The 70654-nt window shown below is 47.3% G+C and overlaps 2 protein-coding genes and 1 pseudogene across 3 annotated transcripts; 1 reads left to right on the top strand and 2 right to left on the bottom strand.

Moving 5' to 3' along the window:
* Positions 1–8965: 8965 nt before the first annotated feature.
* Positions 8966–17033, bottom strand: Rnf7 (ring finger protein 7). 2 transcript variants are annotated; one of them, XM_052187604.1, is made up of 3 exons: positions 16792–17016; positions 11238–11285; positions 8966–9300 (listed from the first exon to the last, which is right to left on the bottom strand). In XM_052187604.1, exons 1-3 carry the CDS (start codon positions 16964–16966, stop codon positions 9182–9184), a joined length of 342 nt encoding a protein of 113 aa, XP_052043564.1. In that variant the 5' UTR covers positions 16967–17016; the 3' UTR covers positions 8966–9181. The 2 variants fall into 2 exon arrangements, with proteins under 2 accessions (XP_052043564.1, XP_052043565.1); XM_052187605.1 differs by having other exon boundaries at positions 9244–9300; positions 16799–17033.
* An 11197-nt stretch (positions 17034–28230) lies between these two features.
* Positions 28231–59859, bottom strand: LOC127689649 (uncharacterized). Its single transcript, XM_052189322.1, has 9 exons — positions 59658–59859; positions 57439–57591; positions 51413–51561; positions 49621–49761; positions 48082–48227; positions 41553–41648; positions 33642–33774; positions 30952–31058; positions 28231–28718 (listed from the first exon to the last, which is right to left on the bottom strand). The coding sequence occupies exons 1-9, from the start codon at positions 59835–59837 to the stop codon at positions 28231–28233; spliced, it is 1593 nt and encodes a 530-aa protein (XP_052045282.1). The 5' UTR covers positions 59838–59859.
* Positions 59860–60459: 600 nt separating this feature from the next.
* LOC127689648 (60S ribosomal protein L17-like) lies at positions 60460–61270 on the top strand (annotated as a pseudogene).
* The last annotated feature ends 9384 nt before the right edge of the window (positions 61271–70654 follow it).

Raw genomic sequence — 70654 nt, 5'->3', positions numbered from 1 at the left:
TTAGTGACTCCGGAGTATGGGCGAAACGTCGGGCCACACCAACACTTGTCTGGCTTAAGTCCCTGAGACACATTCCCAAAGTCATGCAGCATGAATAAAACATTCCCCCTAAGAAATGCCTCTTCCACCTCTTCTTGTCCATTTTGATAAACCTCTGGAGGTGCAGAGCTTCTAATGAGCCCCAGGGAGCTTTCTCAGATGGCCTCCACAGGGGACCAGAGCGGGATTATTCAGAGCACAATTATTCAGATTCAAGTGCTTCCTTGAAGAGCTGAGCATTAAGGCAAATGGAACACAATTAACAGTTTCCCACACTTGCCACTCAGCAAACTTAAAAGTGCGCTTCTGATGACTCTCTTGAGTAAACCACTTCTAACCTTGAAAGCATTCTGGTACACTACTTGGTTTTTTTTTCTCTATTATTAGGAACTGTGCCCTCTCTGTGTGTGTGTGCGCGCGTGCACACACACACACACACACACACACAAACACGAGCATTTTATCGGAGGGTTATCTAAGTTCCTATTGTAAGACACATTATAAAAGTCTACTAAATTTTTCTCTTTTACAAGCCAGTATATCCAGAGCATAAAGATGCTGTTTCAGAGAAAAAGTGATCTTCCCAATTCCGAGTCAATGAAAACAGTCCACGAGGCAGCGCCAGTGGAGCCTTAGTGGTGGTTAGCTGGTTTTGATTGTTGTCTGTGTATTGGGAAGCTGGCTCGGGGCTTTGGTGCCACATGTCCAGTCTGTAACCCACAATTTAACTGTCAGTGCTAAGTGTGGCAGTCAGGCCAGTGGACTGATCTACAGCCACCCGAGTGGCTCTCCCCTTATCCCCACCCCCAGTCCTCTGTGTTTTCCCCTATTGAGGAAACTGAAACGAAACAAAAACCAGAAACAAAAACCAAAACCAGAAACAAAACAAAACAAGCCATCTCTGGAGCCAGGTGTAGTTATGGGTATCTATAATCCCAACCTTTGGGAAGGCAGGGGGATTAGGAGTTCAAGGTCATCTTTGAGGACACAGTGAGTTCCAGGCCATCCTGGGCCTCCAGAAACATAGTCTCAGACAAACAAAAGCCCACCAAACAATAGAAAAACAAAACAGAAACCTGGGGGGAGGCTGGTGAGATGGCTCAGAGGTCAAGAGCACTGACTGCTCTTCCAAAGGTCCGGAGTTCAAATCCCAGCAACCACATGGTGGCTCACAACTATTCATAATGAGATCCAATGCTCTCTTCTGGTGTGTCCGAAGACAGCTACAGTGTATTTACATATAATAATAAATAAATCTTTAAAAAATAAGAATAAAAAAATTCCCAGAAACCCAAAAAGCACAGGGCTAAGGGCTCAGCAGATAAAAGCACCTGCCACCAAAGCCTGCTGTGGGTCTGACCTACATCCTAGAATCCGGGTCAGGTGGGGCATCTACAATTCTGGCCCTCCTGGGGCAAGAGGGCAGACAGGGATAAGAAGCTAGCCTGGAGCTGTCAGCCATAAACCCCTGCTGGGCAGTGGTGGTGCGCACACCTTTAATCCTAGCACTTGGGAGGCAGAGGCAGGCAGATTTCTGAGTTGAGTCCAGCCTGGTCTACAGAGTGAGTTCCAGGACAAAAACCAAACCAAACCAAAAAACAAAAGCAAACCAACAACAAAAAGAAGCAAGAAGCCCTGCCTTAACACTAAAGTGGAAGGTGAAAACCAGCTCCAGCGGGATGTCCTCGGGCCTGTGTGCGCATCCTGTGGGATAATCGTGCCCAGTCTCACTCACATCAGAACAGTAATTAAAGCTGTGTATATGATCTATTTATATGTTGTGTGTGTACACACACAGAGGCATGTGCGTGTGAGTAATATACCTGCAGAGGCTGAAGAGTCAGGTTCTCCCTGGAGCTGGAGCGATGGGTGGTTGTGAATCTCTTGATGTGTGGGTGCCGGGAATTGAACTCAGGTCGTCTAGAAGAGCAATACATGATCATAACCAGTGAGATATGTCACCTCCAGCCCTCCCCCTATATTATTATTTTTACTGTTTTTTTAAAGCTTTATTTATTATATGTGAGTGCAGTGTGGCTGTCTTCAGACACTCCAGAAGAGGGCGTCAGATCTCATTATGGAAGAGCTACCATGTGGTTGCTGAGATTTGAACTCAGAACCTTTGGAAGAGCAGTCAGTGCTCTTAACTGAGCACTCTCTCCAGCCCTATTCTTACTATCATTATTACTATTATTTTGAGACAAGGTCTCTCTGTGTAGCCCTGGCTGTCATGGAATTTGCTATATAGACCATGCTAGCCTTGAACCCACAGAGATCCTCCTGCTTCTGCCTCCCAAGTGCTAGAATTAAAGGTGTGCACTATCATACCTGGCTAAACATTGATTTTATCAAAACAAAACCTCCATTACTGGTATCCTTTAAATCCCAAAGCAGCAGTGTGATATTTTCAGGTCAATCAGATAGACTCAAGATACTAGAGGAGGGTCCCGCCCACCCACTCAAGTCAACGTCTGAGCAAAGAGAAACAGTCCTCATGTACCCCACCCCCGCCCCGCCCCACCCCTGTTTTCCCCCAAGACAGAGAACAAAGGTCTGTTCAGGAATGGTATCCCCTCAGGGCCAGGAAAGAGGACCCGGAGCACAAGGCCTCATGCGCCCATGCCCAGTCAGGAAACCAGGAGCCTGGTTCGGGGTGGCACTGCTGACCTGCTGGAGCGACCCTGACTTCCACGCCGGGCTCCTCATTGTGTGGGACAATAAAGCCACATCTGTGGCGATGGAGTTCGTTTTCTGAGATTTGCTGCCAAGTGCATGTCAGCTGATGAACCCGTGTTTCAATGATGCCGTGAAGTCATCCGCTTCCATCTCGCAGGGCTGTCTCCTTGTTCAGCCTGTTTTATCAAGGACACGCTGACTTTAAAGCATCTCTTGGGAGGGCCACACTCTAACCAGGGCAGAAAACTTTTCAGTGAGCTTGCTTAGGAACCAAATTAAAAATAGTAGTGTTAGGATAACCTGCTTTATTAGTATTTTAGCATTTATGAAAGAATGTAGCAGATATTTTACTGTAACTGATTGATTAGCTATGAGACGGGGCCTTGTCATGGAGCCTGGCTGGCCTGGAAGGAGGTATGCAGACCGAGCTAGCTCTGACTTTCTGACGATCCTCTCTTAGTCCTGGCCCCTTAGTTCCCAGGGTCATGTTCCTAGGAGGGGCCATAAACCTTCAGAGGTAGGACCTTCTGGAAGTTTCTTAGGGTACTAGGGACCTGGTCCTTTTTTTGGTCTCCTTTTGATTATTGCTTTAGTGCTACTGCCCACCTGGTGCCCTGACTAGAAATCCAAAGCTAAGTGAGTGTCCACTCTTAGAACTGTGAGCTGAGCTAAGTAACTTTTTCTTTCCTCTTAAATTTTTTATTGGGGCCGGAGAGATGGCTCAGCGGTTAAGAGCACCGACTACTCTTCCAAGGTCCTGAGTTCAAATCCCAGCAACCACATGGTGGCTCACAAACATCTGTAATGAGATCTGTTGCCTTCTTCTGGAGTGTCTGAAGACAGCTACAATGTACTTACATATAATAAATAAATAAATCTTTGAAAAAACCTTTTTATTGCTGGGCAGTGGTGGCACACGCCTTTAATCCCAGCACTTGGGAGGCAGAGGCAGGTGGATTTCTGAGTTCGAGGCCAGTCTGGTCTACAAAGTGAGTTCCAGGACATCCAGGGCTATACAGAGAAACCCTGTCTTGAAAAAAAAAAACCAAAAACCAAACCAAACCTTTTTATTAGTGTGTGTGAACATCCTGCAGTGTGTGTTTGGAGATCAGATGACAACCTGCCTGAGTCTGCTCTCCTGGGAGGTGGGCAGGGGAAGGCAAATGAAGTCAGGTCATCAGGCCTGGCAGCATAGGCCTTCACCAACGGAGTCATCTTGCTGGCCTGCATTTCATGTTAACTGTCTCCTATACTTTATCATAACACAAAGCTGATCGGTACCTCTGGCATAGAACACATGGAAGCTATGGATAACGGCTGCTGAAAAACAGGATATATAGCTCTAAAAATAGACCTATGAATGAAATCTCTGGGGCTGGCCACTGTGGGCTGGTGTGGCAAATGTCCACAGGCTGGGCGCTCCAGCAGCACGGCTACCTTCCCCGCATTCTGGACACTGGCAAGTCCGAAGTCAGTGCACGGCAGGCAGGTGGGTCCTGGTGAGCTATTTCTCAGGGACCTCACGTGGCTGTCTGGCATGTGCACACGGGCAAACATTTTTCTCTTCTTAAGACTCTGAACTATCCCAGCCCTTACCACCCAGGGTTAGAACTCAATGCATGAATCCATCCGTATCGCAACTGTCTGGCTTTCCACTTTCATCGGTTTTTACTTAATTGTTTGTTGTGTGAGGCTGGCATGCATGTGGGGATCAGAGCACACCTGCAGGGGCCATCCATCTCTTTGCTGTGTGTGGGTCTCGGGAAAGGACCCAGATTGCCACAGAGACTTGGTAAGAGGAGCCTTTACCTGCAGAGGGCGCCATCTCTCTGGGCTTGTTTGGTTTTTGAGATGGCCTCACCATAGAGCCCACGCTGCTCTGGTCTGGGTCTCCTGCACCTGCACTTCAGGGCAATCACCCACCACTCTTTCCTTTTGGTTTTTTGAGACAGGGTTTCTCTGTGTAGCCCTGGCTGTCCTGGAACTCACTCTGTAGACCAGGCTGGCCTGGTCTGTGTTATGAAAAAAACTGTTCCATGTGTGGTAGTTCATACCTGGAATCCCATCCCTTGGGAGACTGAGACAAGAGGGTTGTTACCAGTTAAGGTCAGGCTGGATTAAATAGTTCCAGGCTAGCCTGAGCTACATACAGAGTAACAAAAACAAAAGCAGAGAAGGAGGATGAGGAGGAAGGGGTGGGGTAGGGACAAAGTGGAGGTGGCTGGAGGAGGAACTCAATAAAACACAGCCAACAATTATCAAAGACAGGAGTTTCACACAGCACCTCTCTCGATCCATATGACGCCCTTAGGACTAGGCCATGGTACAGTTGGTAAAGTGTTGGCCTGGAGTTTGAGCTCCAGAACCCACATAACTACCCAAATGGTTGTCTGCACGGATCTCAGAGGTACAGAGGCAGAGACAGGAGGGCCTCTGGGGGTGTGATAGCCAGCCCAGCACACTCCAGGCTCGGGCAGATGCATTTCCAACACATGAGCCACAGACTCTTGGACCACTAAGGGTTCTAAGGGGCCTGCTTGAGTTGTGACACGGAGGGCACTGCCTGCCACGGCTGTCAAACACCAGCACTGGGGGCAGCAGGGCAGTATGCATGCTAGGATAAACCAGGTAACAGCTCGGCACTTGGAAAGTGGAAACAGGAGGACAGTTCAAGGGCAGCTTGGGGTACACAGGACCCCGTCTCAAAGTAAGGCTAAGGTTCTACAGAGATGGAAAGACCAAAACTAAACTTTGCTTTCTTATAAGCTGGGGAAGCCCTGTGTAGGCCTCTGTGAAGCCCTGGCTGTCCTGGAACTCCCTCTATTGACCAGGCTGACCTCAAACTCCCAGATCCTCCAGCCTCTGCCTTGTACACCACCACACCTGGCCGCTAAACTTCAACATTTATAAAACCTTTTGTTAATATAAATCTGAAAATCATGTTACCTGTTTGGGAAGTAGTTAAGGCCTAGCTGCATGTTAACCCCTAGTTTACTTGTTCCTCTGCCTTCTGCCTTTTTTAAACAAACAAACAAACAAACAAACCAACCAACCTGGGAACATTTGGGGCGCGGCTTTATCCCACAACAGAACACACTTGTACTAAAGCTTTCACAGCTGCCAACGCTCAGCAGCCCCTGCCAGACCAGACTCCTTAGTTATTTTACACATGACCCTGATGTTTATACCGTCAGCCGGACAGCCTCTAGCATCACCTAGGAGCCATGCTTTGGGACTCACCTGAGTGGGAAGTTTCTAGACGAGGCTAAGGCAGGAAGGAGCACCTACCCAACGGCAGCAGTAGCCCCCAAGTGCTGGGTCTCTGTACTGGACACAAAGCAGAGAGCTTCTGAGTGAAGGCACGCCGCTGCCGCCTCCTCTGCCTGCCGTGACAAGCCAGCTCCTCAGATTGTGAGCCAAGAGAAACCCTTCCTCACTTTGGTGCTTTGTTAAGTATTTAATGACACCAAGGAGAAAGGTGACAGTCCTGGGCTCTCAAACAATCCAGTGATGCTGGAACACCACACGGAAACTGAGGCACAGAGAGGGGACAAACCTAAGTTAGTCCCCGCTAAGTCCCAGCTATTATTAAAAATATCAAACTATAGAAATATCTTTTCCCTGGGGGAAATACTTTACTGTATAAAACCTAGGCATGAGAGAAAGGATGATCTAAAGGTGGTATGGTGGGTGTGGGATACAGGCTTCGAGAGAAGGCTCAAGAGTCTGGGGCCAGGGTGATTTACAAACCATGTAAAAGTGCTGGCGTAACTTCACACAAACATCAACATTTTCAGGGTTTTGGCACACCACATTAAAATGTTTGGTACAGAACAGTCTAGAATACAAACATTTCGACTTTAAGTGATACGTACTTTTTTAATATCCAAATCTGTAATCTTTTCCCACGGCTTAACAGGGTCTCTCTATGTAAGCCATGGCTGTGATCCTCCTGTCTCAGCCCCCCAAGTGCTATTTTTCACAGAGCAACACTTAGCTCTACAGAGCCTTCCTTGCAGGATAGCAGTCCCGTGGGCAATAGTGCCAGGCGCTGTGTTCAATCCCCAGCACAGAGAACCTTACCCTTTAAGGACGTGCTTTCATTCCTTTGCCATTCTGGTGTCTCTAAGAGGCTGTGGCAGTGACATATGAACAGCCCTGTCACAGGGCTCTCACTCAAAACTGCTGTTCCAAGGAGACCAGTCCTGCCTCCCAAAAGAAATTATAGAAGTGTGAGCATTCTTGCATTGGACGGTGGGGAGAGCTAGGGAGTTGGGCAGCTTATGAGATGGTGGGTACCAGGTGACAGCTCACTGCACACACCATTGTATGGCAGGAAATTGCTTATGACAAATGTAAGAACCTAACTGCTGTTTATATATAGGTTTTTTTTTTTTTTTTGGTTTTTCGAGACAGGGTTTCTCTGTGTAGACCTGGCTGTCCTGGAACTTACTCTGTAGACCACGCTGGCTTCGAACTAGAAATCCACCTGCCTCTGCCTCCCAAGTGCTGGGATTAAAGGTATGCATCACCACTGCCTGGCCTATTTTATAGTTTTAAGATAATATTTATTAATATGTAATTAAAGACATTACATATCATTTAATTATTTGGAGGGAAACCCCAGCTTAGTGGTTCTGGAACCCACACTAAAGCGCCGCCTCCACGTGTTTCCTGATGAGACAGTGTGCACGGAACCCGAGACGGCTGTGCAGATGAGGGGTGTCATGCCAGCAAGGGGGGCGGGGGCAGAACTAAGCTTGGGTCACTCCCTCCTCCTCTCTGCCCTCAGATCCTGACGGGTAGCATAAACAGGGCTTTATTAGAGTTCCAGTGGGTGGAACACCGACTCATTAGCACCCTCCAGAATCCACTTATGACCTGTCAAAGCCATCTAAGGAACATGACAGACTACTTCTACCTCACAGCAAAGCCAAACACCTGGTTCACACTCCATGAATAGTTAATTACACAATGATAGACACAGTCAAATAACCGAAAACATTTATATACTTTTAGTAACTAGAAAATTTAGAAAATATTTACTCGTACTCTTTCAGTGAGTCTGACAGAAGCAAAAATCTCAGAGAAACCAGATAAACAAGAACGTAGCTCACCCGACGAGGCAGTGGCGCACACCTGTAATAGTGCTTGGGAGGTTGGGCCGACTCCCGTTCACTCAGTCCAGCCCGGGCTACAGCGAGACCCGGTCTCAAACACTTCTGAATTCATTTTGATTCTAAACATATCTAGAAGAAAATTTCTTAGAGCATCTATTAGTATCTGTCCACATATACGTGTTGCTACAGGCACTCTGTATATGCAATACCCAGAGAAACCCAGAGGAAAGACATTGGATTCCTTGGAACTGGAGTTACATAGTTGTGAGGGGCAAGAGAGTGACAGAAACCAAATCTGAGTCCTATGCAAGAGCAGCAAGTGCTTTTAAATTACTAAGCCATCTTCCCATCCTTGATTTTTTTCAGGGTTGGGCTGCCACGCCCAGTTTTTTCACATGAGTTCTAGGGACCAGAAGTGTAGTCTTCTGACATTACATATCATTTTATACACTGAGACATCTTCCCAGCCCTTCTGGAAGAGTTTGATAAAATTTTGTTTGTATGTTTCCAAGTAATTTTTACTGCCAAACAGTGTATATTAATTTTTCAAATTATTTACCTAACAAATTACTTTAATGAGTTTAAGCATATAGATCAAACTTTAATAACTCAAAACATAATACTTTGTTAAAACATTGCCTACTGAACTCCAGTGTTACACTAGTAAGCATTTTCTCACTAATATTTTGACTAAAACATATAATACAACCTTCCCAGAAACAGCAACCACTTCTTTAGAACTAATGGTTAAACACCGAGGTGAGTGCAGGTCCAGGCTCACTGGCCAAGGCCAAGGAGGAGTCAGGAGACAAAGCCTGTTTACCTGCCAGTTACACCTTCTTCACTGAGTTGCTCCAGTTGCCTCTCTTGCCTCTCCGGTTGCCTCTCTCCCCACAACAAAAAGGATTAGGAGCAGAGGGCAGGAGTTGGCTTTGCAATGTATTTTATTTGTTACTGTAACATTCTTTTATTTATTTTTTAACCCTCAAGCATAAACACAAACAATGTTCTTTTGTGAACATTGTTCTCACAGCCATTGTATACTGACAGATACACAACAAAGATCAATTTCTGGTGTCTCTCTCTTTTAGCTCTTCTAAGCGGTACATATCATACACACACCACAGAGGTAGGAAAAGCCATTTTTAATAAATTATCTTCTTAATTGTAGAGAATTTCCCAAAATTAAACAGACAATATGATAAACCTTGGGTGAGCCTCAAAGGCTGCCCCGTACCCTCTCCATCTGAAGGATGAATTCCCTGGAGTGTCTAGTCTTTGTCCAGTAACTGGATGGCAAGGTTGTCCAGGGTCACCAGCCACACCAGGCGAGTCTGTACCACCTCTCACTTGCCGATTCTTTGGACCACCCAGTCCTGCTGGCACAGAGGGCAGCGGTTGTTCTGTTTCACCCACAGGGACATGCAGCAGTTGTGGAACGAATGGTTACATTCTCCCCAGACCACTGTAAGAGAGAGAGCAGCTGAGTGGGAGGATGCACTCGCACTCGTGCCTGCGATCTGAGCCCTAGGGAGGGGCTCAGTCCCAGGCCACTTGTTACAAAGCAAGATCTGTATCAAAATCAGACAATGAAACAAATGTACAAACAAATCAGCTGACACTACACAGTTAAATTTAAATAGCTAAGTTCAAGGGGACAGGAAGTTAGGAAGGGACACAGAAGTGGATGTCAGGGGAGGGGGAGGGGAGAACGGGGTGGACAAAATCAACATACATTATATGCTTATATGGAATTATCAAATCAAAAATTGTAAATATTCTAAAACTTTAAATTACTAAATTAAAAAAATTATAGTTTAAAAACCAAGAAAATAGTCATGACTCATAATCCTGAAAAAAGTTGGGTAAGTGATCAGAACATTTTTTCTATTTATAAAAATATTTACATTTAAGAACTGTGCCACTGTTTTAGGGGTGAAGCCACACCCCTAGCTCCTAAAGAGCTCCACTAACTGTCTTAAATTAGGGGGCTGAAGGACCCGAACCTGCTAGAATCTCAGTCCTCCTCAGTCACGGGGCAACCTTGGGGATCTTCTGTGCTTTTCTTTATTGTGCTGGTTTTAATTTATCAAAACACAATGTTTACGACTTACAGCTGCCTATTATAAACAGCTGGCAGGCATGGGTCAGCAGCAGCTACACCCAGGGAGCTGCTCTAGAAGTGATGAGTTACGCTAAGCCATCCAGCTGGGTGTGGTCACATGCTACAATCCCAGAAGTTGGACGGTGGTGGAGAGAACCCCTGAAAGGCTAGCCTTGTCTGCACAGCAAATTCCCAGTCAGTGCCACACAATGAGACCAAAACCCCAAACCAGCTAATCATACCAAAAGTATGATTAACTGCCAGCAAGCGGAGCAGTACCTCACCTCACCATTAGATCCACAGTGGCTAGAGAGGGAGCGTTCTTTGCTGAGACAGACAGGGCCTTGCTATAGCCCAGGCTCCCCAGAACTCACTATGTTGGCCATGGTAATTGTCCTGGCTGAGCCTTGCAGGGTGCTGGGATTACAGATGCAAGCCACCATGCTCAGGTTTTGAAATGTTTCCTCTTTCCTCCCTTCTGCCCTCCGACTGCCTCCTTTTCATTGTGTTTTTGAGACAGAGTTTCACTGCACAACTGACTGGCTGGAATTTGCTACGATAGACCAGGCTGGTGTCCAGTGATGCTCCTGCTTCTACTTGGGGTACAGGTATGTGGCACCAGTCCTGGTTTAGCAGTTTTCTTAATAGGAGATAGTATTTCTTTGTTTAGCAAAACATTTATCATGACCATGAATAGAATATATAACCAAGTCTTAATTAAAATAATAAAGGAATTTGCAAATGTATTTTAAGGATCTTCTGAGAACTAAAACATTTTATTATTTATTAAAAATATATTTTACCATGAGTCTTCTGTTAGAAGACTTCCTTTTAATCTTGATTTTGTTTGTAAAACTATTTTATAATTATGTGTATATGTAGGGTGGTGGGAAATGCATGCCATAGCTTCATGCGGAGGTCAGAGTCCTCTGGGGAGTCATTTCTCTCTATCTTTAAATGGGTTCCAGAGAGTCAATTTAGCTCATCAGGCCTGAGAAGCAAGCACCTTCACCTATCACCTTCATCTATCTCACCAGCCCCTAACTGGCCTAAACATTTCACATTTTATATTCATAATTCATTACTGTTTTATGGTTTATTTTTTATGTACTGACAAGGCTGTTTCTCTACCCTCCCCCCTCTCAATACATAGCGAAAGCTGGCCTCACCTCTCTACTTCTGGATTTACAGGCCTGGGTTACCACTGCTAGTTTAATAAAGTCGATCTTAATTGCAAATTCAAATGTTCCCACAGAGACAGAAGAAACCTCTGAGGCAGAGAAAGCGCGAACACGTACCAACACAGTCCTCCTGCTTGTTCTCAGCTTGACATCTGAGACAGGCATCTGAAAGTAAACAGAGCGAGGCTCACCTGAAGTTCAGGGGCAACACCGGAAACCCAGACCTTCAAAGTCAAACAAAAGCCCCAGGGTCAGAGATGGAGAAGTCTTATATCATTAATCCCTCATCTAAAATTAACTTTTTGTTTTGTTTTTCGAGACAGGGTTTCTCTGTGTAGCTCTGGCTGTCCTGGAACTCACTCTGTAGACCAGGCTGGCCTCGAACTCAGAAATCCGCCTGTCTCTGCCTCCCAAGTGCTGGGATTAAAGGCATGTGCCACCTAACTCACCGATGTTTTACTAGGGCTCTTATGACAAGATTGCTTGGCACCTGCACTTTAGGGGTATTTACTTTCAAGACACCACTATAAATAAGCCATAGCCATGTACTGATTATTTGATTATATAAACATAAGGATCTAGAAGGCTACTACAGGAATTAATAAAGGTTTTGTTTTTGAGATAGGGCCTTGTGTAGCCGCCCCCCCAGCTATCTACTAACCTGAACTGCCACACTGGGGATGATCACCTTAAAATCCTGCCTCTACCTTCTACTTCAAATTCTGGGAATCACAGGCACATGTCCCTAGCCCTGTTCAATAATGAAGTTTCCACATATACTCCCTTAATTTTTAAGTTATGTGACTCTACTTGAAAGTTAAAGGCTTTTTCTAATTGTTTTCATAAGCAAAATTCCTTTCCTTTGTTTTTGAGACCGGGTTTCATGTTGCTCAGGCTGGCCTCAAACTATATAGCCTAGGATGACTTGAACCCCTAATCCTCCATATGTTCACTCAACATTGACAAAGTAAGTGAATAAACTACTTAGGAATAAATACTAAGAACAGGAACCTAAGGAGTTCTAAAATTCAATCAGTACTACACTTTAGGAGCCAGTGAAATAGATTCACCCTTTAGTAGTCCAAATTAGGTGAAAGAAAACTCAAATCAGCAGAGGAGGCTTTTATTTTTAATTATTTTATGGGTCTAACTGTGCTTCTGGGCATGTGCATGCAGGTGCCCTTGAAGGCCAGAGGTGCGGGTGCCCCTGGGGCTGGAGTTGAGGCAGTCTGTGAGCTGCTCAGCATGGTGGTAGGTTTTGCTAACCACAGAGCCACCTCTCCAGACCCAGAAAGAGAAAGAGGCTGAAGAAGAAAATGAATGTGTTGATTCATGCCCGCCCTTCATAAGTGAGCTAAGGAGGCTGAGGCAGTAGGACCACTGCGAGTTCAGGACTAGCTTCCCCCCCCCCCCTTTTACCTTCTTAGGTACACTGGTGCTTTGACTGCCTGGATGTCTGTGTGTAGGAAGGTGTCAGATCCCCTGGAACTAGAATTAGAGAACTGTGAGCTGCCATGTGGATGTTAGGAATTAAACCTGGGTCTTTTGGAAGAGCAGCCAGTGCTCTTAAACTGTGAGCCATCTCTCCAGCCCCAGAACTAGTCCCCCCCCCCCCTGCCCCCCCATGTTGCTAGCTAGAGTGATTTGTCCAAAAGGAAAACATAAAAAAGAATTCTGCCTCTCCTTACTCTGGCTCAAGCACAGCCATTTGCTTCTTTCCACACACACAACAAACAAAAACCCCACAGCCATCCCGGCCTCTTCTATTACAGATGTAAAACTGCCTGCACAGGCTTTATCCATAGTTACTAAACAAGCCCTGCTGGAATGACAAAACAGCCAGGGCTCCTCATGGAGCTCACTAGAAAATGGAGAAGTGAGGCAAGCGAACCACCAGGTGTGCTGATCACCACGCCTGCTCTAGCTCTGGTGGCCGGGCTGCTACCTTTTTAGTAAAGTAGGAAATCAAAGCTCCAAACAGCCAGTGTGACATCTCTAAGTTAGCACAATCAGGCACTCTACATGGGTGAACTGATCTCTTCCCTACGGGGTACAGGTGAACCCGAGGGAGAGATTACCCATAGTGCAACTGGGTGACAGGCCACCTTTGGATTAAGAAGGCAAATAAGTAAGATTGTGAAGAGCCAGGGCCTGAGAGATGGCTCGGTGTAAGAACTCTCAAACAGGATGCAAGTTTAGTCCCACTGCCCAGCCCAGGGAGCTCACAACTGCCTGTACTCCCGCTCCAGAGGGATCCGCAGGCACCTACACATAAGCACATACTCTCCAAACGTGTACATTAAATTAAAAATGTTGGGGTGGGGTGGGCTGAGACAGGGTCTATGTAAACCTGGATGGCTGTCTTAGAGCTCATTAAGTAGACCAGGTTGGTCTTGAAATCAGGGATCCAGCTGCTTCTGCCTCCCAAGTGCTGGGATTAAAAGATGTGTGCCACTATGCCCAGAATAAAAAAAATAAATGAAAAAACGTATATATTTAAAAGCCAATCTCTGGCCAGATAAGACTGCTCAAAAGGTTAAGGCATATATACCTGAGTTCAAACCTTGGAACCCACGTGGCAGACACAAAGAATCAACTCCCCAATACTGTTCTTCTATGTCTCCACATGCTTCTGTGATTGCACAAGTATGCGCGCGCATGCGCACACACACACATATATACACACACACACAAAATAAATTTCGTTGTTTTTATCTTGAGATAGAGTTTCTCATGTAGCTCTGGCTGTCCTGGAACTCACTCTGTAGACCAGGCTGCCACGGAACTCATGAGATCTACTTGCCTATGGCTCCCAAACGCTGGGATTAAAGTATGCACCATAAACAACAGGGTAGTAAATATAATTTTATAAATAATAAGGATAATGATGATGATGATTAAAAAAAAAAACAGGCCGGAGAGATGGCTCATCGGTTAAAAGCATTGACTACTCCCCCAGAAGTCCTGAGTTCAAGTCCCAGCAATCACATGATGGCTCACAACCATCTGTAATGGGATCCGATGCCCTCTTCTATCATGCAGGCATATATGCAAATAAAGTTCATACATATAAATAAATCTTTAAAAATCTGCCCCTCAAAAAAAAACTCCAAATAAAATGTTCTTAAATCCTTTTTTCTTCTTTTGTTTTATCTTGCCTGGCCTGGATTTTCTGCATACGGACAAGACAGTTCTTGAATTAACATGCTGAGATGCTCCTGCCACTGTCCTGTGTGCTCCAGTTAAGAGATTTGCCACACTTGGGTCAAAGAAATAATTCCTAAAGCCTGAGTCGGTATTTCTAAAGCACACAACAATAACCTTTCAAACAGTGTCAGGGATCAGGACTAGTAAGTCTTAATCTCCTAACCCACAACGATGACCAGCAGTTATCTATAATCCACATTGGGTCTACTTTAAGCATCTGTGTGTTTTATAACATTTCAATGGCTACTGTAGGTTCTACATTTCTTACTACTTAGATTTGTGGAGAAATTAGCCTTTCTAAGGAAAAGCCTTTTAAAACTTCCCTCTGGAAAGATTCATCCTAAACTAAAAAAGAACTAAAAGAAAGTCTATTTTTTTGAAATTAAAGATATTTAAGATTTATTCCTTATGCATTTGTTTTTAAGATGGGATCCCACCGACTTAGCCTTGGCTATGTGGACTGGGCTGGCCTCTGGCTGTGTAGACCAGGCTGGCCTCTACTTATCTTCGCCTCTCAAGTGCTCAGATTAAAGACACCACCACACCTGGCCAGAATAAAATTTCTAAGCAAAGTTTATGCTGCAAAAGAACAAAAGTAACCCCCTGCCTCAGCCTCCTGAGTGCTGGTATTTCAGACATGTGCTACCACACCAACCCTAAAATGTTAATTATGGCCCAGTTCCTAAGCAAGGGCGAGGGGTGGAACAGCTGTATTTTAGTGTTTCAGTCAAATCAGATACTTAGAAACTAGTGTCTGGGTCTACAATTAAATGTAAAGAATAAAGTTTGGGAACCCTGTTGAAGCAAGTCCAAAGACAAAGAATATCGTTTGGACTCTCTTGAATCTACATTTAAAGTCTTAATGCCAAGAAATGCGCACATTTTTCAAAATACAGAAATACACACACACACACACACACACACACACACACACACATCCAATCACCTTGAAAGACATCCTCTAAGTAATCTAAAATTTTGCGTTTATGCTGCCTGCATCTGTATCTACATACCAAATGTGCCTAACACCTGCAGGGTCATGATGGGGTGTTGGAGTTATTGGAACAGGAGTTTGTTGCCACATGGGTGTGGAAAATCGATCCCGGACTCTCAGTAAGAGCAGCCTGTGCTCTTAACTGTGGAAACATCCCTCCAGTCACTGGCTCTGGTTCTGTTCGAGGCTGGTCTCACATGCACTGCTGGCCTCCAGCTTCAGCCTTCAGAGCGCTGTTATTACAGGTATGCATAACCAACACACTGGAAGACCGGCTGGGAATGGAGCTCAGTTGGTAGTGTGCATAGCATGAAGGAAGCTCAATCCCAGCATGCCTTAAGATTTGGTGTTCATTCCAGCATTTGGGAGGAGGAAGCATCAGGAAATACTCTGGCTACATGAGATAGAACCTTTCTAAAAAAAAAAAAAAAGAAAGTAAGTAAGTAAAAAGTGAGCAGAGCCTGGCAGTGGTGGCACAGGTCTTTAATCCCAGCACTAGGGAGACAGGCAGGTGGATCCCAACCTGGTCTACAGAGTTCCAGGATAGCCAGGACTACACAAAGAAAAAAAGAAGAAGTTCTTTTCAAGGTAGACTGAACTCTAACTATGCAAAACTCAACTAGATTAAGTTGTTTTGATACGTTTCATTTGGTCTGATATTTTCATTTAAAATACTAAAACCGACTATTTATGAAAGAAGGTTCTTTGAAAAGGCACAAAAGAGCAGGGTATTGTTTTCTGTAAGAAATAGTACCTATGAGCCGGGCGGTGGTGGCAGAGGCAGGCGGATTTCTGAGTTCGAGTCCCGCCTGGTCTATAGAGTGAGTTCCAGGACAGTCAGAGCTATACAGAGAAACCCTGTTTCCAAAAAAAAAAAAAAAAGAAAAGAAAAGAAAAAAAAAAAAACAAATCCAAAAGAAAAAAAAAAGTACCTATGATGGAAAAAGAGCATGATATTCTCTGAATCAAGCAATCCTTGGCCCTCGCTTCAACACAGGGAAGTTCTATCTGATTCGTCTTGTCAAACTACAACTTAAAAACCAGCCAAGTAGCAGCACCGAATCCATCCGGAAACGCAGTGGCTGAGCCTCCGGAGGCAAACAAACTGAGCATCATTTTGTTATGACATAATCCGCATAGTGGCGAAGGCTCGCGATTTTCAGATTTTGGAAGGTGCAGGCCTCAACGTCAACCTCGGCTAAATGGGCAAGCTCTAATCCTGCCTGAGGAACGTGAGAGCATCTCAAAAACATTAAAACACCCCAAACCTCAGATCCACGAGAGGGATCCGCTGTGAGATTTGCTGGCCGCTGGGCTGTCCAAGCAAACCCGGAGGTTGCCCTCGGGTATCCCGGTCACGCCCACGCCCCGGCGGAAACCATCCGGTGTCCGGCAATCCGGCCCAGCACTCGCTGGCCAGGCCCGCCCAGCAGGCCGCACCGCGGACCCGGTTCCGAGTGCATCGCTTACCCATCACCTGGACCCTGCAGATGGCGCAGGTATCACACTCAACGTCCCAGCTCCACATGGCTACGGCGTTCCACTTCTTGAGGGAGAACATTTTGTCGCCTCCCGACTTGGAGCCTGCGCTCCCGGAGTGCGAGGAAAGGACGCAGGGTTCTTCGCCGTCCTCCACGTCGGCCATGGCGGCGGCGCAGAACGGCGACGCGGACGTTGGGCGCGGAGGCGGGAGGTATGGTGGCTCAGCAGGGTCACAACACAAGCCACAGGGTCTCCTGCAGGCACGGTCGCGCAGGCGGGGCCGGGCGGCGCTGATTGGCTGGCGCAGGTCAGTGACGTCACGAGGAAGCTGGGAGAGGCCTGCAAGGGCAGTTGCTTTAATGACCTCAGGCCAGTTGCTGTAGGGCAGGCAGGGGTCAGTAAGCGAGCACTGTCTGGAGTCCTCTTGTAGTAAACTCGGGGGTGGGGGGAGTGGGGGGGGAGGGTATCTCAGAAATCACCTCGTTCCTGTCTTCATTTGTCTCTTTTCTCCCGTGAGCTATCCGAGTAGGGACAGAATTCTCACTGTAACCTCCGTATCTTACAAAATGGTTAGCCTTGAATTCAGAGATTTTTTTTTCTTAATATTTTAACTTTGTTTTATGTGCATTGCTGTGAAGTGTCAGATTCCTTGGAACTGGAGTTACAGACAGTTGTGATCTGCCATGTGGATGCTGGAAACTGAACCCCGGTCTTTGGGAAGAACAGACCATGGTCTTAACCACTATATCTTAGGTTTCTTTATTCTTAAAATACATTAGAACCCCAACCTTTTATTCCCCCTCCCCCCATTTTGTTTTGTTCTGTTTTTGGTTTGGTTTGGCTTTTTGAGACTGGATTTCTTTGTGGAGCCTTGTCTGTTCTGAAATTAGTTCTTGTCGGAGGCTGGCCTCAAGTTTACAGATCCACTTGCCTTTGCCTCTGGAGTGCTGAGATTAAAGGTGTGCACCACCACACCCTGCTTTTGGTTGTTTTGAGACAGGTTCTCACTATATAGCCCCAGCTGGCTTAGAACTCATTATTTAAACCAGGCTGGCTTTGAGGTCTTCCTGCCTGTTTCTGGAGTGCTCAAATTAAAGGTGTGCACCATTAGGCCTGACTTTTAGGATTTGCAAAGGTTTTTGTTTATATATATATATATATATATATATATATATATATATATATATATATATTCAGACATACCAGAAGGGAGCGTCAGGTCCCGTTACAGATGGTTGTGAGCCACCATGTGGTTGCTGGAAATTGAACTCAGGACCTCTGGAAGAGCAGTCAGTGCCATCTTTCCCGCCCAAGGCTTTTGTTTATGTAATGATGGATGGATTTGGTTTATCTGCTTGCTTCTTCTAGGCAGTCTCCTTATTTAAACAGAGCTGGCCTAGGACTCTCTGTAATCCAGGCTTCCCTGGAACTCATTAGTCTCCTGCCTTAAAAACCCCAGTGAAACCGGACGGTGGTGGCGCATGCTTTTAATCCCAGCACTTGGGAGGCAGAGGCAGGTGAATTTCTGAGTTCGAGGCCAGCCTGGTCTACAGAGAGAGTTCCAGACAGCCAGGGCTACATAGAGAAACCCTGTCTTGAAAAAGCAAAAACAAACAAAAACCCAATGATGCTTTTCTGGAAATTTCCACCATGCTCTCGGAAATAAGAGTGAATAATGGGAAATAGTACCAAATATTGTCACTCAAAGAATTCCAGAAGCCCCGCTGGATGGCTCTACGAGTTAGTTTAAGCTTTTTTACATGTAAGAGTAATGAAAACCAGAAAAATGACATTACAACGGCCATAGGACTGTCATAGGGCCTCCTCTGTCCTATCTCTTTGTCTGCCTCTACTCCCCAAATAAACCTTACTTTATATAGACCCTGTATATGAGCGGTACCTGGGGCACGGTGCCTCAGCAAGGGCGCCTCCTTCCTCCGCATCACGCCACCACTTTACAAAACGCATGTGTCCAGCAGCAACAGAGCAGAGCAATAATGAAGGGACGGGGATCTGCCCTCACTTTCTGAGAGGAAAAAGTGCCTATGAACAGACCCGAGAGACCTGCTCAATAGACATCTTTTGCCTACCGAAGGCCTCTGATTTGATGATAGATGGCCGTATGTCCTAGACGGTGAACGAAGAAGACAGGTAGGAAGCAGATGAAGATGAAAGGAACCCGGTGGGGAGAGACAGCAGTTTGGGAGAGGGAAGGAGAAAAGCTTAGATGGAGAGTAGAAAGAAAGAAGGCCGGGGAAGCTTGAGGGCGGAGCGAGCCTAAGGCTGGCCCTACAGAGGATTTCGAGACGCGGACAATCGGGAGAGTGGGGCAAATTTGTAATGTGGGCATCCAGAGCTCAGGAAGGCCTCTCACGTGACAGAGAATAGGCAAGAGTGCCGTGCATAAGCAAATGTGTGCCGGGGAGAAGGCACAGTGAGCCGCCAGGACGGTCCAGGCAGAGGAGCTGGTTCAAGGGAGCTGGGGGTTACCCGCCACCCGGCAGGGGCCCCGATGATTGCGGTACACCCCCTCCCACCAGGCTTTGTCTCAGATCAGGTAGGTAGAGTTACAGGAAAGCTTGGATGTTTTTTGTTTGTTTGTTTTGAGACAGGGTTTCTCTGTGTAGCCCTGGCTGTACTGGAACTCACTTTGTAGACCAGGCTGGCCTTGAACTCAGAAATCCGCCTGCCTCTAACTCCCAAGTGCTGCGATTAAAGGCAAAGCTGGATGTAAAAGCAAAACAATGTTCCTGTCTCTTGCTCAGCTCACGGTAACCGGTAACCGCCATCCTTCAGGCTGCTCTTACCAACTGGAGAGGGCGGCGTCTGCTGTTAAAGATCCTGCCGGAGAAAGAAACGACTCCAGTTAAGCCAATTAAAATTATGTGAGTCAGTGGGGCAGTGGTGGTGCACACCTTACACAGCACTCCCAGGGAGACAGGGGCAGGTGGATCCTTGCGAGTTATGAGGCTAGCCTGGTCTACAAATCAAGTTTCAGGCAACCAAGGCCACACAGAGAAGCCTTGTCTCGAAAAACAAAAACAAACAAAACCACACAAGTCCTTTATTAATGCATGACCAAGTTCCATCTCATGTCTCAGAGTCTCTCTGTGTCAAAGCTCAGGGGTACAGAGTTTTTAAAGGCAAAACCCGCAAAGACCACAACTCACATCAAAGTCAGATGACAGAATGATCCTGAAATGTTCATTTCTGGCAGAATATAGTGATTTCTTTTTCCAGACATAACATGAAAGTTACTTTTGATTTATTCCCTCTTTAGTTGTTTTAGTTTATTTCAATTATTTTGGTTTCTACATCGGGTCCATGGTCAAGGCCACAGAAGTCTCAAATGTGTTGGGAGGGTAGCTGTCACCTTTGTGGGGCTGGGGTGGGCGGGGACAGGACTGAGAAGAGCCTAAGCAAATACAAAGGGAGTCAGGACAAGATGGCGTTCCTGTGGTCACTTCAGTTCCTCAGCGGGAGAGTCTGTTCCAATGTTGAGAACACTGAAGAGATGCTTGGCTTTGTTTTAGAGACTTTCCTTTAACACAAACATGTTTGAGCCCTTCAGGAAAGACCTTATTCCCACCACAAGTGAGTGTTTCCGCTGTTTATTTCTCTGATCCTCATTCCTTCCTGACATTCATCTTTAGGAAAACAATCTTTCCTGTGGCTGAAGAGGAAGAGCTCTCCAGGGCTTCTTAAATTCAGTCCTTGGCAGCTTGTGAACTACACAGGAGAGGTTAGTCAGAGGAACGGCCGGCTTTAATGTGTAGAGGTTAGGATTCAGGGGTGAGAAGACAAAGGGTAGCCTGGGCTCGGGGTTTGTACACCGGGTGAAGGGAGGTTTCAGAAAAGGAGCGGGGTGTGTTAGCTAGCTTTCTGTTTTATGATAAAGGCCACGTTCCAAAGCAGCTTAGGGAGAAAACTGTTTAGCTTCTCCATCTAGATCACAATCCTTCACTAGGGAAGCTAGGCAGGCACGAACTCTGGATGGTGCGCTGGTGTTTTGCCTGCAGGTATGTCTGTGTGAGGGTATCAGAGGCCATGGAACAGGAGTTACAGTTATGAGCTGCCAGGTGGGTGCTGGGCATAGAACCAGGATCCTCTGGAAGAGCAGCTAGTGCTCTTAACCTCTGAGCCATCCCTCCAGCCCCATCATTGATTTTCTTTTGAGACTCAGCTCCCAGTGACTCAGGCTAGCCCAGACTCTCTTCTGGACTCAGTTTGAGTCAGTTTCTTCACCATTGTGATGAACCGGTCTCCACCCAGCTGTGGAGGAGGCCATGAGTCCGCCTTCACCTCTTCTCAAAGGCACACTATGGCCTTGTTTGCTGGAGGGCACCAGGCTTTTTCAGTATCCCTTGGTGGCCCCACCCCCCTGTGTGATTGGCACTCCCCACAGCCTGCTTCCCAATCTTCCCCAGCTCCCTTTCCAGCTGGCACCACCCTGCTCCAGGTGGCTTACCTCCCCTGGAGTCCTGCCACCACAACAACCTTCAGTTGTCCCCCAGCACCCTTGTCCAGGACCCTGTTCAGACTGGCCACCCTGACGTACCACACCCTTTTGAGAGAAAGGTAAGGACAGTCCCTTACAGCTGATTTCCCCCTGTTTTGGGGGGGATCTTCTCACCATTGTGTTCTCGGTGGCCTATCACCGCCTGGGCATGTGCACATCCGATGAGAAGTCACAGCACTCCCTGTGTGCCTTCTTCTCGTCCCCTCCCAGGTGACCCAGCAGCCATCACAGTGCTACTGTCCCTTCACAAGCTCGTCAGAATGAACGGAGTTAGAAGCTTTCTCCCTCCTAGCGACAGCTCATAGATGATTAAAAACCATTTAAAATAATAGGAGATACATAATATAAAAAGAAAATAAAATGCTGAGAATTTACTCCAGAAGTTCCCATATAATTAGATGTACAATACATAAATTCATTAAAAATTTTAATGTGGCAGAACACATACATTTTACCACTACGATGTAGTTCAGAGTTTACAATTAAGAGTGATGGTGGTGGGCTGGTGAGAAGGCTCAGCAGGTAAGAGCACTGACTGCTCTTCCGAAGGTCCTGAGTTCAAATCCCAGCAACCACATGGTGGCTCACAACCATCTGTGATGAGATCTGATGCCCTCTTCCGGTGTGTCTGAAGACAGCTACAGTGTACTCATCATAATATAAAATAAGTAAAATCTTTATTAAAAAAAAGTGGCAGTGGTTCACACGGCAGCCAGTCTCCATAACACACTAATCTCGCAGAGTTAGAAGTCTGCTGAACCCCTGGCAATCTCCATTCTACTTTCTGTCACTGTGAGAACTCTAAGTAGCTCAAATAAATGGAAGCATGCAGCATTTGTCTTCTGTGACTGGCTGGATTCAATTGACATAACATCTTCAACGGTTGTTCGTGCATCCTTTTTGTATCGTGCATCAGCCTCTTAAAAGCCAAGTAATAAAGCCAAGTCATAGGTTTCTAGAACATTTAGTTTACCGTGTGAGGCTCAGGGGACATCTTGGAAACAGCGTGGAAATGATACGAGACCAAGAGGATGGGGAGGAGTGCCGTGAACTTCTGACAACAGGACACGGCTGCTGCACTCAGGAGTTCATGATGGCGGTGGCTGTGTGCACAGCCTGCACAAAATCAAGCAGGCCGATAGTTCCAGTGGGGTGGACGGTGGGGGTGGTGCGCATGTGGCTCCTCTAGCTGAAGTCTGGACAATCTAAAGAGCTGAAGTCTGTTGAGGGGAGGGGAGAAATTCTGGGGGGTGGTGGAATATGACACTAATTGGACTCAGTGGGTGAAGAAGAGGAGGAGGAAGAAAAGAGGAGAGGGAGGAGGGAGAGGAGGAGGAAGAAAAGGAAGAGGTTGGGGGCTGTATGTGCTGGGGTTACCCAAGGGGAACTGGAGGGAGTATTGGGGCGAATATGGCCAAGATATGTTATATATCTTGTTATATGTGTTTAAGATGAATTAAATTGGCAACAAATAAATTAAAAAAAATTGAATGCCCTTACATCAGATTCCTGCCCGAAGCCAGGAATTGTCCTTGGCCAATGTCAAGTTCCTACCAGGTGACATGACACTCCAATATGGCTCTGTACACTGGATCATATTTCCTTTAGTTTTTCTCTAGGAATTGGACTCAGGTGCATTCCAGGCAAGGACTCTGTGGCTGAGTTTTAGTCCAGCCTCTCTTCTTGCTTTTTGTTTTAAGACAGAATCTCACCAAGTAGCCCAGGTTACCCTTGGATTTGTGATCATCCTGCCTCAACCTCTTTAGTAGATGATGTGCCACAGACAGAGTGGCTAGGTTGTAAAACCAGGACTCCTGTGAGATTATGGATGGTTTGGGCCGCCATTATCAGTCTGCCCAGAAAGCAATGTTTGCAGAGACAGCTTGTTTCCCAAGATAATCTGTCTTGCTTGAAGCAGACAATTTATAAGAGACAACAGACCTGTGTGGAGCCTGCTATGACTGCAACAATTCCAAACCCCACACCCCGTCACAGCCCCATTGTTCCCTGGCAGACCCCTCACTTTCCCTGGCAGAGAGGCCATTCCTCACTGTGCCTTCAAAGAAACACAGTCTTGTTTGTTGAAGGTCAGACTCTGGTGTCTTTCTGCCTTCTGTCTCTTTCCCCATCTCAGAAATCTAACAGCCATCAGGCCCAGATGTTTTTTATTTGTGTTTTACAAAAGAGCAGATTGAAATGCAGTAAGGTTAGTTAAATGACACACAGCTGAAAATCAGCAGGGTTTTCATGGAACATTCTGGTTGCTCTGATGGTCGAGCGCTTATCAGCTGCAGCGTACAGTGAAGACATAGAACACTCACTCAGTCCTGCCATTCATAAACCTTCGGCTTTAATGAACTAGCTGGCATTTTGGGGGGGCAGTACAGTGATTCTGAGTTTCCTCATTTGGAAAAGGTCCTAATTCCTAGGGTGGTGTCTTTCAGGAAGTTGTATCAGCTACTTTTCTTGTAATTCAGACAAAATGACTCTCAGAAGCAACTCAAGGAAGGGGCACACGGCGGCCAGAGCATGAGGCCAGCGGGTCAGAGGGATCCCGAAAGGAGCAGAGAGTAAAGAGAGGTGAATGCGGTGCCCAGCTCGCTCCCTCCTTTGTATTCAGCCTGGGACCCCAACCGATTGGATGGTGTCGCTCATTTTGGGCGGGTCTTCCTGCCTCAGGTAAGCCTGGTTGGGAAGACCTATGTGGAAACAAACATCCAGAGGAGGTGTGTCTCCCATATTGTTCCAAATCCCTGCAAACCGACAATTAAGAATAACAATGGCAGTGGGGGTGAGGGGGTGAGGGGGGTGAGGGGTGGGGAGGGTGGAGGGTGGGGGGTGCACGCCTGTAATCCCAGCACTTGGGAGGCAGAGGCAGGTGGATTTCTGAGTTCAAGGCCAGCCTGGTCTACAGAGTGAGTTCCAGGACAGCCAGGGCTACACAGAGAAACCCTGTCTTGGGAAAAAAAAAAAAAACAACCAAAAAACCAAAAACCAAAAAAAAAAAAAAAAAAAAAAAAAAAAAAAGAATAACAATGGCAGAACTGGCTACAGTCTCTAAACAGTCCTGTTGGCCATGTTTATAATCTTGTTTTTATGACTGTTTAAAATAACTTTCTTCACATTATTTCTCATGCACAAGAGAAACCTAAGAGGAATTTCTCTCTCCCACTCCCTCTTCCCTCTTTCTCACTTTACTGAGATGTACTATAATGCTAAGTATGGCCCTCAAGACCTAGAATTGACATGGAGACCCAAATTATCCTGTCACCAAATTATTTCTGATTGATGAATAAAGATGCCGACAGCCAATTGCTGGGCAGAAGAGACAAAGGTGGGGTTTGGGTTTCCTGGGGGCCTCAGAGGAGAACTGCGAAAAGAAGATGGTGCGGGAGAGAAAGAAGCCATGGGTTAGGTGAGTCGTGAAAACGTGGCCCCAAGGGCTGGCCGATTGGAGCCAAGAGGAGCCCAGATGGGACACAGTAACAACTCAGGGTTATTGATAAGAAAGTAGATTTTAATAGCATAGAGGGTAGAAATCTGCCCGGCTCTTGTGCTGTTTAAGGTTGACTGTAAATATAAAGGTTGTGTGTGTGTGTTTTATCCAGGAACTAAATGGTTAAAGGCAGGACAGAAACCATAGAGTGGGAATAAAAATTTCTACAACACTACATTTTCAAATTTATTTATTTGAGATAGGGTCTCACCATTTAACTCTGGCTGGCCTGGAGCTCACTCTGCAGGTGAGACCAGTCTCCAACTCACTGAGATCCTCCTGTCTCTGCCTCCTGAATGGTGCTGGTATTATGCTGGGCAAATGTATTTATGTAGGAACAAGTTATTTTTAATGTATGTATGCTTTGTACGTGTGCAGGGTTGTCATGTGTCGCTGGGCGCTTCGGGCCATACACCTGCTGCCTCATTTTCCAAAAGAAAATCCGAAACAGCAACTGGTAAAGGAAAATGGGTTTATTCTCTTAGTCTCGCTGGTTTCCCTCTGCCCATTCTGTACCAGTGCACAGGAAGCAGAAGTCAGGAAATGTGAAGAATGTGACTCAGGGGTCCTGTAAAGGCTTCCTGTGATGCAACCTCCTGCACTGGCACCCGGCATGGCCAGTTAACTCTGTTTTTCTTCTTGTGGGTGGTGGTGAGGGAGTTGTGGTTGAGAACAGGGTCTTGGCACACAGTCTGCAGCCCTCGCTGGCCCACGACTCACAATAGAGCAGGCTGGCTTTAGACTTGCAGGAATCCTCCTGCTTCTGATTCTCCAGTGTTAGGATTACAGGAGTGCGCTGGCGTATCCAGTTTGGTTTTTGTTTTGGGTGTTTTTAAACCAGAACATTCCTTGTCACATGTCTTGCTTCTGCTGCTAAGACCAAAGAGACTCAGCTGGCTTTCTTCTCTTTTCCTTTTGTCTTCTCTCTCTCTCTCTCTCTCTCTCTCTCTCTCTCACTCTCTCTCACTCTGACAGGGTCTTCTGTAGCCCCAAGATAGCCTTGAACTCCCTGTTTAACTGGGGACCTGTTGGGCATCATGAGCTTAGCTCTCTGAGCTGTTAGCACAGGCTTTCTGAGATCGGAACATCCCGTGGCTTAGCTCGATTCCTGTTTTCCCGCCCCGTGTGGTAGGGACTTCCCAGGTACCTGACCTATGGCTATGACTGTTTTTTCCAGTTGCTTTTCACCCAGCCTCAAGGATAAATCGCTGGTCCCTCAGGAAAGCTTCGGCATTCTCCTTACTGAATGACCTGAGTCTGTGTCTTCTGTCAATCCCCCAGATCTACACCTGATACTTGGTACCGAGGCAGCGCGGGTGCTGTCAGGGTTGGCTTTAAACTTCCTCCATCTCCCAACTTCTGGGATTGCAGACCTGTACCACCACACTGGGTTAGATTTTAATTCTTTAGGGTCTATCGTTTTAGACCCTGTTCCAACGGTCCTTAGCCCCACGACACTATCACAACCAAAGACTTTTTCATTTTCCCACTCATCGATCTTGCAGGTGCCTATTCCTTCTCTGCTTCTTGTCATCAGCCTTCAATCAAGTTGGTGCCCAGCATGAGGAGCCTCTGTCACCCTGACATGCACAGGTTCATCACAGTTGGATGTGCCTGAGGAAAATGGGCACAGTAGCTTTCTGCATGCTAGGCCACTGTGGATAAGGCACCTCCAGCAGCAATGGCTTCCTGGATCATGTGTTACCTGTGAAGCTGGCCTCCTCCTGGTCACTTAGTGGCAGCAGAGACAAAATGAAACCCACAGTTTAGAGACCGATTTGTGTGACAGAATAGACTGCTAAGTGGTGCTGATGAATTTTAGGACCTGAAAGCAGGTGACAGCAATGAGAAACATTTATATACAACACGTGGTGGGCCTTTCTAGCTGGGTCTGTCTCTCCATGGAAATAGGTGTCATCCATTTGGAAAAATGGCATCTGTATTCAGTTTTTTACCTGTGAAGTAATGAATGAGGCCATGAGTTAAGACAGTAATAAAGGCTAGGCATAAATCCCACCTTTAATTCTAGGGCTTAGGAGGCAGAGGCAAGCAGTTTCTATGAGCTTGAGGTCAGCCTGTTCTGCACAGTGAGTTCTAATCCAGCCAGCGCTATATAGGGAGACCCTATCTCAAAAGCAAGCAAACAAACAAACAAAAGACCAAATAATAAATTTATGTGATTTATCCCTAAGCGTCTTTATGAGAAATAACGGCCTTTTCTAGATCTGGGCCCGTGATACAAAATACACATGTACTGTCTCTTTAAAATGACCAGAGGTCAGAAACACACAGCCATAAGTTATAAGAGCAAATGATTTCCAGCTAGCTTTGGGTAAGATAGAGCGCAAAATAATAATACTTTACAGCAATTCAAACTCAAAGCTGTGAGCGGACTTTTTCCTCCTGGGCCAGCTAATGTTGGTTTAGGCCCAGTAAGGGTGATTACTTAGAGGACGAAAATGCAGATGAGCAGCTGCATCTGTGACATCCATGCTGTCACCGTCTTGACCACTGACACCTGCCCACGTGCCCTGCTTCTGGTTCCTGACCTGCCTGCTGGTGCCCGGGTTGGCTTCTTGGATTTCCACTCCTGACATTTAGAGTCTCTCTAACTCCTCTCCCTCTCTCTCTTTATAACTATTGACTATTTTTGTTTTAGTTTTTGAGACAGTTTCCCATGGTATACCAGATTGGCCTGAACTCACTAGATAGCCCAGGCTGGCCTTGAACTTGTGGCAATTCTGTTGCCTCAGATTCTCAAGTGTTATTAGGATGATAGTATGGGACACCATAGACAACTCGTTTGGGTCAGAAACAGATGTGTTTAAAAAATACATAAAGAAGAAAACAAAACCATCATCATCATCATCATCAACAACAACAACAAAGGCATGGTACTTATGCCTGTAATCTCAAGGAGACAGGAGGATTGCCAGGAGTTCAAGCCCAGCCTGCCAGTCTGATATATAGAGTAAGACCCAGCCTCAAAACTTACTAACTGCATAAATAGAGGGCACACATACAGGCCCATACAGGGGAGAATATTTACTCACTGGATGGTGGTAACTGTGCTGATGTTTTGGTGTACAGCAGTACAGCAGTCTAGGTTTTTAAAGCTTTATTTATTTATTATATATAAGTATGATGTAGCTGTCTTCAGATACTCCAGAAGAAGGAGTCAGATCTCATTATGGATGGTTGTGAGCCACCATGTGGTTGCTGGGATTTGAACTCAGGACCGTCGGAAGAGCAGTCAGTGCTCTTAACCACTGAGCCATCTCTCCAGCCCAGTCTAGGTTTTTAAATGCATGTGTACACCTTTTAATTTTTTTTTTTTTGTCTCAAAAGTCGTCCTCTACCTATTACTTATAACCAACTCACTTTGTAACTGTGCCATTAAATATTTGTCCCATTAAAAAAGAAAGTTCAGTTTTACACAGTGGAGAATGAGTGCGTGAATCATCATGTCCCAGGAGGCAGCGCAGGCACCTAGGGGCAGAGGCGAGGCTCCTGGCAGAGCCACAGCAGGCCTGCGGCAACACGGATTTAGATTTAGCAGGGAAGAGGCGATGAAGCCGAAGCAGTTTTCACTAATCTTTGAGAGATTACGTCGTTGTCTTACCGCTTCTCTCTTGAGACAGCCATCGTCCATTTGACAGTGGTTTAGGGGAGGATGGCCTGGACCCAAACTCTGGGGTTGAAGGCTCATGGATTCCACTGAGGCCCACGTTTCATCTCGCGCCCCCTGCTGGCTGCTACCCAACTGCACAGATATTGAAGAATTTACCTTTTTCTTCTTTTTACGGGTCCTTTTAGATTTCTTGCTAAGTTTCCAGATAGATCTGAAGGTGTCCGAAGAGATCCGGGGAGTGACTGTAACTTTTAAGGGTGGTAGTTTACCTGAGCGGAGAGAACAGGCAAAAATGAGCAGAACAGCTATCTGTTCTGGGCAGGGGTGCTCGGACGGCCCGAATTCCATCATTAGAGTGGGCTCACGCCTGTTAAAGCCGGGCATGGTGGTACTCATCTGCAATCCTTGGACTCCAGGGGCTGAGGCAGGAGGACCAGCCTCAGCTACATATAAACATATATAGCCAGCTCAAGGTCACCCTGGGCCACAGAGATCCTGTGTCAAAAAAAAAAAAAAAACCCAAAAAACAAAAACAACAACAACAACAACAACAACAAAACCATAACCAGAGGAAGAGGAGGAGAAGAGGAGGGAGAGATGAAGGCATAGGTGAACCATCTTGCTCCTTACGTGTAAGTAAATTAGTCGATTTCATGAAAGGAGGATTAGAAATAGTTGGCTTGCAAATGAATGGTAGGAACCAAGAAAACACTGGAAGAACATTATTTTTTATGGTCAGAGATGTCTCCACTGTCTTTTAAGGTTTAAAATGTTGCCTTTAGGGCTGAAGGCCAAGTGAGTCACCTTGTGAAATCGAAGCAGCTAACCCTTTTTTTGAAGACTCTTCACTGTGTTCAAACTAATAACCTAATTAAAGCGCTCCGTCAGAAACAGCCCATAATGATTCCAGCTCATGACATAAATGCACTAAGGCTGCTTACGACACACACTTAGACTAAGTTTCAAAAAAAAAAAAAAAGCTGATTTCCTGAGCCGCAGATTGCTGTTTAATGCTGTTTAAATGAGTACTTTCATTTTCAGGTGTGCACGCCACAATTAGCCTCTCATTTATGTAAATTGAGACATTTACTAAGCATGTAAGACGTTTTCCATTCTAGAGAGGCACTGAGGGAAAATCATTTTCCGTCAAGTCACCAGAGGCTGCCTGTCCTTACGGTCCCCGTAATAATGCTGCGGAGATTGCCTGCAGCCCAAGAATGGGTTTTTACTGCCAGGTAGAATTAAGGGGTGGCTTCGGCACCAGGAGAATCAAAGCGCTTATCGCACTGAAAGTCAGGTTTAACAGAATAATCCTGCCTAACCTCAGCCCAGCTCTAATGGAACAAGAAGTGGGTGTTCTGTTCCTCTAAAAGACAAGGATAATTGAAAAAAAATCAATTTAATTGGTCATTAAAGATGCATGGCTTCAGTTTGCAATGGAGCAGCACAGTGGACCACAATCCCACAATCTTCTGTGATCCTCTTTTACAACACTGCCAGCGAAGGAAAAATGCGACCTCTGACCTTTTTACTGAGGAAATGCTGGAAACAGGCGGCTGCCGCTGCTGAACTCTCCCCCACTCAACCCAACCCGAAACAGAGTCCTCCTCCCTCTCAACACCAAATTTCACTTTAAAATCTGTCCATGTCTTACATCGTGCTGCATTGAAAATGACATTTCTTGCTCTCCCCTGGGAAAGCAGCAAGAACAGCTGTCACCAGTTCTGGCCATGCATACTAAAGGAGAGGCTAGGGCTGGTCACTGTTAGTTAATTGTCCTCCCTTCTGTCCTTGTCAGAGGATTACATGGCCACGAGACACTTAGCACTGCCTGCCAGCTAGAGCCAGACCTCTCTTCAGTGATTTAGAAGTTCACTGTGATCCTGGTTCATGCTCTCCCTCCTCCCCTCCCTCCTCCCCTCCCTCCCTCCCTCCTTCCCTTTGCTCTCCCTCTCCTCCCTTCCCCCTCTGCCCCTCCCCCCTCTTTTCATGGTATCCTTAGATAGCCTGGGATGGCCTCAGACTTGAAAGGCTCAGTCTCCAGTGCCAGGCTCAACTGTGGTCTTATGATGGTCCTTGCTTCTGTTTTACAGTTGATTTCTGTACTTTGGGTTGAGAGGAGGCTAGAGAACAGGAGAAAACTTTCTTGAAGAATAAGACAGGAAAGAGAAAAAAACAAAAACAACAGAGAAAAATTCGTTAAAACAAAACAAAACAAACAAACAAACAAACAAAAACCCAGCCGGCTGGGAGGCATGCTGTAAGCCCAGCTACTTCAGAAGCTGTGAGCAGATTACTTAGATACTGCCTAGACAAATCATTACTCAAAGAATCCGAGGGGACACACAGCATTGCAAACATTCCTGAGCTCTGTACGAGTCTCAGCATGTCGACACAATGGTGGCTAGCCTGTGACAACTGCACAGATTAAACACCAACAGACAAAATCACTGAGACCCTTGTGACTAGTTCTGGGCTGGGGAGGAGGGGATGGGGCCTCACCCATCTTCCTGGCTCTCAGTGCTTCCAGGATGTCTGCTGCAGCCGTCTCCCCCAGGACATTGTTCCCAAGGTCCATCTCCCTCAAGTGAGCCGAGTGCTTGATCAGGCTGCAGAGAGGAAAGGACAAGGCAAAATGGCTCTGAGCCCTGCCTGGCTCACGGCCCCTCAAAGGAAGGCAACCCCAATTTCAGGGAATTACCTCGATTTTGGGGCTCCCCATCCCTGCCTCGCTTTCCCAAGTTGATGACCGACCTCACTTGAGATTGGAGCTGAGCTGAGCCCGGCTCGTCCTGGGTGAACCTCTCTGCTTTGGAATATTTTGCTTCTCTGAGGGAAGCCAATTTAGGTGTTTACGGCCCTGAATCTTGCATTTATGTACATGTAAGACTTCATAATCATTTATACTTTATATGCCAGTAAGAAGTCAAAACAATTGGAGAGATTGACAAGGGCTTGATAACTTTCAGTCTGTCAAGTAAATGACAACTCTTACCTGGTGATTTTTTAAAATTTTTAATTTTTTTAAATTTTTTGTTAGGGTCTCTCTATGTAGCCCAGGCTGTCCCAGAACTTGCTCTGTAGGCCAGACTAGCCTCAAACACACAGAGATCCTCCTGCCTCTGCCTCCTAAGTATTAGGATTTAAGGTATGCCACTGTGTCAGGTTTACCTGGCAACATTATAAACAGACAAATATTTTCCCATAAAATTAAGAAAGGCAAGCCTGAGAATAAAGACTTTGAAATCCAATGGATTTAGCTTTGTGAAAATAAAACCACTCCTCTTCTCCTGCCCAACTGCTCTGGGCTCAATTCTCCTTAGTTGTCTAAGGTCAGCAGAGACCAGGACTATTCAGGGTGTGGTGGCGGCTGCTGCATTCTCCTGATTTCTTGGCAGGGCATGGAAGATCCTGGTGGTGTCCTGTTGGCTGGTTTCCAGGAGCCTCTGGCATCTTGGGTAGAGGCGGCACTGAGGCAAAGACCGGACTCTTTCCCTATCCTTGGGTTATCTCTGCCCCTTCCTTGACCACGTGATTGTGGGCCTCACTTTTTATATCTGTAAAACTGGCCTGAGAGGGGCTATGTGTCCCTGAGGTTTCGATGAAGACAGAATGGTTATTTTCTGAGGGCACACTTGCTTCTTCTTCTTCTTCTTCTTCTTCTTCTTCTTCTTCTTCTTCTTCTTCTTCTTCTTCTTCTTCTTCTTCTTGTTCTTCTTCTTCTTCTTGTTCTTGTTCTTTTTCTTCTTCTCTTCTTCTTCTTCTTCTTCTTCTTCTTCTTCTTCTTCTTCTTCTTCTTCTTCTTCTTCTTCTTCTTCCTCCTCCTCCTCCTCCTCCTCCTCCTCTTCCTCCTCCTCCTCCCTCCTTCCTTATCCTTCCTCCTCCTCCTTCCTCCTCCTCCTCTTCCTCTTCCTCCTCCTCCTCCTCTTCCTCCTCCTCCTCCTTCTTCTTTTCTTCGGTTTTTTCAAGACAGGGTTTCTGTGTGTAGCCCTGGCTGTCCTGGAACATCCCTCTTCTGACCGCCAAGGATAGCAGGACATACATGGTGCACAGACATACTTGCAGGTAAGACATTCCTACACATGAAATAAGAACTGGGAAGCCCTCCCATCCTTCTTGATTAAGAAGAATAGAGAGGGAATCTTTTTTGGCTGAGATAATAAATTGCTACCCATCAGCCTTCAGGCCTCAGACCCCTTGGCCGTCTGTGGTGCTGTGGCCCTGGCTGTGAGGCCGTGGAGCCCAGAGCCCTCTCCACCCTGCACTTCCTGCAGTGTTTGCAAGCCCCACCACAGGCTTGGTCTGCTCAAGCTGCGGGTTTAGTAGAGATCAATGGGGGACACCTGAGGTTATCAAAATGAGCATGATAAGGAAACACCGTCTTCTAGAAGCTTCGGAGAATTATAGTTCTACGTGGTGGCATCAGGAGGCCAAGGTGGGTGGCTTTCCAAGCAAACACAAGTGTGAGCCGAGCAGGCATCCCTTCCTCCTCAGGTGGCATGCGTCCAGCTTTGGGTTCTATTCTGAGTTTTGGGGTGCAAGGGGGTAGGAGAGTGTGAGTCTTGTGATTCTTTCTCCCTGTATTGCCTCAGCTGCCATCCTTTACAAATAAATAAATAAATAAATAAATAAATAAATAAATAAATCTGTTTTGGGCTCGAGAGATGGCTCAGCAGTTAAGAGCACTGACTGCTCTTCTGAAGGTCCTGAGTTCAAATCCCAGCAACCCCATGGTTGCTCAGTCATTGGTGATGAGATCTGATGTGTCTGAAGACAGTGTACTCATATACATAAGATAAATAAATACATCCTTTTTTTAAAAAAAAAATCTGTGTTATGTATATATTTGCATATAGAGCCTGACTGCCAGAAGAGGAGATCAGATCCCATTACAGACAGTTGTGAGTCTCCATGTGGTTGCTGGGAATTGAACTCAGCCTCTGGGAGAGCAGTCAGTGCTCTTAACCAACCACCCACCTCTCCAGCCCAGCTGCCAGACTTTTCATACAAGGCTCCTCGAGGGGTTTCTGTGAGGCCCAAGTGCCAAGATCAAGACTGGTAAGTGCCCTGCCAGGGCCGAGAAGCCATGCAGAATTGCTAGAAAGCTGTGACCAGCTGCGGGGAGGGGGAGGGAGGTTAACGCCAGCACTTCAGTTTTAGCCAGTGAGTGAAGAGTGAATTCAAGGTTCTACCAGGTCACAGTTCGAGTGAGCTCAGGCAGTCGCTCCCCATCTTTCCCTGTCCCATCTATGCCGTTATCTGCCAAACTCAGTGTCACTATCCAAGGTCCGGCTTTCCTCAGGCTTTTAACTTGTTTCCAGATTCCTGAAAGAAAAAAAAATCAGAATATTGGTATTTGCACATGGTGGGTTTGTGAATAGGTTTATTTTGCAATAGAATCAGTGAGATAAAATGTATTTGATTTTTGGAAGTCCTGGCTTTATGTTTGGTTCCCTTCATTGGCACCTCTCCTTTTCAGCCTTCACAACTGGAGACTCCAGATTGCACGGCAGACAGTTCCCTCTCAGAGTCAGTTGCCATTAACCTAACTGAGAAGGAAGATTGATGTCTCTAGAAATTTCTTGGTGAATGACTTAACCACGGACCCTGGGGAGTCAATAGTTTTTATTGAAAAGGGGCGTTGCTCTTTGTAAAGGTCTGAGAAGTTGCCTTATTTTTTGAGCTTTGGCCTCTACAGAGCATCTGAAGGAGAGAGGAGCTCCTGCCACTGTGACTCACTGTCTCATCACCGAGGTCTGGAGTCCTGATTCTGGTTTCACCCTCATCAATATGCTGAGATTTTTCAAAGTTCATTGTCAGGGCCATGGAGTGACCTTGTTCATATGTTTTGCTCACCCAGGTTCAATTTGGGGAAAGTAGGAATCATGAAGGGGCCAGAGGTACAGAAAACATCTGCCTAGTGTCAGGTTCATCCACTCAGCCAGAGGGACCAGGGAATCTGAACCCCAGGTCTCCAAGCCACCCAATGCTCCCGGAGGCTTCCACATGTTCACCGTTATGTGAGCTGCTTCAGATGGGGCTGGCCTGAAGGGGAAATGGCTTGAATTAAAGCCAGGGAAGAGCCAGTATAGAACTTGAGCTGGAGAGATGGCTCAGCAGTTAAGGACACTGACTGCTCTTCCAGAGGTCCTGAGTTCAATTCCCAGCAACCATATGGTGGCTCACAACCATCTGTAATGAGATCTGGTGCCCTCTTTTAGCCAGCAGTCATATATGTGGGCAGAATGCTGTATACATAATAAATAAGTAAATCTAAAACAAGATTTGAGGGTTCAAGAGGTCATATATGTGGGCAGAATGCTGTATACATAATAAATAAGTAAATCTAAAACAAGATTTGAGGGTTCAAGAGGTGGCTCAGTGGTTAGGAGCACTTACTGTTTTTTTTTTTTTTTTTTTTTTTTTTTTTTTTTTTTTTTTTTTGGTTTTTTGAGTCAGGGTTTCTCTGTGTAGTCCTGGCTGTCCTGGAACTCATTCTGTAGACCAGGCTGGCCTCGAACTCAGAAATCCGCCTGCCTCTGCCTCCCAAGTGCTGGGATTACAGGAGTGAGCCACCATGCCCGGCTGCACTTACTGTTTTTGCTGAGGACAATAGGTTCAATTCCCAACACATGGGGGCTTAAACCATGGGTTGTCATCCCCCCCCCCCAAGACTGGGTTTCCCTGTGTAGCCCTGGCTGTCCTGGAACTCACTCTGTAGTCCAGGCTGGCCTCGAACTCAGAGATCTGCCTGCCTCTGCCTCGGCCTCCCAAGTGCTGGAATTAAAGGCGTGCACCACCACAGGCTTGACTGCTGTCTTCTAACCTCCTGAGGCATGTATATGGTATACATGCATATAAACAAAACACATAAAAATAAACAAATAAATGTATGCAGGGTGGTGGTGGTATATACCTTTAATTCCAGTACTCGGGAGGTAGAGGCAGGTAGACCTCTGAGAGTTTTAGCCTAACCTGGTCCTACAAAGCTAATTCCAGGACGTCCAAGGCTACACAAAGAAACCTTGTTTTGAAAAACCAAAAACCTAAAACCAACCAACCAACCAACCAAACCAAACAAAAGAACAAAACAGAATTTGAGGGCTGGAGTGGTGGCTCAATTGGCAGAGCTTTTGCTGTTCATACGAGAGGACCTGAGTTTGGGTCCCAGCAGCCCTGTAAAAAGCTGGGTTCATGTGGCTGTAACCTCAAAGCTGTGAGTGGCAGAGCACAGGAGGACTTCGGGGGGCTTGCTGGCTGCTGGCATAGCTCCAGGTTCAGCGAGAGACCCTGTTGCAAGGGAGCTAGGCAGAGAGCAGTAGGACGGGGCATCCAGCGTTCTACTCTGACCCGAGCCTCAGCCGTGCTCACATCCAGCATGTGCACACCTGCACACTCAAGGTCTGATTGGTCTCGTGGGCTATAAATGGAATGTGCTGGACTGCTAGATGAACTAGATTTTACTCCAGATGATGAGTGAAAGCTGGCCCACCTTTTATTATTTATTTGGAATAAATAACATCTAAATTTTGTCATGGCACACAAAGCATGGGCATGATGTCAGGGGCCAGGTGTCAAGATTAACAGCACTGATATACTAGAACACATGCTATGTGTATGTGACACATGACAGATACATGATGGGTCACAGCATCGATATACTAGAACATAAGTTATTTGTATGTGGCACATGACAGATACATGGTGGGTTACAGCATCGATATACTAGAACACATGTTATGTGTATGTGGCACATGGCTGGTACATGTTGGTCATGAATGGATGGATGAATGAATGAATGAATGAATGCCCCCCAGGCTGACAAATACAATCAAATCATCGAAACGTTTACTATTCACTGTTAGTGTGCCATACCTTGATCCCACTCATGAAGATGAATGGAGAGCGAATGGAATATGATTTTTTATTCACAAAAAATTTTCACAAACCTAAATGCCTTTGAAAGTTGAAAGTTGACAAATTTGAAAGTTTGAAAGTTGCCCTGACGATGTGGATTTCTCTTTCACCCAGTTTCCACACACCAGAAAGTAGCAGTGGGTAAAACCTGGACCAGCAGGGCCAAGAGGAGGGCATATGGCCGAATTCCTGTACAGAGGCTCAACTCCTCCACTGTCAGCCCCTCAGCACCTTGACTCGTCAGCTTGGTGTCCATGTGCGCCTGTGGAGAGGAGAGCCCTCTGGGCTTGTGATTGACTGGGGATAGCTTGCACCACCACCCCCTCTGTGGGAAAAAAACGATCTCAACTGCTCCAAAACCAGCTTCCAGGAAGATAATGAAAACATCATCTCTGCCCACAGCAAATGGAGCAGATTGGAATGTAGACCTCTCATGAGCGTCAGGAGCTCTCCAAGAGGGCGGAAGACAGCTGCGGCTCAGGTCAGCGCTCCTGCTCTGGGCTTTAACCAAAGCAACGCGGAGCTCCTCTCTCGGGGTGGAAAACAAATTCCTTGGAATATGGGTGAGGACACGCTTAGCCCCTGGTTATATCTGACCTGCCTTGGCTGTTCTCACTCTAGTCTATTTTTACTCAAACTTGTTTTTACTACTTTAAAACTAAGCGAGGTGCGGGGTGAAGAGATGGCTCAGCAGTGACGAGCACGAGACGTTCCTCCAGATTTTCAGCACTCAGACAGAAGGCCATAAATGTCTATAATTCCAATCCCAGGGCATCCAATATTCTTTTCTGGCTTCTGTGGGCAGCAGGCATGCAAATGGGGCACACACAAAATACTCATACACACACACACACACAAAATAAATAATCAGGTTCATTATCAATAACTGAATGCTCTTCTCCGTCTCAGAAAATCTGGCTCTGCCCTACACATGCCCTGTGATGTCTATGAGGTGGGGTGGTTCAGGGAAATGTACAGAACCCCGGGTTTCAAACCCCTCTTTAAAATGCCCCATGGCTCCTTAGCATCCCCAAACTACATTGTAAAAGAGAGGCCATGATCCTGTCTCCCTGCCTCACGTGAGGGTTGGCTGGGAGCCCTTACAGTGACTGTTTGTTGAGGACCATAGTACACAGTGGTGCTTCAAACACTCAAACCATCATGGTGCTGTGCCACTGTGGGAAATGCTCAGAGGCTCATGGGTTTGAACACATGGCTCCCATTTGGAGGTGCTGTTTGGGAGGTTATGGAAACTTTGGGGCGAAGAGCCTAGCTGTCAGTCAGAAGTCCCTAGAAGGCCGCCTTGAGAGCTATTCCCACTTCTGGTTCTGGCCTGTGGTCTCTGCTGCTTCCTGGCCTGGCTGCTGTGTGTGGAGCTCCGTCCCACACTCCTGCTGCTGTGTGCTTTCCACTGTGACTTCTCTGAAACCGTGAGCCAAAATACACCTTTCCTCCACGACCTGCTTCCACCAGGTGCTTTGTCATAGCAGTGACACTGCCCAGCTTGACGTCCCCCAGTTTTGATGGTTAGGTCCATGGCCTCTTCGGTCACATCTGCAGCCGCCTCCTCTGCCCCCGCCCCCGCCCCTGCCCCCGCCCCACCCCACCCCACCCCCAATGCCACCCTCCCTGGTATTGACCATGTAGCTTGCTCATCCTTTGAACCGCTTCTCAGGAGGACTTCTGCATACTATGGCCTCTTTCTAGCCGCTCCTTCCTTTCCAGAGCATTCCAGATCCCAAAGTTCACAGAACCAGCATCCCTCCAGACAGCTTCGTTCTCTCCCTCCCCATCTGGTCTCCTCTAGGTCCAGCAGGACAGGCGATATCACAAGTTCTGCAGTGCTTATTTGTAGACCCTGGAGCTATTCCTTATGGTAGATTTTTTTAAAAAAATTTGTGTAAATATAACCTCTTCCCATTTACAATGAACACACACTATTTCCTGTGTACCACATGTTTTTTTTTTTTTTTTTAAAGTGAACAGAAACTCCATCACCTTGATGATGGTACTCCAGAAGGCAAAATGTGGTGATACTGGCTGCGTCACACCGAGGGGAACCTGTAGAGGTTCCCACTCCACGTTCAGCTGTCACCCCAGGGGGAAGCCAGGAGTGCAGTGATTTCAGGATTGGAACTGGTAACTTCCTGTTTTTGGACTCACACAGCTTTTGAAGATTACATCTTGACTCTTGAACAGGGCCCTGCATTCCTTGACGCCACTGGTAACTGCTGTGGCCATGATATAAACAGCGATGATTTATTTGGGAAGCTGAACTTGACCTTTGAGCCACTTGATGCTGCAGTCTAGCTTGGTGCTAGTCTTACTCGGGATCCTGGAAGGACCGTGTTAGGACTGGGCGTCATCCCCGGTCTAAGTCACATACAAAATCCTCCAGAATTAAACCAGCCCTGGGGAGTGCTACACTGTGTAGCTTCAGTGGGCCAAGATGGTGAGATGCTTCTTGGTCTCCACTGGGTCTTTTGTGAGGACTTGGGGGGTTTTGAAGTGATAAAGCAGGACTAGCAGAACAGCTCAGGAGAATCATGTTATCAGCAGGAGGCCATTCCTGGTGGCCACTGGTGACAGCTACCTTCACCATCTTCTGCTGCTGTCTGTGGCGAGGCTGGGCATCACCTGCTTGAAGGCAGAACCACGTCTAAACTCTTGTTCTCTTGTGATACACAGAGCTTGGATCTCAGGGCTGGATCCACTGACATTGGCCTAGCCTGAGTAGCACGGGAGGAGGGGCCTGGCCCTTTAGTTCTGAGGGTCCCAGGCCACAGAAGAGGCATCGAGGAGCCCAGCTCTGCTCTCATCTTCACTGAGCAAAACAAGCCAAGGGAGGCAGGCAGCGTTTTCAAGTCTACAGAGGTGGTTCTCTACAGAGTGACTTCTCTGGACCAGTAGCCTTAGCTTTCCTGGGGACCTCGACAGAAATGAAGTTGGCAGCATTTTCTCAGAGCCCCGGTGGGATGGCGCCCAAGCTTGCAGGGAGCCTTGATGACTGGTGGGCCCTGGAACAGCACTGGTTTAATGATTCTGTGTGTTCAGCAGTGCACCATTGCAGAGTGGCTGGGACAGGCCTGTCTACAACTGCAGGCAGCACACGGAATATGGTGCCCCTCCATCCAGCTGTAGATGGCTGCCCAACGTCAGCGGCCCCGTTTGGGTGGTTATCACTGTAAATGTTCTTAGGACTCCAAATGAGAGAAGTGGGGGTGGGGGGAGGGGGAGGGGAGAGGCTTCTGAGAGGAGTTTGGCCTCAGAAGGTATTGTGGGGATGGCTTTCCAAACATCGGGCCAAAACCCTTCTGTCCACAAAGGGTGTGCATGAAAATATTTAGGCTGTTTCCAATTAGGACCAAATGGAAACCATCTGGTCTCCTCGCCCAGGAGAGGGACCCGAGTAAGCTCATCTCAGCCCCTGACTTTGAAACAGGTAGAGTCCTACCAAAGGCCAGATTCTCTCCCCCAACCCATGACGGCAGAAGCAGTTGTTCAATGTGGAACTATGCAGCCCTGGCTAGCGTACCAGTCTACGTGTAAACCAGGCTGGCTTTGGGCTACCATAGCCCCATCCACCCCTGCCATCATGCCCTGCCTTTAAAGTTTGCTTTGTTATCTCACATATATAGGATATTTCTCTATATCTATCTATCTATCTATCTATCTATCTATCTATCTATCTATCTATCTATCTATCTATCTATCTGATATATAGGATATATGATGAAAATTGTTCCCATTGAGTTCAGGCTTGAGGGGTCTAATGGTTTTGTCTGTTGAGTCAAATCCAAGCCTTTGGCCTGGCCTGCCCATCTATCCATTCCTCCAGGAGGGCCAGCCTCCTGCCCCCTCTTGTCTTTGCCAAGCTTGTGGGCTCCTGGGTGGTATTCGTTGTTCCTACTTAAGTTCTTCCTCATCCAAGTCCTTTCTCAGCTTGCTCACTGGAAGCTTTGTCTCCAGTGCCACCTCCAGAACAGAATGCCCTTCTGATGTGCTGCTTCTGTGGACTTGGAAACCCTGACGGCCACTATATTAGCACTACTCAATGGGAAACTGTACCCACGGCAGACACCACCAAGGCTTGCTCTGCCTTCTTGCTTTATATTCCCCTCTCTTCCCCCTTCTCCCTCCCCTCTTCTTCCCCCTTCTCCTTCTCCTTCTCCTCTCTTCCCCCTTCTCCCTCTCCTCTCTTCCCCCTCTTCCCCTAGGGTCCCATGTCTCAGGTTTGCCTCCAATTTTGCTTTGTAGTTAAGATAACCTTGAATACCCTATCTTCCTCCTCTGTCTCCCATGCGATGGGCTGAGGGGCATGCACCCTGCTTCACCGTTTCCTGCGGCTTTTGGACCACAAGAGTTTGTAGTTTTCTGATGTACTGTTTGTCATAGAAGATTCAAGGGCATAACAAATAGACCACACAAGAACAGATTAAAATTGAAGAGGAAAGAGCCAGAGGGGATTAGGTTCCACTCAACAGCTGGTTGTCTTCCCCACAGATGCCCAATACAAGCTACAGCATGCTCAAAACACAGTAGCACAGACTCAGGTTGTCCCGTGAGGAGCTTCCCAGAGGCTGTGCTCATGACGTATCCAGCAGAACCTCTGCACCGCGTGCTTAGAACTGTAGCGGGTTAGCATTTGGAGAGGAGCGTGTAAGGCCAGGCCCGCCCTTTGCAGAACAGAATGCTGAGAGCCAGGCAGGGCACGGCTGCCAGGGGCAGGGTCTGGGGCTGCAGGACACTGTAGTGCCTGGAGGCTGCTGTGGTAATAAAGCCTCCTGGGAGTTCACTATCTCTTTCTGTCTCTCTCTACTTCCTCCTCTTCCACCTCCCTGTCTCTTTCTGCCCCTCCTCATCTCTCTCTTGAGTTGGGGTTTCTTAAAGTCCCATTCACGGTCACCCTGCTTCTAAATCCGAGTAACCCGAATTCTGAGGGTTTCTCAGACTCTCACTGGCAGCTCCTGGAAGAAATGTTCCAAACCTTGCTTTCCTGGAATGTGGAAAGTGCCCATGATGGATTTCTCTGGCAGACAAGGTGGAACTCTTCATGGGTGGTTTGCGTAAGGTCACGCGACATTGGTTTTAAGCCTTTGTTTGGGATAACTATGCACTGGAGACACACAGGGAGTGGAGTCGAGGGTGAAGAGGGGAAGGCATCATGGACACCACAGCCAAAATACCTCCTTTTCCGCTCTTCTTCTGTGAGGTCCTTCTCGCTGTTAAAGCTTCGGAAGATTTCACAATCTGACTCAAAGTTGAGCTTGCTCCCCGGCACACTGGTTAAAAAAAAGTGCAGAGTCAGAGTCAAGCAAATGGGTTTTGGCATCCTTTGGTACTGGAGATGGGCTGCCTTCATTTTATGGATACTTCGGGCAAGGGCATTTCTCTTGGGAGGGAATTAGCTGAATACCGTCAGAATCTCTTCAGTTCTATGGTTTGTATTTCTCTGCTGCAAGACTAGAGGTTCACTTGCCACCAAGCAGGGCCAAGGGGGGTCTAAGTTGTCCTGCAGGGGTTGTTGGCTCCCTCAGGCCACAGCTGCTTCCTGTTACCAGAGTTCCATGTTCCTGGGGTTACCAAGAACAAAGTGGAGGAATACACTTTGCTGCTACACAGTAAAAGCTGTGTAGGGAGCCGGGCGGTGGTGGCTCACGCCTTTAATCCCAGCACTTGGGAGGCAGAGGCAAGTGGATTTCTGAGTTCAAGCCCAGCCTGGTCTACAGAGTGTGTTCCAGGACTTCCAGGGCTACATGGAGAAACCTTGTCTTGAAAAACCAAAAACCAAAAACCAAAAAACCAACCAACCAACCAACCACCACCCTTCCCCCCAAAAAACAAAAACCCAAACCAACCAACAGAAGGTTTTGATCTTGGACTAGGGACGTGGCTCAGCCTGTAGCTAGCTTGCCTTGCATGCGTGAAGCCTTGGTTAAATCCCCATCATCATCCACGGAATCACTTTAGAGCCATGCCAGGCCCTTCTTTTCCATTCCCTGTACCCAGCATGCAATTGGACTGATGCAATGCAGGATCCACCCCTCCCCCCTGCTCCGTTTCCACTCTCACCCCAGTCCCACTTGGGAACCTGGCTCTTGCTTAGGAGAGCAGCTCCCCAGAATGTCTCTGTCCTTAGTTTGCATGACACCCGGTCTCTGTCCCACTCTTCCCTGTGTGTTCTGAGCTCCAGGTCCCTTCACCTTCTGCCGCTGTGGTGTACATAGGGCCTGCTGCCCCTGCTACAAAGACTCTAGGCCTTGGCTGTTACCTAGGCCTCTTTCCTTGAGAGGCCCTTTCTCCAGGGAGTGAGGCGGAGAAGAGTAGAGGAAGGGACCTGCACATCCTCCTCCAGTCACTGCGTGATCAGACACGGGCACGCACAACTGCGTGCTCACATACGTGCAACACACACCATGCACTTTCCCCTTACACTCAAAGGCGGCCAGCAAGACCTCGGTTCTCTATTTAAAATCCTATCCCATCTTCCTTCTCAGACTCCACACCCCATACCACACTCCTTTTCTTGTTTCCCATCAATTGTTACTTTAAAAAACATTGTCTGTCTGTCTGTCTGTCTACCTACATCTATCTATCTATCTATCTATCTATCTATCTATCTATCTATCTATCTTTGTCTCTCTGTCCCTCTGTCTCTGCCTCTCTGTCTCTGTTTCTCTCTCTCTCTCTCTCTCTGTATATATATATATATATACACATACATATACACACACAGATGCACTCAGCTTTGTGTCTACTTGTTGAGGCAGAAGTCGGCCCTGGCTGTCTACTTGAGATAGGATTTCTCACTGAACCTGTGTCTTGCAGTTCCAACTAGACTGGCTAGCCAGAAAGCCCTGGGCCCCAAACTGCTTCACCCCCACAACCACGGGACTATTATAACCACCATGGTTATTATAACCACGGGGCTACATTGTGCCATGCTCACTGTCTACATGAGAGTGTTCAGGATCCAAACTCAGGTTCTGGTATTTGCTCGCAGAGAAGCGTGTTACTCACTGAGCCATGTCCCCAGCCCCCAATTGTCTCTTGCTATCAAAATATAGAATATACATATTTATTTTATCTTTCAGAAATGACACCATCTATATACATGCATAACTGTGGACAAGCATATAGTGTTCCCAGACTCCCCCTTCAAGGGGAGAGTGTTTGTTTTTCTTATTTATTTATTTGCTTATTTATTATCACTTATTAGTTAGGTATGGAGTGCATGTATGTGTGTAGGTATGTACATGTTAAATTTAGTCAGAGGAAAACTTTTGGCATTTGGTTCTTTCCTCCCACCATGTGGATCCTGGGGATTGACCTGCGTCATTAGGCTTGGAGATAAATGCGCCCCCACCCCCAGAAGCTCTTCATTTAGTGCGCTAATGCACCCCAAGCATCTGGGACTCCTGGGAACATATTGGGGCTCGTACGTGAACACATGAAGAAAGAAAGGTGCACGGTTATTAAGACCGTGTTTACATGTTGTAACTCCTAAGAGAACAGGCCTGTTGGTGGTTGGGCCTTCTGGTGATCAGCAATGGGGTGCCTGAGTCCGAGCCTGGCAGGACAACGTGGTCACTGGGGCCTGGGAGTGAGTAGCTCACAGGACAGAAGAGGACTAAGTGCTGAGGGCTCATGGAGAAGCAAGCTCTAAACAGTTTTGCTGGGCTGGAGAGCACTCGGTCAGCAAGTGCCCAGCCCTGCCTGGGGTCCAGCCTCAGCATTTGCATGTGCACACACACACACACACACACATACACACACACACACAAACACACATGCACCCCCCCATGCACCCCCACCTACACACCGACAAACACACATGCACATGCATGCACACCCACACATAGACATACACACCACACTAGACACACACACACACACACACACACACACACACACATACACACACATGATTGCCTGTGTGACTACTAAAAGCTTATTACACTGTCAGGTACATTTTAAAGTTAATATTTTTAATTTTCATTAGAACTTCAAGATTTTTCCAAAGGTAGAGATTTCTTGAAATGTGGTAAATACACCAGGAAAAAAAATGTCATCTGTTCTCCCACTCCCTCGAGTGGGTCAAGTCCAAAGTCTGAGCATTCTGCTGCCCAGGAGCATTCATGGAACCCACTGCAAACGCAAGCTGTCACCAAGCTCCTGTCACCAAACTCTTGCGTCAAGTTTTATTCCTCCTTTCCCACCTCAGTACTGGGATTAGAACCTAAGGCCTCACCGATGCTAGGCAAGCCCTACCCCCCCCCCACACACACACACGTGCTTGCACACACAGATAGACAGACAGACCGACCGACAGGCAGGCAGACAGACAGACAGACACACACACACACACACACACACACACACACACGTGCGGCTTCACAATGCGCAGGTTAGATTCAAACTCTATGTAGCTTTGGGTGACCAGGACCCTCTGGCCCTCCTGCCTCCTCTCCCGAGTCCTAGAATGGCAGGCATGCTCCACCTGACCACGCAGCACCTTCTGTGGTGCTGCAGACTGAAGCCAGGACTCCGCGCATGCTGGCTGAGCAGCCCCACCAGCTGAGCTACACCCAGCCCTGGCTGACATTGGTCTTCTACTCTCTAGAACTTTGAGAAGTTGGGTTTTGTTGTTGTTCAGCAAGCAAGCCTATGGTGTTTTGTTATGGCTGCCTGAGAAAGCTAAGGCAGGAGACTGGGGAGGGGCTGAGATGGACAGGTGAGCTGTGTGAGGAGCCTTGGGGCAGGAGGGGAGCCTGGGAAAGCACTCCAGTGTGCAGGGCTTGTTGCTATTGCTGAGATCCTGAACACAAGGCCTGAGCTGCATTTCCCATCCTGAGCTGCTGGGGATGGCAGAACCGCACTATCTGCCACCAGCTCCGACACCAGATATCAGTATCATTATTGTTAATTATTACGTCTCTGGGAAAATAAAGAATTTTTATCTGATTTGTAAAAATTGCTTTTTGTTGTTGATGTGTGTGAATGTTTTTGTTGTTGTTGTTTTTGCTTTTTTTTGTTTTTTTTTTGTTGTTGTTTTGTTTTTTGTTTTTTGTTTTTTCGAGACAGGGTTTCTCTGTGTGGTCCTGGCTGTTCTGGAACTCACTCTGGAGACCAGGCTGGCCTCGAACTCAGAAAACCACCTGCCTCTGCCTCGCAAGTGCTGGGATTACAGGCATGCGCCACCACCGCCCGGCTTTTGTAGTTTTTTAAAGACAGGGTCTCACTATGTCACTGGAACTCATTATGTAAACCAGGAAGGCTTTGAACTCACAGATCCCTGCCTGCCTCTACCTCCTAAGTACTAGGATTAAAAGTATGTGTCACCATGCACGCCTCTTTTCTTTTTTTAGATTTATTGATTGACTGATTGATTGATTGATTGATTGTATATACCATGTTCTGCCTGCATGTGTGCCTGCATACCACAAGAGGACACCAGATCTCACTATCAATGGTTATAAGCCGCCATGTGGTTTATGGGAATTGAACTCAGGACCTCTGGAAGGACATTCAGTACTCTTAACCTCTGAGCCATCTCTCTAGCTCACATGGCCATTTTTAAAAATTGGATTTTAAAAAATACATTTAGTGTCTGTGTCCCTGTCCGTGTGTGTGTATGTGGGGGTGGTATGTAGTATGTGTGTGTGTGTGTGTGATGTGCAGGTTAAAGGACATCCTGCTGGACAGGTGAGCTCTGTCCACGTGGGCTCTGTGCTTTGAACTTAGGTCCCCAGGCTCTGCAGCAGGCTCCATTACTGCCAAGCCATCTCTCTGGCCCCTAAAACCTTTTAATATTAACTTGTAATTTTCCTCTCCTAGAAACTACCCGAGACAACTAGAACTGAGATCCCCATGTCTCCTCCTTACCTCCTAGCCATTCTTTACCCTCTCCGCCTCTCACTCCTGTCCCTGTCTGCCACACTCCAAACCCGCAAGACATGCTTTTACATTTACAATATTAAAAAGCAACCACCCACACAGGGTCACTTGGCTGCTTTGAGCCCACAGCTACAGCACAGCGTTCATGATTAGCACTGTGGCTCTTCACGGGACGCTGAAGTAGTGCAGGGGAAGTGCAGCAAGGATCCTGCTCCATTGGGGGCACCAAAAGCCTTGGCTGAATTACCAGGCTCCACAAGGGACCTGCATGCAACTGATCCTATGAACGTCCCTAATTAGGTGACGGACACTGTCAGTGACAGGGCCTTCTTATTCTGCTCCCCAACATTGCCTTAGCCCCTCCTTCCCACTCTCTTCCCCAGCAAATAGAGCAACTGGGTTTCCCACCGTGCTCTACGATTTCTCTCTCCTAGGAGACAAGCAACCTGCCCTACTGGTGAGGATGATTGATGTTCTTCAAGAGCTTGCCGATCAGTCCTTACTGAACACCAAGGGTAATGACTGCAATCTTCACTTTGTAGCTGAAGAGCCTGAAATTATTCAGTCACACACAGGTGTACCCCTGTCTGTGTTATTAGCCATTCAATACAGACAGCCAATTATTAAAAGTAGTCAGTCTTAAAATGTCCCATAAATATGCATTCTTAGGATTCACTTAAATAAGTGGAAATCCGTAAGTGGAGATGGCTTGTCTGCCCTGCATCTGCCTGCCTACTACCTGGGTAAGGATGTGCTCTCTCTTTGAACCACATAATCTTGGCCCCATAAGGTAGGTGTGTGATGAATCCTGTCAATCACAGATCTTCATGATCTGGGCCATAGAGCCTGGACCAAGAGGTAGGTCTGGGGACTATAGATGACCAGAGCTGCAAACTCAAGGGTTTTTGCTGTCATGACTTCAGCCATCTACCCATCCATGCAGAGCCCAGAAATGTGTGTCACACACAAAGTCTTCTTTAATCCCATTTGTACTGCCTTGACCAAGCTGATAAGTCTGATTGATCTGGGATGCTGGTTTCCAGTCGCTGCCGTGACAGATGACCATACAGAGTGCCAGCAGAATAGAAGTTTAAAATCTGGCTAAGATGCCTCAACACTCACAGGCAGAGGCAGGAAGATTAGCAAACATTTAAGGCCAGCCTGAGCTACATGGTGAGTTCCAGGCTAGCCAGCATGACTCTATCTCATAAAACTGAAGGGAATAGAGGCAGCGGTATGTGTTGGGGAGGAGAAGGAAGGAAGGAGGAGGGAAGAGGGAGGAGGGAGGATAACAGGAAGAGATACAAACTTGCTACCTCATTGTTGCCTTACAGCTTTGGAAGCTGGAAGTCTGAAATGGATCAAGACATCTTGAGGTTAGAGCCCTTTGCAGGTTCTGGGGAAATGTTGGTTTTGTTTTTGTTTTTTGTTCTGTTTGCTTGGTTTTTGTTTGCTTGTTTGTTGCTTTTCTCAGAGACTAGCTGGGCCTACATTTCTGGCTCAGATTACTTTCGTTTCTGTTGCCATTGTGCGAGTCCTCCCCGCCACCTCCTCTCTGCCTACCCTTTAGAAAGGTCCTTGTGATTATACTTGACCCACCAGGCTAGTCCAGAGAGCATCTCCATCTTAGGCTCCAGATCTGATGTCTGTCATATGAGCATATTCACAGGTTCTGAAGGTCAGGACAGAGACACCTTTGGGGCCCATTATCCTTCCCACTTAGTCTCCACTGAGTGCTAAGAAGGCCACCTAGTTACAAAGTACAGTCCTTCTTCCAGAACCAACAGGAGCTGTCTGGGAGTGGTGCCCAGTGTTCACCTTGGGGAAGCTGAGGAGGACTTCCCGTGTGTGCCGAGGCCAAGGTAGGCTGCTCCTTCCCCTGTGTCTCTGCATATTCTGCGATAGGTCTGAGGAGAGCGCATGCCCCAGAGCACTGCAGGTCATTTCCATCCAGGCGCAGCTCCCTGGGGAAGAGGGCAGAGACCATGGCTCAGTCAGGCCCGCCACGACTTTGAATCTGAGATCTTCATCTGATATGGCATAACTAGTCCTAAATGTCATAATGTGACACAGTCAATAGATAGTTACAGCAAACACACACTAGACCATGTCACAAAATGCTGACTATGCCAGCAGCACAAACCAAGCCTTCGACAGACACCCTGGCTTCTCAAAGTTCACCAAAGGCATTTTCTCTAAGGGTAAGAAAAAAAACAAAACAATCAGGGCAGAGGAACTAGGTTAGCAAGTAAAGTGCTTGCCAAGACAGGATGAGGACCTAGGTTTCATCTCTAGAGTTAGACACTGGGCATCAGGCTGTGGGGATGGCTGAGTGGATAAAACACTTGCTATAAAATCAAGAGGAACGGTGCTGACCAGAGCATGCAGAGGTCCTGAGTTCAAATCCCCAGCAACCACATGATGGCTCACAACTATCAGTCCAGCTACAGTATACTCATATACATAAAACAAATTAAAATCAAGAGGAACTGAGTTTAAATCCCCAGTGCCCATGTAAAATCCAGGCGTGCCCATAAGTACCTGTGACCCCAGCACTGGTGGGTCCCTGGAACTTGACCAGCTAGTCTCACTGAAATGGTAAGTTTCTTGTTTAGTGAGAGACATTGCATCAAAAAAATATAGTGATAGATGAATATATTTGGTACAGTCTTCTGACTTCCAAATGTGCATGGGTCATCTATGTGTATGCATACACACCATGCAAACAAAATTTAAAAAAACAAAAGAGATAAATTTCTGATAAGATGTAGAAAACCCTAACAGCACAGGATAGCAGTGTGTGCTTTTAAGCTCGGAGTTAGAAGGGGAGAGACGGGGGCATTCCTGGCGCGCTCTGGCATCCGGCCTAGCCTGTTGGGTGAACTTCAAGCCCGTGAGAGACCCTGGTTCAAGAACAAGGTAAGAGCACTTGAGGAATGGCAGCTGATGGAGTTGACCTCTGACCTCCACCTGCAAGCATGCGCATCTGTACGGACATACACACTCAGCAAAAAAGAAGAGAAAGAGAAGAGGAAGGAAAGGAAGAAGAGAGAGAGGGAGGAAGAGAAAAGAGGGAGGGAAGGAAAAAATAAAAAATAGGCTGGGCTGTGGTGGTGCATGCCTGTAATCCCAGCACTCTGGGAGGCAGAGGCAGGTGGATTTCTGAGTTCGAGGCCAGCCTGGTCTACAGAGTGAGTTCTAGGACAGCCAAGGCTATACAGAGAAACCCTGTCTCGAAAAAACCAAATCCAAAAAAAAAAAAAACCAAAAAAAAAAAAAAAATAGCCACCAGGATGCATCGTGCAATGAATCAAAACAGAGACAAGGTGAGCAGGGGGTGGGGGAGGGGCAGCTCACCAAATGGCACTGCGGCTGATGACAGAGCCCAGCCTCTGCCCACTCTGCGGCCCCAGCCCACAGTAGCGCATACTGAGGCCCTGGAGCCGTTGGTTGCTCTCCAGGCCTGAGAAGATACTCTCAAGTTCTTCATTTCCAAACCTGAAATGACAGAACAAAAGCCCCATGGCTTTGAACTATGTCACTGGCTGAGGGGGAGCCTGCCAGTGGTCATGGCAGGTAAACAAACTGTGAAGACTGAGGCTGTCACCTTGGATCAAAACTTCAGGAAGTCTGATGGCAAGCAGCTTGTTTCTAACACATTCAAATGCAGTGTAATTTTGGGGAAAAAAAGTTTTGTGGTGTAAGACAGTTCCCAGTGCATAAGAGAGCACAATTACATCGAAACTCAACTCAGGGTACATGTCATTTCTTCCAAGAAGATGGGTTCTGCAGATAGGCTACCTGTGCTAGCTTAAGGGTCTAGGGATAGCAGCGGTCATCTGGGCTGTTAGCTACCTCTGGTCTGGTTGTGGGAGCTTGGGGGAGTCTTTGGCTATTAGGATCATGTAAAGTCATTCAATTATTAGGGGTTGTGGGAGACTGGGGAGACCCTGGCTGTAAGGGTTATTTAAATTAGTAGCTACCTTCGGTCCTGATTGTAGGAGTTTGGTATGGCCTGACCCTACAGCTAACACAGATCTCAGGTTGTTAATCACCTCCAATTCCCAGCTTTCTGGTTGGAAGAACATGTTTTACAACTTTCATACTGGAAAGACAATCCTGTGTGTTTAACATTCCTGGTCTTTCTGGAGAACTGTGGGCACAAGGAACCTTTGTGCTGTGCTCCCAACAACGGCCGCAAAGTCTTGCCCAGGCCTCCTAGAACTGTTTCTATTAATCCCAGTTTGAGTTTCTAGGGCCAGGTCTGACTGATGGATACTGCAGAGATGACCCTGGAGAGAAGGGAATCTGGTAAGGAGAGAAGGAGTTCTGAAGTCAAATTCCAAAGCAATGACAGCAAAGGATGGTTTGAAACATCCTTTCAATGGAGAACAGGCACAGAACACGGAGGTAGAACAGAGATGGGCATGATGATGCGGACGTGATGACGTAACTGGTTGTGGTGGGTGGAGTCTAGGAAGCCCCAGCTGTCGCAGGACTCTGTAAGTCCAGCCTCTCAACCCTCCTATTATTACTGGGCCCCCTCAATGCATAATATTTAGTTTGCAAAGTGAGTCACAAGCGCGGTCTACAGCCCTTGGATAGGACAGGTCACCCATACTGTCAGAGAACTGGAATTTAGGGAGCTAAGCTAGTTAGGCACTTCCCCAACTGAATCTCTTCCCTCTGTGATGAACTCCAACCTGTGTCAAGTTGACACACAAAACTAACCAGTTTAACTCATTTACAATTTTTCAAAATTTATTTAAAAAAAAAAAACAAAACTACCTACCCCCCAGCTCCTACAGATGAATTTTATGGAGGAATTTTCTCACTTGAGGCTCCTTTTCTCTGTTGACTCTAACTTGTATCAAGCTGACATACAGCCAGCAGTACAGTGAATTTATGCAAGACACAGTGTTACAGCACTAGAACCCCTAAGACACTCAGCTTCAACAAACATTTGTTGAGAGGACAAATGGGAACACATAACATTTACTTGGCCACAGGAGGAAGGCTAGAGGCACAGAGAACCTGGGTGTGGTCTTCCCCTCCCCCTCCCTCCTCTGGCTGTCACCTGCTAAGGCCCAGTCTGAAGAGTTCCACCTTACCTGAGGGCTAAGGACCAGCCTGCAGAGTTCCACCTTACCTGCAGTAGTCTAGGACCAGGAAGTGCAAACTGCTGAACTGTAGAGCTTTCCCAAGCCGCCCCAGAGACCACAGATCCATCTTGCAATCAATGATTTCCAGCGTAGTCACTGGGCAAGTGGTGTGCCCCTTCTGCTCCAGGAACAAAGCCTAGAAGATTAAGAAACTTCCTTCAGGACTACCAGTGCGCTCTGAGTTCTCGTACATTCCCAAGTCAAGCTTATCAGGGGTCTCAACATTTTTGCTGCCAAGATGATTTTCTACAAGGACACATAGCATGAAAATAAAAGTGTTTTTTGTTTGTTTGTTTTTTGTTTTTTTGTTTTTTTGGATTTGGTTTTTTCGATACAGGGTTTCTTTGTATAGCCCTGGCTGTCCTGGAACTCACTCTGTAGACCAGGCTGGCCTCGAACTCAGAAATCCGCTTGCCTCTGCCTCCCAGAGTGCTGGGATTACAGGCGTGCGCCACCACCGCCTGGCTGAGTTTTCTTTTCTTTCTTTCTTTTCTTTTTTTTTTTTTAAACAATGACTCATTGAAGAATCATGAGAGCCAGGAAGCCCTGTGATAAGATGTACTACAGGTGCTCTGTGCAGGTGCTGTGTGCAGGTGTTGTGTGCAGGTGTTGTGTGCAGGTTCTCTGTGCAGGTGCTCTGTACAAGTGTTGTATGCAGGTGCTAAGTGCAGGTGCTGTGTGCAGGTGCTGAGTGCAGGTGTTGTGTACAGGTGCTCTGTGCAGCTGCTGTGTGCAGGTGCTGTATGCAGGTGTTGTGTGCAGGTGCTGAGTGCAGGTGCTGAGTGCAGGCACTGTGTGCAGGTGTTGTATGCAGGTGCTGAGTGCAGGCACTGTGTGCAGGTGCTGAGTGCAGGTGCTGTGTGCAGGTGCTCTGTGCAGCTGCTGTGTGCAGGTGCTGTATGCAGGTGCTGTGTGTAGGTGTTGTGTGCAGGTGCTGTGTGCAGGTGTTGTGTGCAGGTATTGTGTGCGGGTGCTGAGTGCAGGTGCTGTGTACAGGTGTTGTGTACAGGTGCTGTGTGCAGGTACTGTGTGTAGGTGCTGTGTGCAGGTGCTGTGTGCAGGTGTTGTGTGCAGGTATTATGTGTAGGTGCTGTGTGCAGGTGTTGTGTGCAGGTGTTGTGAACTGAATAATGCTCCCCAACTCATATGTAGAACTACTAACCCCAGACATCTCAAGGAGGCTTGGGCTACAGCTCAGAAAGCTGGATTATGGAGTCAGGTGCCTATGTTATGGTGACATCTTGGGATGAGCCCCAACTCAATACAACTAGTGTAACAAGCCAAGGATTATGCGAACATACAGGGAGAAAACATGAACCTTGCTGACGTCTTGAGTTTAGGCTTCAGTCTCCATGAGACTTGGCTGCTTCAGCTACACAGGCCATGCTGCCAACAGCCTCTGCGGACTATGGCACATGTTGATTCTTTTTTTAAAAAAATAAAATTGATTATTTTGTAGGGGAGGGATGTGTGCTTGGTATAGCATGGAGGTCAGAGGATAACACTGTGGAATTGATTCTTTTCATGTTTTATATAGATTCTGGAGGTGGAACTCAGGCTTGTATAGCTGTCACCTTTGCCCCACTGAGCCATCTTGCCAGCCCTGGATTTGTCAAAAAAATATCTTAATTAGTGTGTGTGTGATAGAGTTCTCTATCATCCTTTCATTCCTTCTCTCTCTCTCTCTCTCTCTCTCTCTCTCTCTCTCTCTCTCTGTCTGTCTCTCTGATTTTTTTTCAAGAGAGGGTTTCTCTGTATAACATTCCTGGTATTCATTTTGTAGACCAGGCTAGCCTTGAACTCACAAAGACCTGACTTCCTCTTTCTCTTACAGGCATGCACCATGCCCAGTCCCTGCTCTCCTTTATGTAGGTTTTAGGCAGTGAGCACAGGGGTCAAGCTTAAGCAACTAATGTTTTACCTGCTGAACCATCTCACTGGTCCCGAGACAGTGAGTGCTGTCTTTTATTTCTAATAATTTTTAAATTATTTATTACTTTATCTGCATTGGTGTTTTGCCTGCATACATGTCTGTATGAGGATGTCAGATATTGGTGTTATGAGCTGCCATGTGGTTGCTGGGAATTGAACCTAGGTCCTCTGGAAGAACTGCCGGTGCTCTCAACCACTGAGCTAGCGATCCTGAGATACTGATATTTTTTCAGACTTACTCCACTTTTTCTTGTGTAAAAAGCCACCTTATGTGGTGGCCACAGCTGGAGCCTGGATCCTCTGAACAGAGACTCTGGTGTGGCTTTTCACAAGGTGGTTAGTGAATTACTGAGAGGGAGACTTGGTGAACCCCAGAGGTCATTGGTCAGGTAGCTGTAGGTCTTGGAGATGGCATCAAAGGTGCCTTGGCAAGTTGCCCAGGGTGGCAGGGCAGCCCCTGTCTGAAGGCCAGCCTCAGGAGCTTCTTGGGCACAGGAGCAGAGACAATGCCCGTGCCTCTGGGGCAGGGATGAGACACCCCAGCACAGAGCCACAGCGTCCTGTCACCTGGTATGACAGTGTGGACTTGCCAATCTTGTTCTCCCAGTAGGCTCTCCACACAGGGACAATGTAAAGCTTGGCTAAGATGATGGCCCCTCAGATGGCAGTGGCTACCTTCTTGGAGCACTTAACACCAAGACCAACGTGACCATTGTAGTCCCCAATTATGGCAAAAGCCTTGAACCTGGTCCGCTGCTTAGCCGACTTCTGCCACTGCACTGGCATGATCTTCAGAACCTTATCCTTTAGGGACGAGCCGGGGCGGGGGTGGGAGCGGGGTGGCAATAATCAAAGATCCCTTAAAGGTCAGGGCGAACGGGTAGATCTCCCCCAAGGACTTCATTCTCAGGTCCTTAACCAGTCAGCCCAGCCTGGTGACCGGAATCCACTCTTTCTCTTCCGTTTTACCTCCACTAGCCCTGAGCCTCAACCACAGCCAGGGCCTGGACCACGACCATGACCACAACTGCGGGCCCTAAGACCTCTGCTGAATCCTCTGGGGAAACCACGGTGGCCGCTGGGTCCTCCAGGTCCTCTCACTGCATAGCATCATCGCCATTTGGTATTTTCTCAGAGGAGGGGGAGATGGAAGAGAAGAGGAGGAGGAGAGGGAGGAAGGGATTGAAGGAATTCAGGGCAGGAACCTGGAGGTGCTGCTCCCTGGCTCACTCCTCGTGGCTGGCCCGTCCTGCTTTCTTATAGAATCCAGGTCGGTTTTTTGGATTTGGTTTTTTCGAGACAGGGTTTCTCTGTGTAGCCCTGGCTGTCCTGGAACTCACTCTGTAGACCAGGCTGGCCTCGAACTCAGAAATCTGCCTGCCTCTATCTCCCAGAGTGCTGGGATTACAGGCGTGCCCTAAAGCCCAACCTTATGGAGGCATTTCCTCAGTTGAGGTTACCCCCTTTCAGGTGACTCTAGCCTGTGCCAAGCTGCCATAAAATGATCCAGCATACCCTGACAGTGGCAGTGAGGAGGTAGCTGAACATTCCAGAGAGGCACCGTGAGCTGAGGGTGCTGACACCCAGAGCCCAGAGCTACACTCAGAGCAGGGGGTCTTTGAAACTTCAGAGAGCACCTCAGGGTAAAACAGTCAAGGAGCTAAGACTACAAGAGGTGAAATGAAGGGATGGCAGAGAGGCTAAGACTAGAAAAGAAGAAGCTTTGAGAAGCCAGAGGCAGACGCTGAAAATGGAAGCAAGAGTCTAAGGGAGCTCCGGGTTGAAGAGCCCAGAGTCCAGATGCTGGAGGGAGGGAGGGGCTGTGACCGGCTGCTGGGTGACTTTAGGCCCAGATCAACAGTCATCACCATTAGCAGCTGGAGCAGTGAGCCCTCAGTTTTGAAAGCTGGAGTCATAAAGCCTCTAGTTCTCAAGGCTTAGAGATCTGAACGTCTACATTTGGAGCCAGGGGCGCTGGCTCACACCTTTAACACCAGCACTTGGGGAGGCAGAGGCCGGGGGACCCTTTTGAGTTTGAGGCCAACCTGGTTTACACAGTGAGTTCTGGGACAGGCAGGGCTCTGGAGAGAGATCTTATCCTAAAGAGAGGGAGACGGAGAAAAAGAGGGAGAGGAAGGGAGGGAGAGCAAGAGAGGGAGAATAAACTTTGGAATCAGGAGAAACTGCACTATAGTCTTCCAAACAGCAGCTGTTGTGTATGGACTCCTCCCATGGTGTGGAAAACTCAGTTGCTTCACATCCTTGCTGATGTTTAGTACCAAGCTTCTACTTCACCATTTCTGCGGCTGCGCAATGGTAGCTGTTTGTGAGTTTATTCTGCATGCCTTCTGGCTTCATCCCGTTCATCACCTCTTCCTGTCTCTGGTTTTCTTCTCACTTCCTCCTCAGTGCAGGGACATGAGCAGGGTCTTCTTTTCTGAAGGCTCTGTTCTAGTTTGTCCTTTCTTCCCTTCTTCCTCTGTGTGTTTTATTTTGTTGAGACTGGGTCTTACTATGTAGCCCTAGGTGGCCTGGATCTTGCTATATAGACCAGTCTGACCTGGAACTCACAGAAATCCACCTGCCTCTGCCTCATGCCTTTAGTACTAGGGCTAAAGACATGCAACTTAGTTTCTTAGTCATGTTTCCAAGTTTCTAAGTCCAGGGGCTGGACAGATGGCTCAGTGGTTAAGAACAGTGACTGTTCCTCTAGAGGTCCTGAGCTCAAGTCTCAGCAACCACATGGTGGCTCACAACCATCTGTAATAGGATCTGATGCCCTCCTCTGGTATATCTGAGGACAGTGACAGTGTACTCACATACATAAAATAAAATAATTGATTAGCCTAGGGAGCACCTCCCCATCTCTGTTCTTCCTTGGATCATGTGTGAATGCACATGCACACATGTGTACATGTATGTTTAGCTTACCTGGTTCTCAGTGAAAGAGCTGGTCTGAATTAGCTGATATCAGAAGAGAAGTTTTTACTCGCAATAAGAGAAGTTCAGTTTTTAAAAATGGTCAATCCATAAATGGATGGGGTAACAGAATTACTGAACATGGGTGGTTCGTGACAACATAATATGAATGTTTGATTTACAAAATCACACATATGTAGCCAGCATGCATGCATAGGTCTAAAGGCATTAGTGTATGCATGGCGGATACACATCTTCCTTAGACAGGCAGTGCGTGAGGAAAGAGTGATCGAAGCTTTGATTAGTACATTGGTCAGCTTGCACACATTTCATTCATTTAGGAGTCTATTGTGGGGCTGGAGAGACAGCAGAGTGGTTAAAGCAGTTGTTGCTCTTGCAGGCGACCGGGGTTCAGTTCCCAGCACCACGTGGCAGCTCACAACCATCCGTAACTCCAGTTCCAGTTGACCCAACAGGGATGCACGTGACCTACACACAGGCCTGAAGGAGAAACAGTCACACGCAGAGTTAAATAAATAAATGACAAGACTAATTTAAAAAGGGTAGATTATGTCATAGAGGTGAGTTTGTGGATATTGGTTTCATTATTTTCCACACTTTAAGATACAGTTGAGGCATTTCACTAAAATAGTGTTTCTTATTTTTTATTTTTGGTTTCTCTGTGTAGCCCTGGCTGTTCTGGAACTCACTATGTAGACCAGGCTGGCCTTGAACTCAGAAATCCGCCTGCCTCTGCCTCCCAGAGTGCTGGGATCAAAGGTGTGTGCCACCACTGCCTGGCTGTTAGGTTTATATATATATATATATATATATATATATATATATATATATATATATATATATATATATATATATATTTTCTCTAAGTACACTGTAGCTGTCTTCAGAAGAGGGTGTCAGATCTCTTTACGGATGGTTGTGAGCCACCATGTGGTTGCTGGGATTTGAACTTAGGACCTTTGGAAGAGCAGTCAGTGCTCTTATCCACTGAGCCATCTCACCAGCCCCCAGCTGTTAGTTTTAAGAAAGAAAATCTTGCAGCATATCATTTGGTCAGCAACCAAATAAATCACATCTGGAATACAGGGTGTTGTTCGCCCATTCTTAATTAAGGTCTGAAGAAACTTAAAACCATACTCACGAGTCTGGCGATCTCCGGATTTGTCAGATGAAGGCCCCAGATGCAGATCTCCTTGGCCAGCGTGTAGCTCTCATCTCGGATGGTCATGAGCAAAGGTTCCAGGGAAACGGGCAGAGTGCTGGCTGAGGCGTTACCAGCCCTCACAAGCATAAACTGGAGCGTAGGAAAACTCTAGGTGACCACCATAAAGAGATACCCAAGCATCTGAATGTGCGAAAGGGATACTGGCAAAGGTGGCTATACGAATGTTTGAGGTAGTCACTACCCGTGTATGGGGTGGTGGTCCAATTCATGACCTTCCTGCCATGTTCAGGTATGGTACTATAGGTCAGAGTTACTACAGGTCACTGCCCTCTATTGGGTCACAGAATCCATTTGGTTGTGTATACGAGCATTTGTTTTTCTTTAAGGAAAACAATCAAATTGGATCTTATACAGCGAGGATACTGATTGTTTCATAAGGTTTTTAAAACGACTTATGTACTTGAGTTTTCTGTGTCTGAATGTTCTGCCTATGTGCATGTCTTGCACTCCATGTGTGCACTGCTCTGAGGCCGGGAGAGGAAGTCAGCTCTCCTGGAACTGGAATGATAGACACTGTGAGCCCCCTGTGGGTACCAGGTCCCAGTCTTGGTACTCTGGTCAAGCAGCAAGCATTCCTAACCACTGACCTCTCCTCCAGCCCCTCACAAGGCTCTTCATGATATTCACAATGAACACAGAGACCCCTCGTCTAAGCATGCTACCAACTTACACAGCCTCTCAGTTGTGTGTATACCCACAGATTCATCCTGGATGGGGATGTGAGTTGTATTTCTGATGATGGTTGTAATAAAACATTTGGTGGAGGCTAATTGTAAGAACTACAGTGGAAAGGAACATTTAGTGGGCTTGAAAGATGACTCAGTAGTTAAGAGCACGCTGGGTTAGCTAACAATGGCCTCCAGGAGATGCAACACCTTCTTCTGGCCTCCATAAGAGCCTGCACTCTATGCACACCTTCCCCCATACATATAATTTAAAAATAACATCTTTAAAATGTAATTGATAATTATTTTACCCTGTCCCCACCAAAGGATGGTTGCGGGGCTGGAGCGATGGCTCAATTGTTTAATGCGCTTCTTCTTGCAGAGGACCAGGGTTTGGGTCTAGCACCCATTCACACTGGGTAACTCCAGTTCCAGGGCATTGGATGTCCTCTTCTGACTTGTACTGGCACCTGCACATGTGTGGTGCACATACAGACAACCAGGCACACACACCTATACATATATATATTTTTTAAAGGATGGTTGTGGGAAGTTCCTCTCTGAAGCAGGGAGATGTGTGTAGGAACATTCGGTAGAAACTAGCAAAAAGAAGGGACTAGAAAACCTGGAGGCAGAAGAGGTGGGCAGAGCAGAACAGGTGGGAAGAGAGGCTAGAGCGAAGGAGGGGTGTGGTTCGGGGGAGGCTGAAGTCTGAGCACAGAGGAGGGCTTAAAGGGGAGCTTGAGAAGGTGGTTGCCATGTTCCTAAAAAGAGATAGAGGTTTAGAGAATGGTATACGACGGTGTGGGGGAAGGGGGTACCCCAGTAGGCATCCCTTCCCCCAAGGGACCAGATACACACAGACTTGGTATAGAATGGAGTTTATTCAGGCAGAGGATGGGGGTTAATGGGGTAGTGGAGACAGAGAATGGCAGAGATTGAGAGTGCAGAGAAGTAGAGGCCAGCCATGACCACATGGAGAGAGGGGGGAGGGGAGGAGAGCCCGAGAGGGGCAGAGAAGAGAGAGTAAGAGGTAAGTGTGCCAAGAGGCAAGAGAGAGAGGAGGGGCCCAGCACCCTCTTTTATGGGCCAGGGCCTACCTGGCTGTTGCCAGGCAACTGTGGGGAGGGGCCTACCTGGCTGTTGCCAGGCAACTGTAGGACGGGGCATACCTGGCTGTTGCCAGGTAATTGTGTGGTGGAGCTTAGAATCTTAACAGTGGTGTTATGTGAGATTCAGTGGACTCAATTCCTGACACCCCAAAACACATTCTGGCAGGCATAGGAGGGCAGGTGCAGGGGTGCGGGGAGCACAGAAGAATGGATGGAGGAGGCCTGAGGTCCCTCAGGTGATTGTCAGTCACTCAGTCATTGCCAGGCAATGCAGAGCTGATGAGGCAGTCAGCGCTGGGTGGGAGGAATGTGTCCTACGGAGTCTGTTTCAAGGAAGGACCGAACCCCACCCACTCACCTTCCTGAGAATCTGCTCTCTGTCAATGCAGCTCTTCAGGTCCCTCTGGATGGCGGGACACAGGGAGGTCCGAGACTGTAGGCAATGCTTCTGGTATGTCTTCAGGAACTTCTGAAGAACGGGAACCACCGAAGGGGCAGCCCCTTTGGGTTTTTGTTTTCTTTCCTTCGCTCTGGGCATTGTTTTCCAGTGTTTGATTCCACTTTGGTTCTGAAAACAGTAAGTTAAGCTGAAACCCAGCACAGACTGTGCCTCGCCCTCGAAATCCCAGGAAATGCTGCTGGGTGCCCTTCTCTAAGAATCTTAAAGGCAAGCTGGAGAGATGGCTCAGTGGTTAAGAGCACTGACTGCTCTTCCAGAGGTCCTGAGTTCAAATCCCAGCAACCACATGGTCGCTCACAGCCATCTGTAATGGGATCTGATGCTCTCTTCTGGTGTGTCTGAAGACAGCTACAGTGTACTCATATACAATAAATAATTCTAAAAAAGGCTTCCCATTAGCCTAAATGGCCATGGTGATTTCAGTTAAAGCCATTATAGAGATGTTTAATTTCCAATGTTCATATTCATGGGTCCATATTTGTTGTCTCTTTAAAAATGAGGGCAGTACTCACGGATTCAGTTATGAGGAAGAGAAATAATATTAATTCAATGTACTAGTCAGTGACTATTAATGGTTATACACTTGTTTTAAAGTGGCATGGTTCTCTTTACTGATTCAGTGTTTTCAGACTATGCATGCTGATGTGGTTAAGAATGTGGATTTTGGCTCTTCTGGTAAGTGGTCAGAGGTGACCTGTGAAGATGGTGTCTTGACCCAGAGAACCCCACGAAATCATGCAAATCAGAGGTTCAAACCTTTGTGTTCGGGCTGAAGAGATGGCTCAGAGGTTAAGAGCACTATCTGCTCTTCCAAAAGTCCCAAGTTCAAATCCCAGCAACCACATGGTGGCTCACAACCATCCATAATGAGATCTGACGCCCTCTTCTGGAGTGTCTGAAGACAGCTACATCGTACTCACATACAATAAATAAATAAAACTTTAAAAAACAAAACCTTTGTGTTCACTTTAAGAACACCCGGGAAACTGTCCAGGCCATCAGGGGTATGCATATCCGCAAAGTCACCACGTCTCTGAAGGATGTCACTTTAAAGAAGCAGTGTGTGCCATTCCGGTGTAATGGTGGCGTTGGCTGGTGCACCCAGTCAAACAGTGGGGCTAGACACAGGGACGGTGGCCAGAAAAGAGTGCTGAACTTTTGCTGCACATGCTTAAAAATGCAGAGAGTAGTGCTGAATGTAAGGGTTTAGACGTGGATTCTCTAGTCATTGAACACATCCAGGTGAACAAGTCACCTGACATGCCCTGACGAACCTGCAGAGCTCACGGCCGGATTGTCCCACACATGAGCCCCCCCTGCCACACTGAGATGATCCTCACTGAGAAGGCACAGATCGCTCCAAAGCCAGAAGAGGAGGCTGCACAGAAGAAAAAGATATCCCAGAAGAAACTGAAGAAACAAAAACTCATGGCACGGGAATAAATTCAGCACGAAATAAATGCAGACCAAGTAAAGGTCTTCTGGTGCTCTTCATAAGCAGATTGTCGTAGATTACCTGTTCATCGGCCCAGTTGGGAGAGATGTGCCTTAGCACGCAGAAGAACTTTTAAATTAAGCGGGGAAATAGACTGTTCACAACCACATGACTATGTAAATATGACTGTCTAGCTTTATTAGTGAGGAGCATAGTCTTATGCAGAAGACAATGGGTATAAAGTCTGTTTTGTCCACAAACTATTGGGTATACGATAAGCCTGCCTTGGGAAAGGAATTCTTTACAATTGATTTCTAATTAAGCTATGACATAGCTTAAGATACTTTTTTTTACTTTTTTTTTTTTGTTTGTTTGTTTAAGAAAGGGCAGTGTTTTTCTGTGTTTTGTTTGTTTTGTGTAGTCCTGGCTGTTCTCGAACTTGCTTTGAAACAGTCTGGCATTAAACTATCCACCCACCTCTACCTCCCAATTGCTGGAATTAAAGACCTGCATTACCACTAGGGGAAAAAAATGTGGACTTTGAACTGGGATACAGTTTAGTCGTCAAGTTTTTGCCTAGCATGCATTAGGCCCTGGATTCAATACTGGGAAAAAAGTAGGCATATAATGTACAGTATATCGGTGCACTGTCTTGTGCCATTTAAGTTCACTGGGAAGGCGCTTCTGTGTGCCCCACTCCCTTCAGATCTAAGCATATCTATCTCAAGTGGTCTCCAAGACCCCTTGTCTGGGGTGAGCCAGACTCCTTTGTGAACAGGAGGGAAGAGTTAAAATATATGACTTTTAGGCAGTTGGAAACACACTATCACCAACAGCCACCAACAGCCATGACTATTGTTTAGCTTACAATATAAAAATGAAATAAAAATAAATCCTGCAGTGGGAAAGAGAAGTGGGGTTCAGCCACTGGGAGCTCAGCCATGGGGAGCACAGCCATGGGAAGCACAGCCACCGGGAGCATAGCCACGGGAAGCACAGCCACAGGAGCACAGTCATGGGAGAAAGCTGGGTCAGGAACTCCAGCTGCTGTTTTAACATCCCCAGTGGGGTTCTTTTCTTCTTTTTAGGTTTATTTTGTAGTTTTTTGGTTTTTTGAGACAGAGTTTCTCTGTGTAACAGTCCTGGCTGTCCTGGAACTCACTCTTTAGACCAGGCTGGCCTCGATCTCACAGAGATCCTCCTGCCTCTTCCTCTATTCTGTTCTTTAAAGAAGCCAGTCAACACTTGGTGTTTTCTTACAGCAGTCCAGCCTGATGTCAGGAGGCGAGCCTGGAGAGGTTTCCACCAGCCGCTTCTAAGTACTTCCTGACGGACGTGCGCTACACATGCAGACTCTTTCCATGAAGAAAATTCGTGTGTGTGTGTGTGTGTTTGTGTGTCTGTGTCCAGAAGGTCTAGAATTCCTTTCTCAGGCATAAAACCAGGCCAACATCTAGCTCTATGACTGGAAAGCTGCAGGCATGAGGTAAGGTCTAAGGAGGAATGTCCTCTGATGCAAATGAGACCACAGGGACAGAAAAGTGCAAACAAACTCTGATAAAGGGCCACAAAGCCTTTGTGTTCAAGCCTTGCTAGGTAAATGCTATATAAACAGCAATGGAAGATAAACAAGGGAACAACTGTTTATTTCTGAGGCAAACCAGAGTCAGGCATCTCTGGCTAGCTTTACCCTCCTTTTCAGTTCCCCGTGTTGCCCAGGGGAGCTGGGCACTGAGCTGCACTGAGTCCCAGAATGCCACAGTGAATCCCACAATGCCTCTGTGGAGGCCAGAGGACAGTTTACAGCAGTCAATTCTCTGTTTTTGCCATGTGGTTTTGGGAATTAAAAACAGGTTTCCAGGCTTGGTGACAAGTGTATTCTACTGAATCCAACAAGAAGGTTTTGTTTTGTTTTGTTTTTTTCGAGACAGGGTTTCTCTGTGTAGCCCTGGCTGACCTGGAATTCACTCTGTAGACCAGGCTGGCCTCAAACTTAGAAATCCACCTGCCTCTGCCTCCCAGCCCGGCAGTTTTGTTCTCAATTATCTTATTTAGGGGGCTGGAGATGGCTCAGTGGTTAAGAGCACTGACTGTTCTTTTAAAGGTCCTGAGTTCAATTCCCAACAACCATACCCTGGCTCACAATTATCTGTAATGGGATCTGATGCTCCCCCCCCCCCCCTTTTTGTTTTTTTGAGACAGGGTTTCTCTGTGTAGCCCTGGCTGTCCTGGAACTCACTCTGTAGATCAGGCTGGCCTCGAACTCAGAAATCTTCCTGCCTCTGCCTCCCAAGCCCTGGGATTAAAGGCATGTGTCACCACTGCCCGGACTGATATCCTCTTCTGGTGTGTCTGAAGACAGTAACAGTATGTAGTCACATACAATCCATCCATCCATCCATCCATCCATCAATCAATAATTCCTTAATTATTTTCTTTGAATATCTGGCCCGACAAGATATTGCCCACTGGTGCAATGACACGAGTGCTTATGGGAGTTTCCAATCCATGGGGTGGAACTTATGCCTGGCACTGTTTCCAGGGCCAAGAACATATGGCTCGATAGGTTCTAGACCCCAGGGGTGAATACCCAGTGCTCTTCCACATGGACATAGCCTTAAAATGACTCCAATGACTTCCTATTACACTCACAGATTTATATAGTCAAAGGACGCCATGTTCTTCACTCCACACCCTTTGAGAGTCATTCTGGGTTTTCTCACCTCCAGGGTAGCTGGGATTCCCCATGCTCCCTTGGGTAGAGCTGCCCTGACTCCCTCCACCTCCCATTTCCAAGGTGACACTCAGCAGAGGGAGAGTGATAGTATTAAACTCTCTCCTAGCACCTATAACTTAGCCCCATTAACAGTGTCAGGCGTGCTCTACGTCAGAGGATGTTAGGTCCGATCAGAAAGCAGCTGCTAACTCCTGTAACATCTGGGCCACTTTGCACTGTGCAGTCCTTCAGAGAAGCTGCTTCTTGAGGTAGAAGACAAGTAACACAGAGAACCTTATCTGGTCACAGTGTGGAGAACACGAGATAATGGAATGAATGTGTGTCCCTAACCAGGCTATACACCTTACACACCCTTTCTCCTCCAAAAACGGGCAGAAAGCTCCTAAGGGCCAGAGGCACTGGGTGGCTTCATGGAGACCTAGCTTTCCAGACACGGCAGAGCAGAGGCACATGTGGATTCACAGTGATGGTGACAATGTGCACCGAGTTTTGTAACCTCAACCCAGGCAAAATCACCCGCGGAAGGGGGAGGGGCGCTACACAGTCTTCACTAGCTGAGGAGTGCACGCTGCACTTCAGAGCCGCTGGGAGATGGGGAGAGAGGCAACGTGAGGTCTACCATACTCCAAGGCAAGTCTCAATCCTGACAGCAGCTGGGCGACAGAAACCGGACTCATGGGGAAAGGAAAAGAAGAAAACTCAAAATTGGGTGTGGGGGAGGTGAGGGTAGAGAGGAGTCGAGGGGGGAGGTGAGGGTGGGGAGGAGTGGGGGGAGGTGAGGGTGGGAAGGATTGGGGGGGGAGGTAAGGTGAGGGTGAGGAGGAGTGGGAGGAGGTGAGGTGGGGAAGAGTAGGGGAAGGTGAGGGTGGGGAGGAGGGGGGAGGTGAGGATGGGGAGGAGTGGGAGGAGGTGAGGTGGGGAGGAGCAGGGAGGTGAGGATGGGGAGGAGTGGGGGAGGTGAATATGATGAAAAAACATTGTATGAAATTCTGCAAGAATTAAAACAATATTATTTAAAATGATTAATGAAAGAGAGAAAGGTGAAGGTGGGGGAGAGAGAGATAGAGAGAGAGAGAAAGGGAGACAGAGAGAGAGGGAGACAGGGAGAGAAAGAGAGAGAGAGAGAGAGAGAGAGAGAGACTGGTGGAGATCAGATGGCAACCCGGTGCATTCTCTGCGTCTATGACTGTTCTGGTGGGTTCTGGAGATCAAATTCATGTCAATTGTTAGGCTGTCGTGTCAAATGGTGCCGACAGACATCGCTGGTCCGAGACAACCAGTATTCTTTTTTTTTCTTTTCTTTTCTTTTTCTTTTCTATATTCTTTGTTTACATCCCAAATGATTTCCCCTTTCCCTCTTCCCCCTTCCCCATGTCCCATAAGCCCTCTTCTCTCCACCCATACTCCAGTCACCTCCCTCCTTTTTCTCTGTCCTGGTACTCCCCTACAATGCTGGATCAAGCCTTTCCTTACTTCTTCAAGGGAGTCATTTGTTATGCTAATTGTGTCTTGGGTATTCAGAGCTTCTGGGCTAATTAATACCCACTTATCAGTGACTGTATTCCATGTGTATTCTTTTGTGATTGGGTTACCTCACTTAGGATGATATTTTCCAGTTCCAACCATTTGCCTAAAAATTTCACGAATTCATGGTTTTTAATTGCTGAGTAATATTCCATTGTGTAAATATACACATTTTCTGTATCCATTCCTCCTTTGAGGGACATCTGGGTTCTTTCCAGCTTCTGGCTATTATTAATAAGGCTGCTATGAACATAATGGAGCATGTGTCCTTACCGCATGCCGGGGAATCCTTTGGGTACATGCCCAGGAGAGGTATAACAGGGTCCTCCGGAAGTGTCATGTCCAGTTTTCTGAGGAACCGCCAGACTGATTTCCACAGTGGTTGTACCATCTTACAGCCCCACCAGCAGTGGAGGAGTGTTCCTCTTCTCCACATCCTCGCCAACACCTGCTGTCTCCTGAGTTTTTGACCTTAGCCATTCTGACTGGTGTGAGGTGAAATCTCAGGGTTGGTTTGATTTGCATTTCCCTAATGACAAATGATGGACAACCAGTATTCTGCTGCGCCATTTTTTCATTTTTTCCGAGGTGCTTTCTGCAGGCATTTGGGGCAGGGTGCTCCAAAGTACCTCCCCGCTGATGACGAGCGAGCACTCACTGAGGCCTCGGGTGTGAGCCTTACCTGTCAGCTGGGCTTTATCGTCTCATCCGAGGCGGCGCCCCCTCCCTCCGCTGCACCCCTCTCTGGAAACAGGACCGGAGAGCACAGAGGAGGTGGGGATCAGAGCTCCGGGAGCACGGAGAAGCCGTGTTAGCCCGGAGGCAGGGACCGGGCAAGAGCGGCCCCGTGGGGTGGGGAGTGGGGAGGGCAGCGTCCTCCCGGGATCTTTGAAACCCCGGCTACCCACAGGGGCAGGTGCTGAGCACCGTCCAAATGTCTCCTCCCGCTTCCCGCGTCAGCTGTCGCCATAGAGACGGAAGTTTGAGCAGGCGACAGAGGCTGAGTAGAGGCTTTGGAGTTAAGACCTTCCAGGCTGTGGGTGTGGGCAAAGGCCTCAAGGGAGAGACGTCCCACCCTGGGGCGCGGGCCAGGCCACCTTCTAGGGCAAAGACAACTTCCAGTACGATTGGGAGTCCAAACCTTGAGGGGATAATACTCTCCTCCATCCTGGCAGGCCAGTCTGCAAGGAGCCTGAGAACCTCTCAGTCAGGGGTCGGGGACAGAGGTGAGACCTGAGGAGGAGGACTCCGCGAAGCTGCTGGGTTTAAAGAGGGAGGAAGGAGCACTGGAGCCAGGACATGTGGGTGGCTTCCAGAAGCTGGAAGAGCGGAAATGGATTCTCCTCAGAGCTCCACAAAGAAACGCAGCAGCCTCGTGGAACCTGCTTAGATTTTAGCTCAGAGAGACCCTGAGGGACTTCTTACCTCTAGAGTCATACAATGCACAGCTCCTCCCTCTTCCCCCTCCCTCCCCCATCCCTTCCCCCCTCCCTCCCTCCCTTCCCCTCCCTCCGTCCCCTTTCTTCTTCCACCTCCCTGCTTCTCTTATGGGTCCACACATTTACATACTCCTCTATGGGTGTCTGAACTCAGGGCCTTGGCTTGACTCTTACTGACAGGGTAAAAACAGTTTTTGGTTTTGTTTTTTTTAAAGACTTATTTTATTTATATGACTACACTGTAGCTGTCTTTAGACACACCAGAAAATGGCATCAGATCTCATTACAGATGGTTGTGAGCCACCATGTGGTTGCTGGGAATTGAACTCAGGGTCTCTGGAAGGGCGGTCAGTGCTCTTAACCACTGAGCCGCTCTTCTTGGGTTCTGCCAGCTTTGACTGTCATAGTGTAGTTAGTCATAGTATAGTTAGTCATAGTATAGTTAATCATAGTGTAGTTAGTCACAATGTAGTTAGTCACAGTGTAGTTAGTCACAGTGTAGTTAGTCATAGTGTAGTTAGTCCCGTCTAGACAGCATAAACCATCCAAAACCTTCAGCCAGGGGCAGGGCGTGTGAAAGGAAGTTCTTGGCGAGGTTGGGTTGCAGTACTCGGTTCAGCAATAGTGGATGAGAGTTCTGAAGTTAGGGATCTTTTGCTTTAGGTCATTGTCTGAAGCTATCTACCTGACGCCATCTTCCTACTGAGTGCAGACTGGTGAGAGGAGCCTGGTTAACCTCTCACCTCTCAGGTCACCTGACTTCTAGAAAACTCCGTCCCTCCTCTCCCCTGATCTTCTGTTACACTGTCTGGAGAGTCAAGGTAAAGCTTGACTCCTAGTTAGTCTTTCTGTGTGCCAAGAAGCCCACAAAGCCACACTCTCTCCCATTACCCAGAATAACCATAGCACTTTCTGCTGCAAAAGCCTCGCCAGGCCTCTGTTTACTTTGTAGGAAGGGACTCATCCTGCAGGGACTGGGGAACACAGGGACTGATTCATTCTGCAGGGGCTGGGGTGCACGGGACTCATCCTGCAGGGGCTGGGATGCACGGGGACTCATCCTGCAGGGACTGGGGTACATGGGGACTCATCCTGCAGGGGCTGGTCATCCAGCTTACAAGTATTTATTGCTGGGACAGCTTGAGAAAGCAAACACAATCATTTTGCTTTCTGTGTTCAGCAAAAAATAACAATGTAGTCATTGGGGAAGTAGCCCAGGGGTAGACCACTTATGCACAAGGCTCTGAGTTCCATCCCCAGCACTGCAAAATAATAATAATGATAACATGATAATGATGATAACATAAGTAAAAGTATGTGTAGTATATGCTATAGTACATCTGAGAGGACTGAGTCAAGTTCCTTTACGACGGTTTATGATTCCTTCTCCCTGTAGATTCAGTCCTGATGGTCCTGAATGATTGTCCCTCACAGACAAAGGTGACTCTTGGCCCTTTTCGCTTTCACATTCATCTGATGTTTTGTTTTGTTTTTTTAGTTTGATGGTAGTGAACTACAGCCCCCAACCCAACTGTTCATATGAATCTCAAATCAACTCTTCAAAACCCACAGAAAGTTCTGGTGGAAGTTTGATCCCAGGGCCAGGGAGGCGGCTTAGTGAATACAAATGCTAGCTAGCCTCACAGACTGAGTTCCATCCCGGAACCCAGGAACCCAAGGGAAAAGCCAGATCCTCCTGCCGTTCTGACTTAGCACTCACTCCTACAGTGAGACGGGAGGCAAGGGCAGAGATGGGTGTCAGCTCCGGACAGCCTGGGAACAGGCCTGGAGTCCATCCGAGGCGCTTCCTCATTGTTAAGTCTTCTGGTCTGCTGGGGGTGGGGGTGGGGAGCAGATCTCAGATCCACAGAAATGCTGTAGCGAGGCTGGAGGAGAGAGAGGGGGGGGCTGGGGTGGGGGTGGGTGGCATCCTCAGGGTCTGTAGGCCTGGAGGGGGCTGATGAGGAGCCAGGATGCTGATGAAGGAGCAGCAGAGGATCTAGAAGGGGAGGGAGTTCAAGAACCAAGTGGGTCAGTAGGTGGCTTTCAGGCTGGCTTTCAGTACAAGTTGGCTGGCTGTCATCCTGACCTTACAGTAGTGCTGACAATCTATTTTGTATAAATGGCAGATAGTAAATGCTTTATGCTATCTGTGGAAACCATTGCAATGTGGCTTTTAGTGCAAAAGCTTAGACAATATGTAAATGAAGGAACACCAGTGTGTTCCCAGAAGACAGTGTTCATGAGTACAGAATTTCAAATCCCATGAAATGCTATTTTTCTTCTGATTTTCAACAATGAAAACTATAGAAGCAGTTCCCGAGTACAGTGGCCAACTCTGGTAACTCTAGCCCTTGGGAGGCAGTAGCAGGGAGATTGCTGTAGATTTGAAGCTAGCCTTGTCTTCACAGTTCTAAGCCAACCAAGGCTACATAGCAAAATTCTATCTCAGAAAGAAAAAGAAAAACGATCAGAGGTGAGCACAGTGGTCCACCTCTGTAACCCAGAAGGTGAGGCAAGAACATCTCAAGTCTGAGGCCAGCCTGGCCTACTTAGCAAGACCCTGCCTCAACAAAACCCCAAACAAACAAAAAACGGGTCTGTCTATATATCTCTAATCCCAGCACTACAGAGGCAAAGGCAGGTGGATGGTTATGACATTGGGGGCAGCCTTGTCTATGCAGAGAGTCCAGACTAATCGAGATGACATAGTGAGACCTTGTTTGAAAACAAACAAACAAACAAAAAACCAAAGAAAAGGGGCTAGGGGTGGGGGCTGGGTTGGCAAGATGGCTTGGAAAAGTGTTGAGTTCAACTGAGTCCAATCCCTGGCCCTGACATGCAGGAAGGAAAGAACTAACTTTGGCAAGTTGTCCTCTGACCTCCACACCTGTTCTGTGACACACATGTCCCTACCTTTATACACATGAATAAATAGCTGTGATGAAGAGAACTTTTTAAAGTACAGCATGACTACTACCCAATACAGAGAAAGAGAGAGGAAGGGGGAGGGGAAGGGAGGGGGAAGGAGGGAGAGGGCACAAATGTGGTTGCAAGGACACAGGGAAGCCTTTGTTATCAGGAGTATAAACCACTACAGAAAACAGTGTGACAGTTCCTAAAACAATAAAAAAATAGAATGACCATATGGGCCAGTAATTCCATTTCTGGGCATATAGCTCCAAGATTTTGAAAACAGGGTTTGATCTCCCGTGATCCTGGTGATATTTACAAGTGCCAAGGTGGATTGACAACCCAAATGCCAATGGCAGGCGAGTCACTGAACACATATGTCAGACATCCGGCTTTAAACAGAAGGACATTCGACACACAACCTGGATGGCCCAGAGGAACAATGCAAAGGGAAATAAGCCATTCTTAAGAGAGAGAACCATACTCTAGAAAAAGGTCATTGTGGGCGAGAGAGATGGCTCAGAGGTTAAGAGCACTGACTGCTTTTCCAGAGGTCCTGAGTTCAATTCCCAGCAACCACATGGTGGCTCACAACCATCTACAGTGAGATCTGGTGCCCTTCTCTGGCTGTGCTGGCAGAACAACATTGTATACATAATAAATAAATAAATCTTAAAAAAAAAAAAGCCCATTGTAGAGTCTGGGGGCTCAACTGAGTTCCTAAGTTCAAATCCCCGACGCCCATGTAGAAAGCCCAGCAAACCCAGTAGTGTAGGAAGATGGCATGAGGAGCAGCCTTCAGCCCTATGCCAAGTTCACTGAGAGATCCTGACGGGAATACAACAGA

This window comes from Apodemus sylvaticus, chromosome 7, assembly GCF_947179515.1.
Source record: "Apodemus sylvaticus chromosome 7, mApoSyl1.1, whole genome shotgun sequence".
NCBI lineage: Eukaryota > Metazoa > Chordata > Mammalia > Rodentia > Muridae > Apodemus > Apodemus sylvaticus.
Note: the sequence above shows the minus strand (reverse complement) of the source record. Positions and strands in the feature narration are given on the sequence as shown.

What these genes read in the sequence shown, in the direction of transcription:
- LOC127689649 (XM_052189322.1), bottom strand. Translation starts at nt 59,837, where the DNA reads ATGCCCAGAGCGAAGGAAAGAAAACAAAAACCCAAAGGGGCTGCCCCT. An exon ending in ATCAGCCGCAGTGCCATTTG is followed by an intron (nt 48,228 to 49,620) that starts GTGAGCTGCCCC and finishes CCTCTTCCCCAG; the next exon opens with GGAGCTGCGCCTGGATGGAA. An exon ending in TCCTCCTCAGCTTCCCCAAG is followed by an intron (nt 41,649 to 48,081) that starts GTGAACACTGGG and finishes TTTTTTAACCAG; the next exon opens with TGTGCCGGGGAGCAAGCTCA.
- Rnf7 (XM_052187604.1), bottom strand. Translation starts at nt 16,966, where the DNA reads ATGGCCGACGTGGAGGACGGCGAAGAACCCTGCGTCCTTTCCTCGCAC. An exon ending in CTGCAGGGTCCAGGTGATGG is followed by an intron (nt 11,286 to 16,791) that starts GTAAGCGATGCA and finishes GTTTACTTTCAG; the next exon opens with ATGCCTGTCTCAGATGTCAA. An exon ending in CAAGCAGGAGGACTGTGTTG is followed by an intron (nt 9,301 to 11,237) that starts GTACGTGTTCGC and finishes TCTCTCTTACAG; the next exon opens with TGGTCTGGGGAGAATGTAAC.